General features: G+C 42.4%; 3 protein-coding genes across 5 annotated transcripts; all 3 read left to right on the plus strand.

The window, feature by feature from the left end:
* The first annotated feature begins 3,363 nt into the window (after nucleotides 1–3,363).
* Nucleotides 3,364–30,067, plus strand: LOC122976596 (sodium- and chloride-dependent GABA transporter 2-like). Of its 3 annotated transcripts, none has more exons than XM_044345166.1 (15): nucleotides 3,364–3,428; nucleotides 17,548–17,780; nucleotides 18,638–18,772; nucleotides 20,782–20,922; nucleotides 21,017–21,107; nucleotides 21,192–21,324; nucleotides 21,807–21,941; nucleotides 23,044–23,147; nucleotides 23,577–23,701; nucleotides 24,558–24,670; nucleotides 24,802–24,939; nucleotides 25,058–25,160; nucleotides 27,043–27,143; nucleotides 27,372–27,542; nucleotides 27,906–30,067. In XM_044345166.1, exons 2-15 carry the CDS (start codon nucleotides 17,579–17,581, stop codon nucleotides 28,032–28,034), a joined length of 1,821 nt encoding a protein of 606 aa, XP_044201101.1. In that variant the 5' UTR covers nucleotides 3,364–3,428; nucleotides 17,548–17,578; the 3' UTR covers nucleotides 28,035–30,067. The 3 variants fall into 3 exon arrangements, with proteins under 3 accessions (XP_044201101.1, XP_044201102.1, XP_044201100.1); XM_044345167.1 differs by lacking the exon at nucleotides 3,364–3,428 and adding an exon at nucleotides 16,108–16,267; XM_044345165.1 differs by lacking the exon at nucleotides 3,364–3,428 and adding an exon at nucleotides 17,203–17,304.
* Nucleotides 30,068–33,287: 3,220 nt separating this feature from the next.
* On the plus strand, nucleotides 33,288–51,177 carry LOC122976306 (A disintegrin and metalloproteinase with thrombospondin motifs 5). The gene is made up of 8 exons (XM_044344711.1): nucleotides 33,288–34,946; nucleotides 42,814–42,946; nucleotides 43,223–43,390; nucleotides 43,930–44,213; nucleotides 45,600–45,783; nucleotides 46,052–46,227; nucleotides 46,315–46,490; nucleotides 47,264–51,177. The coding sequence occupies exons 1-8, from the start codon at nucleotides 33,843–33,845 to the stop codon at nucleotides 47,961–47,963; spliced, it is 2,925 nt and encodes a 974-aa protein (XP_044200646.1). The 5' UTR covers nucleotides 33,288–33,842; the 3' UTR covers nucleotides 47,964–51,177.
* Nucleotides 51,178–54,065: 2,888 nt separating this feature from the next.
* Nucleotides 54,066–60,542, plus strand: adamts1 (ADAM metallopeptidase with thrombospondin type 1 motif, 1). Its single transcript, XM_044344712.1, has 8 exons — nucleotides 54,066–55,104; nucleotides 56,016–56,356; nucleotides 56,475–56,607; nucleotides 56,741–57,198; nucleotides 57,383–57,569; nucleotides 57,820–57,998; nucleotides 58,295–58,470; nucleotides 58,580–60,542. Exons 1-8 carry the CDS (start codon nucleotides 54,480–54,482, stop codon nucleotides 59,319–59,321), a joined length of 2,841 nt encoding a protein of 946 aa, XP_044200647.1. The 5' UTR covers nucleotides 54,066–54,479; the 3' UTR covers nucleotides 59,322–60,542.
* Nucleotides 60,543–60,948: the final 406 nt, after the last annotated feature.

Below are 60,948 nucleotides of genomic sequence, written 5' to 3' on the forward strand. Positions count from 1 at the left end.
CACAAATCACAGCAATCATCATTGAATAGCAAACAGGTTACTCCAACCGCAGCCATTTTGTGAGAAACTGTCATCATCTGAAAAAAATTAGAGCTCAGGGGGCAACTTTGGGAAATGCCTTCCTTAAGGACACATGCCAAGGTCTAACTGCTGGTTCAGTGTCTGGGAAAGTCCCAGATAATTTAATGCTGAGACAGTATAACCAGACTATACAAGATACCAACTCTGAGCAGAGGTTACGTTATGTGGTCCTGTGGGAAAGAGATAAATATATGGAGAGTAGACAGAAGGAGAATAAAGGGCAGAGTATAGAGGACAGATGAGATCTTCTTTTGGAGAGGTTAAAATGCAACTCTATCAGAATTTGACACACTTGATAAAACAATAAAGAAGTAAGTTTAAAAAGTTCTTGCTATACATAATGTCTTTGTTTTAATATTTTAGGTTGTTGTGATATATATGACACCTGTGATGTCATGGCGGCTTGTTGAGAGAACCTAAAAAAGTTTGGTGCAAAATGCATCATCCACTTCAAAAAACATTCTTTTCTCTTTAATCTTGCAGAAATAAAGAAACTGTACAACAGTAATTTGTCTTGCACTGTACCAAAACTTGAGGAAGAAATCTTCAAAACAGAATTCAAAGCAAAATAATGAAGACAGAAGAAAATAGGCTACATATTTACTACAAGACAGGGATAAAGAGGGAAGGACGGAGACAGAGCAAACTGGAAAGCTGGTTATTAGAGCATGTTGGTCTTGTTGTAATGGGGCCCTGCTGCACTCTAAATGACAGACTTCTTTGGCTTCTATCAGTCGGCATCTCTCTCTCTGGCTTTCCCAGAAAACTACTGAGGTGAAACAGATACGGGCCTAATTGGGGTTTTACAATCACGTACACGGCGTGCAGTATGCATGCACAAGGAGTTCCACATCGCACTCCACAGCGCTTGAGAAGCCAAAATGTTTAAGCCGTGCTGGCTGACAGACAGACCTCCAACACTTGTTTCATCAATCACGATGAGTTATATGTTATACTACTGGTAACTTCTTGTACTGCCAATAAAGCCATTAAACTAAGATCAGGAAACATTTTCCAAACTAAATGATTGGTCACTGAAAGTAGAACATTTCTACTTGGTCTCCTGGTGTTAAACTTCAAGCTCTACACACACAGAAAAGTTGCAAACCTGTTTTTACATGAGCAGCCTGTGTGCGTTGAGATTATAAAGCTGTAGGGGGATCATCAACATGCCTCAATGGTCTGAGATGACAGGCCAATGAATTACAGAGAGCAAACCGCGAAGGGTAATGTGGGTTTCTTAATAAAGAGAGACTATGGAATGTTGTGTGCAGGCCTCGTATGAACCACCACCCTCACTTTGCGTCTCCGTTCTGGTCTACTTTTCACTATTTTTTTTACACACCAGCTGTGTATCTCTCCTTCCACTGAAACATTAATGCAAGCTATTATTCCCTGAAATTTAGCTGAACAGTTATCATGTGATTGTTCGGAGGCTCTGTCCTCCCTCAAATGACTGGTTTCCTCAAGTGAGATGATAAATGTTCTACTTTTGACACTGGTGTGTAGACTAAGAAACAATGTGTTATCAGTTTAGCCATATACTTTGAGTAGTGAAGTAAATCCAAATCCAGCCAGAATCTACCCTCATACTGTAAGTCCATCTTCAATTCCCCCAAGTCTTTAAAACTTCAGATCTTATTTACTTTGTTTAAATCAAACCTTGTGTCTGGTTTAACTGAAGTGAAGCACCTGCATGTGTAAATGGACCCGCTTCTTATCCTCCCAAAACTGCACATCTCCAGTTTACAAGCATGCTATCTAACCTGATAGCAGTAACCTGATGCTTCATTAAATTTTAATGCAAATGTAATATGATCATTTATAGATCCCTCTTATATATTATTAGAGCCTTTCAAATTTGAAAAAGAAAAGTGAATCAAGGTTTGAAAGAGGAAGTATCATGCACATTTCCAGGTATATTTATATTCTGGGGCTCTTCTGGAATATCTTTGCATGATTTACAGTCAAAAAACTCATTTATCTTATACTGGCCCTTCATGCAGCCCTCAGTTCAGCCTCTGTCTGAAACAGGCAGTTTTAGCTCCTGCCTCTTTAAGGCCCCCGTCCCGATAAGCCCAAACTGTTCTGATCAGCCAGCTGGCAGATTTCCGGCGGTTCCAAAGGCTATAAACAAGAGGCTGTAAACAAACAAAAGCAGTCAGATTTCACTTTTGTTTTTCATTCTTTACTTGAAATGTAAACTTCTTAAATACATGTTTGAGCCAAAATCTGATTCGAAATCTGTGAGAGGACAAGGTGAACAACCCGTGGAACTATCTTAGAAACAAACTTAGCAACAAAGACAAACGCCTGTTTGTGGGCATGCATGAACAATCTGACATTATTACCAGGAGGAAGGAGAGGTAACATTGCAAATGAAGGGTTCAGAGCAGACTGAAGCCCCGACTTTTGAATTACAGGGAGCATTTTTACATGCATTTACCTCAAGTTTTGGAACTTTGACTATGTTATATATAGACATCTGACATCATAACTGTAAAAATAACAGGAACTCACAAAAAGCATAATATGTCCCCTTTAAAATCATAGAAAGAATCAGTTTTTAATCAGTTTTCCCATACACTGTACACAAAGTTATAGTCCCAAATGTTTACACAGCGACTTAACTTTAACACAGTGTTAACTCTACTCCTACTGGGTGCAAATCAAGGGGCCCAAGGGCTCAGGAGATTGCTCAGGCAGAGATTCATTCCCTCCATTCAGTAGTTTACTCTATAGTGAGCAGAAAGTTGAAATTCCAGACACTTATAAGTCATTGTCATTTTGCATCGTCACAGACGGTGAAGCCACAGGTGTAGTGTCACATCTGTAATAATGCGGGGCATTGCATTGTGGGACTGTATTTTTGAGGGCATAACATTGTGCAGCAAATTAAATATATAGAGTATAAAACATATATTCATATAAACAGTATGCCTCATATTGAATGATCATGACATGAGCTGTTCCAAGCTTTCTGCCTCCACAATGACTGAATCAAGGCTCCACTCAGTTCCTCCCACTTCATACGATATACCTGTGATATCTTCAGTATTCTCAGTGTGCTTTGATTCAGCCCTCCTTCAAAAGTTGAATTGTCACTGGAGTCTGCAATTCCCAAATGTGAGCAACATTTAGTTTTTGCCTTGCGTATCTATGATCTATTCATATTAAGCAACATTTGGCTTGGGATCAATAACGCTTAAAGAAAAAACACACACCTGAAGGTTTGACATTTATCTGCTCCTCCCACCTGACCATTGTGTATTCATTATTGGTCTTTGGGAAAGCACTGTCCCTGCACTGACTACAGAGAGAACAGTGTCAAGTTTCCACTAGTACAGGTAGGTGCAAAGATATGTATGTGTATGCAGGTGTGTGTGTGTGTTTGTGTGTTTATATAAGGTTGTTTGATGAAATTAAGTTTGTGACAGACATATGATAAATACTGTACAAGTATATGTGTACGAAACATAGTGTTGTAACAATAACCTGAGTCATGCTTGCGACCAGGTCTCAATTATGATATATGATGTAATGTAATATGAAAGCTGATGTTAAAGTGATAATTCACAGTCCAGATCCAAGATTTGAGGTACTGAATTCAAACACAGTAGACTAATTCAACGTGCCTTGCAGCTTGTGGAACTTGCAACAGAACCTGGAAAATGCAAACAGCGAAGACAAACGAACAAAGTCATTCATGTGTCTGATGAAACGCCACACCAACATCACTTTTCAAATTGTGTTTCAAAAAGTGTGGACTGAATATAAAAAACAAACTGATTAAAATTTAAACAGCAGTAATATGATATATGTGGTGTAACAATAAAAGGCTGCATACTGCAGGTTAGTTTGACTACTCCACTGCAATACATTTGAGAGTAGAGGACGTCACGCGATGTCACACTATATTTACAGTGCTTGGCCAACACCCAGGACATAGTTTAGATGTTAAGACCTGACCTTGTTGTCCCATACTGAAAGCACCAAGTTAATTAATGAGCTTGTCCAAACATGCAGTAGTAGTAGACAGGCATGAGTCACATACACCAGTTATGATATAGCTAAATTAAGCAAATGTTAAGGAACGTTAAAGTCCCCCTTCACTCAAAAATATGATTTTTTTCCTTCAGTTGGATGTTTGAGCCTCACTGAGAAGAATGATGTATGTGAAGAGTTGGACACTAGAAGGCCGTTATTACATCGATCTGCTGAAGGGTGTTCACTTTCAACCTGAGTTTAAGGTGTGGACCTTCAAGTAGGTTTTGCCTGATTCGTCACAGATCGTTAGGAGCCTATTCCAATCTGCAACTTTCATAAGTATGATGTGGAAACTTCCACTTCCATATATATAGATATATAATTTCTTTAATCAGTCCAAAAATGGTATAATAACAACAATTCACTATTTTATGCAGGGTTTATGTTCTAGACTTCTATTGTTTCCAGTCTTTCTGCTAAGCTAAGCTAACCAGCTGTTGGCTGTAACTTCATATATAACAGAAAAATGTGGGAGTGGTATCAAATACTACAAGTGTATTCCCAAAATGTCAATTTCTTTAAAACAGACCTTTATATTTGAAAGCTAATTCTAAGTAATGTCATGATCTAGTTATATCTTCCATCTGTCAGTGTTAAACATTTTGCCCTACACTTACCTGTGTGTCATTGAACTCACACTTACTCTGTTGAACAGTGTTAAAAATTTAATCCATTTTTTTTTTACAGCCAGTTTCTTCTCTAAATGTTCAACCAGTTGGTGTAAATCTGGTAATCAGTGAACACTGTGCACAGCTATCAGCTATTTTTTGTTGTGTGTTATTTGGCCAACAACATGGTTTCTTTGCAATTGACAGTAAGCCATTTATTTACCTAAAGACCAACTTCACTTCTCTGTGCTACTATAGGGTGATGTCATTTGTGTTACAGCACATGTGCTTTATTTGTGGTCCCTATTTAGCTGCATGGGGACTTTTTATCGCCTGCCAAAGTTGACCACGGTTGTTTCCAGCCCTTTCTTGTGATCCGACCACAGTGCTGAGGCAGCTACTTGGATTTGGCGAATGCAGTTTTCTGTCATTACCATGCAGCGGGACTTTGGCTTGTGTTGAGAAATCTGCCCCTTTTGATGGGCTGTTGGCAGGAGAATTAAACAGAATAACTGAAACCAGTTAAATGGGCCCAGTTTTCCCCCCATCAGCATTGAACAGTTGCCAATATCCTTGTAGTTCCACTGTAAGTCAATGGGACAAGGACAAACCTAATGCTATGATGTGTTTATGAACTGTGGCTGTGTACAAATTAGCTAATATAACTGCAGGAGGCTGGGCAGGCTAAAGAATTTATAGTTTTGTGTCATCCTCCCATTATGGAAATAGTATGTCACTTTATTGGAAGCATGTGTGTCATAAGATGCTATCTGCTGTAGCTAGCTTTCCTCGTTGTGCTTGTGATTCAGTATCCAGGCCTGCAGTGTAATGATCAGTATCTTTGCAGAATAACAGATGACCAAATCATTGAAAATATTTATTGCCAACAATCTGCTGCATCTTAGTCTGGGATGTAGCCAGTATATTAGAAATACTGAGGTCAAGAGTCTCTCAGTCCAAACGCCACCCATCCCTTTAATTTGACCAGCCACCAAAATAATTCTGTAAATTTTCTTTTTCCACATTTCAAATCAAATCAGGCATTAAAATAGATCGCTAAATGCCTCAAATACCCTCATACAATACTGCAGATATGACCGTGGCATCCTCAGTGGGGAGCTACAGCCCTGGTATTGGTCATCCCTGACTTCAGTTGTTGCTCAGTTTCTCTCGCAGTGCATCAAATTGTTCCACCATACCAACACGACATGGTAGTTATTTCCACATTTTCCTGTCTGAACCCTCTTCATGCAACATGCTTCCTGTCTCTGCCATGTTTTCCTGTAACCCGGCAGGTCAGCGAGTCAAGGGACCCCTCCACATATCCCCAGTGGAGCAGTGTGGCCCCCAGAGCCCCTTGACCGAGGTGCTTAACCTCAATTAAGTCTCTCAGCGTCCAAGCGTATGAAACGGCGGTCTATGGAATGCAAAACCTTGCCAATGAGAGCTGCCAAGTCAGCAAAGAACACAGTAATGAAATAATCAAATCAAGCTATAATGGAAGCGGTGGCCTGTAATCATATAATTACCTTGCAGGTACCCCACGGCGTTATCATGTGCACAACAATGGAAGTATGAGGGGTATTAGTCATTGATAATTAATCTTATTATTATTTTGGTGGGATTTAAATAGCAACTTCCTTGAAGTTAATTCATCAACTTGCCTGGAAAGTTAGATTCCCACAGAGTTTTCTTCATATCTTTCCCCACGGGGATGAAAAACAGAAGTCTTTCTATTTGCTGTCAGTGGTGGAGGAGAGGGGGGGAGGTTTATTATTTGATGTTTTGAGATAATCCAGCCCCACATTCCTTCCTGGGGCAACCTCAGCCCAGGGTGTGAAGGTCTGGGAGCCTCAACCAGCTTAGATAGTTTAATCACTGTACAGCTGACTTTCTGGCTCGAGGCCTGGCTTCCATTCTCCTTTTGCAAAATCAATTTGATCCCCACGTGACTCTCTACAGCAAAGCTTTTTTCTAAGTTCAACTGCATAATATCCTATTATGTATATTTAATATATTGTATATCTAACTTTCTGCATGGTTGTCACACTGCAAAACTGAGATGATAAATATTGTGACATTGTTAGATTTAGACAAAATGACCCTTGTTCATGTTGCTTAAGGGTTGATGCTACATGTAAAGTGAAACAAGACGTTATTAGTCCAACATCCCCACTTAGAAGAGTCCCATGATATGACCATTTAGCCCCCAGCTTCAGGCTCAGTGAACAACAGGAATCTGGGTTTGTTTAGCTTGCCTAGATTTGCCTGAGAGCCTAGTTCATCACAAGCAAAGGCTGGATGATGGAGGGAGAGGCAGGGTTGTACTCACTTTTCTGTAAAATGATCCGAGCGAACAGCTTCTTGATTAATCCATCTCATTATGGTGTTACCTTGAGGGCTCAGTGAGAATCCACCTTCACACACACAGAGGTAAGTTCAGTATGAGGACAGGCAAAGAGATGCGATCCTGAGAATCATATTCCGATAGTATTTTGGTATGTCACTGTGGAATGATTTTACCTACCATTTAACAAAGTAATTGTCTTTAACTGTAATGTGTGATCATAAGAACTGTACTTGTTGCCTTGAAACAAGTACAGGCTGATATGACCGTTTTGGAGTCTATTTCCCAGGAAGAAAGGTCTCAGTCGAGGCTTAAACGTAGCAGACCACAGTGGCTTGTGATGACCTCAAACTACTTCAAATCTGACCCCAGTGTCAGTCCAAGCAGCAATACCACCTTTTTACAAAAACTCTAACTAATTTGGGTTTACAGTCAATAACAGCCCTTAAAATCATTTGTTAAACAGCAACAGTTTCATGTCTGGAGAGAAGATCACACATATGTATATGTTATGTACTGTACTTACAGACATTTGGTTTCTTGATTATGATACTAATGCAACCACTGAAATCTGAAGTCATGAGGTGGAATATAGAAGGGGTGAATTCGGGACACAGTGAGTAGCAAACAGATTTTGTATTTTATATTCTTGATGTATTTTGTTTGTTTTAGTTTTGGATGATATGGTGCTCTCTCCTGTATCTATGCCCTTCTTTTGGGTGGGAGAATATGTTGGCTAATATATTAAGAACTTCATCTTACATTAGAAAGAGTGTTTCCCACTGTTTGCTCAAAGTTGTCAGTGGGCTTTTTTCTCAGCAAAGAAAATGGCCCATATAGTATATAGTCAAACTGACAAGAGCTTGGAGGGCAAATAGCTCTGAAAAGATGCCAAAGCATGTAAAATGGACATTGTTTCATTCATCTCAACTCAGATTCTTGACTGGTGTAAACAGTGTAAAGAGGTTACACTTACACTTTGTTTGCATTTAAACAAAGTTTCACACCAGATATCACACAAATAGATATAAAAACTTTGCCCTCTACTTCTCAAAGACCTATATAAGTGACTTTGAATTTCCAGCGAAGTCCCACATATCTCAGAAAGCAGAACTAACACATTGCGGGACTACCCACTGTGATAAAAAAAACTTAAGGGAATTACCGCTCAACACGTTCCCATAAAGTCTCCAGGAAAGATAATCAGCACAAAATATCTGGCCTACCACAAGTCTCGGGGGAGCCTTGTATAGTGTGGACATTGTAGAAAAGGCCAAGGGTCAAGGTACTTTATCAACTTGGCTTTAATGCAATTCAGTCTCTTCCCTTGTATGGGTTTGTGGACAACAAACGACAAGGGTTTTCCCTGGTACATACTGTGCCACAGGCTTGTATCTCATGAGCCTCATGAGAAGACGCTGGGGGAGAATGTTATCTAGGTTTTGTTTGTTGACAAGTGGCACTAATGGCTTGTGATCGGTCTCTAGCATAAACTGATCCAAGCTACAGAGATATTTGTCAAACTTTTCACAGGCCCACACACCAGCCAGACACTCCTTTTCTGTCTGAGGATAACGTGTTTCCGCTTCTGTGAGACGCCTGGAACAGCATGCTACTGGCTTCCACTCCTTATCCTGGAGCTGGAGGAGCACACCCCCCAGTCCATTACTGCTGGCGTCAACTGAGACAGCTGTGGGTCTGGTGACATCATAATAAGTGAGAACCGGTGCGGTTGTCAGCAGCACTTAAATGTGAAGTCTGAATTTTGTGAGTGGCCACAAGTCCATGTATTCTTGCTTTTCAGAAGCTCATACAGTAGCTGAGTTGAGAGGCTGGGGATGTACCTCCCCAGGTAGCCCACCATGCCCAGGACTCTCTTCAGTTCCTGAACATTTACTGGTGGTGAAAGCTTGCGCATGGCCTCTACCTTGTCGGGGTCAGACCTGACCCCTGCCTGGTCAATGAGATGACCCAGGAACCACAGCTGGCTCTGCCTGAGGGAGCATTTCTCTTTGTTGAGTTTCAAGCTGGTTGACTCGCTGCGCTGCAGCCGGGTGTCACGTAACTCCATTGAGTCCCCATAGACAAGGATGTTGTCCATAAAGACCTCCACACCTTATAGCCCCTGCAGAGTCTGCATTATCTTCCTCTGGAGGATCTCAGGTATGCTGGAAAATCCTGAAAGGTAGCTGTTTGAAACAGTATCTGCCAAATAGCATTAAGAATGTTGTCAGCTTACAGCTGTCTGGATGCAATGGAATTTGCCAGAAGCCACCGGCAGCATCAAGAGAGGAGAACACAGTCGCACCACTTAGCTTAGCAGTTATCTCATCTGAGGTAGGCAGGATATACCGTTATCTCTTCACTGATTCATTCAGCTTTTTCTGGTTTCCACAGATCCTGGCTTTGCCAGTGTTCTTCTTCAGGACTGGCACCATCAGCCAGTCAGTAGGCTGTGTCACCCACTCGATGACACTGTTGTTTGCAGTTCATCTTTGACCTTCTGCAGCATTAGGAGAGGCACATGGCGTGCTGTGTGTACGGCATACAGCTGAGCTTCGTCCTTTAACTGTATTTTCACAAGTTCAGTTTTTAGTGTCTTTAGGCCTGTTGATGTCTACTGGTGTGGTATGTCACTTCATCTACTCTCCTCACCAGGTTCATTTTCACAGGCAGGAACCGGCTGAGTAGATTATTAATTGTGCATTCACAGACTACATAAACTGTGAATGAGTAGGACTTTTTCTTGTAGTTAACAGTAGCCTTGAACATGCCAAGACTCAGCAGCTCACCTCCTGGGCTGTCCAGTGGAATGTGTGCTGGTTCCAGTGTTCTCTCTGGAGTGAGTGTGTGGAATGTGTCCGCACAGATGATATTGACATCTGCCTCTGTGCCAATTTTAAATTCCTCTGGAGTGGAATCCGCATGCACCTGCACAGTCCACTGTTCACTTGTCTCGTCTGCATTACAAACTGAGACTAGGAAATAAGATGGCTGGTCTGCTTGCTCTGTGACCTCATTCACCGATTTGCTGTTGTGGCACAGTCTGACCCAGTGTCCCATTTTATGACAGATATGGCATTTTGCTTTCCCTGCAGGGCATTTTTCATCTTTATTCTGTGTTGTGCTTTTCCACATTTACCACATTTTCTTTCATTTCCCCCCCATTGTGTGTGTTTTGGCTTGCCTTGTGGATTCCAGCTTTTATTGCATTTGTATGCAACCTCTTGCACGGTTCCCACTGTCTCTCCCTGCATGCTTACTTGTGTGGCAACCTCCTCTGATTGTCTGACTGTCTGGATTGTCTGCGCCAGCCTTAGGTCTGCTATTAGCTGCAGCCTGCGTGAGAAAAGTTTGTCCAGCATCCCAACAACAATACAGTTGCGGATATTTTCGTCCCTGGTTGCACCAAATTCACAGTGCGGACAGTTTTTACAGGGCTTTAATGAAACATTCCCCTGGCCGCTGCAAGTCACTGTTGAAAAAATGCCTTTTCATGGATAATATTCCAAAGCCATCTCGATGTCTGTTCTCAGCAAACATGAATGACTTAAAGATGTTTTCTGCCTTGCTTCCCATGGCATAAATAAGGTAGGTCACCTGCACTGTCCCGGCTTCTTTGTCCAGTTTAGTGGTGACTCTAAATCACTGAAAGCACTGCTTCTAATCTGGCCATTCTGTCGGCTTATCAAAAGTAAAGTTCGCCAGTGGATTAAACTTCGCCATTCCGTTGCTTAACCTCTTTTCCTCTCATATCTATGTTTCTTAAACTCTGTAGGCTACTTCTGACACCATGTAGAAAAGGTCAAAGGTCAAGGTACTTTATCAACTTGACTTTATTGCAATTCAGGACCTGTTTACATTAAGCCTCCTTCACTCTGCATGTGTCTCTATATTTGCCACAAACCTCCTTTTCTGTAAAGGAGGTTTGTTGTAACGACCAAACGTGACTGCTGCCCATATACATATATGTATGACAGACATAAGGCCAGAGGTTATATTTAAATGGCTCCTCTTTTACAGGGTATGCTTTTCACACAGATGGAGAGGAAGGGGGTTAAGCCACAGGAATGTTTACCTATTTAGGGCATGGGAAGTAGGTAAGGAGTTAGAGGTCTGATGTTGACCACATCAGGACCTTAAGCACTCTCTCTTTCAGAGGATTTAAATGAGGCGAGAAGACCCTTTTAATTTCTTACAGTGTGTTTGACCTCAAGGTTGAGGCAGAAGATTAATGAGTACACAAAAAAGAAATTAGAATCATCCTATTGAATTACAGTCACCTTTCTGGTATGATAGTTAGAAGACTGTAATCACATAGATGGACTTGTGTGCTGTTTAAGTGCTTTTGAGCAAGTAAGCTACAGGGCTGCTGCACTGCACTGACCCTGATCTTTGACCTTGCTCAAGGGGGTAAAATAAGAAAATCCTTTGAGTAACACATGATCATTATTTCACTCATTGTAAGTGGTTGTATCCTCAGGTAAGCTGTCAAACTCTATCTGCATTACCTTTTTGTTTATTACATGACTTTAAATAGAATCACATTACAAAATGATTGCACTTGTAGCAAAGCTGCTGTGCTGTCTTTGTGCTCTCACCACACATTGTGCCACACACAACGTCGACTCCTATTATGATGTGTATTCAAAGAACGCGAGTTATTAGAGCAGCTCCAAGCTTTTTGTATTCTGAGTGATCTCATGTAAGGAGTCTGTTTGTATGGTATGCGGCTGGCGCTGAGGTTGGCTTATAGTGAATGAGCAGGCAGGTGTCTGTTGTCTTTTCTGAGGACTCTCCATCAGGACACTGCAGTGAACCTGAGACCTTCCGCTTGTCGAATGATCCCGTTAACAGATCCTAAAACTTGCAGATATCAGTTTCACACACTGGCAAAAGGATCTAACTTGAAATTTAAGGACTTCAATATCCTTAGATCATTTAACCTGATGCAATTAATATGCACAAGGCTTTACCGACTCAGTTAGCGTATGACACTTTACACCAAAAGATTACAACAGTCAACAGATTTAACAGTGGTGAGTACAGCTTTCTCTCAAAAGATGACTTTAAATTTCATTTTTCAAGTTTTCATCCAACACCTGAATGTAATTTGAGCTTATATGGGGGCTAAATTTACAGTGATTCTCATTAATGTATATTTTATCTTACTTTTACCTTTTGTTGATTGTGTATTGTTGTGTATAATGAAGCCTTTGTCTATTTTGCATGTGTGCAATATTACTAATTTAATGTGCATGTTTGCATGTGTTTTGCACAGTCACTGGGTCCATGAATACTTCTGAATGTGTGCTTTGTGTTCATTGGAAGTGCAGAGAGGAGATCAAAGCAGATTTTTTTTTTTTGCCACTTTTATAACATGCTGAATTCTTGCCTCTACTCAGAAGTTGTGCAGTTGTACAGCAGAATAGAAGCAGGCTGAAAAACTCTCACAATGCCCACCACTGTATATCAGTGACCTGCTGTCCTGGATGCCAGACACCAATAAAAGCAGCCATAAAGCATGCAGAAATTGTGTACGGCTACGGCTGGTCTGAGTTACACGCTGTGGCACCACATTTACAGGGGCTACAGGTTTGTCAGGGCAGAACAATGGCGACTGTATTGAAGGACCCTTAACGCTGGGGTTTTATTTGGCCCCTGGGAGGCAAAAAAAGAGTCTGCAATTGGAGAGAGGATATGCAGCCTGTGTGTGTGTGTGTGTGTGTGTGTGTGTGTGTGTGTGTGTGTGTGTGTGTGTGTGTGGAGTGCACACGTGTAGTTGAGGAATTTGCCCATTGTATATGATTGCAAGACTTTTTACCACTTCCTGACTCTTGACCCTTGACTTTTTGATTGTCTTTAGGGAATTTACTCCACTAATGAGGGAGACTTGTGTAAATCGTGAGACATACATTAATGTAGGGACTTAATTGCAGAGTTAAGATGTGCATAGAAACAGTATTCTTTCACAACTCTGTAAATCTTTTCTTTAGCTGGGTGGATGTCAGGGAGGCACTTGCAAGGTATCATTGTGGCTTTTTTTTTCCACAATCAGAGTTGTAGAATTTGCTGTAGTTATAATAGAAGTTTAAATATTGTTACTAAGGAAGAACAAACCTAAAATTCTGTTGCATTTGTAAACAAGAATAGTTCAAGAAAATGCATTAAACAATACAATATGATTTTCAAGGTTGTAGCTGTGGAATTCAGCTGCCTCTAATCCTCCTTGATATTTTTTGTGTTGTGATGGAGTTAGTTAAATCTTGTTTGGTTGTTTTTTTGTTTTTTTTTTCTTTAGGCCTGTGACATCAGGGAATTCAGTGAATGCATCAGGCATTGTGAAAAGCCAAAGTCTCCAATATTAACCCAAGGCTGTAGCTAAAAAGTAGAGTTGTGTCCAGACACTCTGCATCAGGCTCTGTGAGTTATGTACGTATATGTATATATGTGTGAATGTCTGTTTGTGTGTGGTTGTGGGAGTGAGTATGTGCAGGCATAAATGTTTGTGTGTACATATGGTGTGGGTGATTATGAGTGCTAAATACTTTGCTAGTGTTTATTTAATGTGTGTTCAGTGATTTTACAGCAAACTCTACAAGCCGGTGTGTTGAAATAAAAAGAAAGGTGTGTGTCAGGGTGCAGTTTGAAATATGACCTTAAAATCCCACATATCCTTAGTCTTTCATCTGTAATTTATGCCTTTGTTAATCAGATGTGTACATGATCAATTTAACACGTGACTGTTATCTAATCATAAACATAAGTCTTTATCAACACATCCGTAAAGTGCTATAGTCAAAAGCACCATAAACAGGAAAATGTCCTTTTCTTGCCATCATTGAATGAACTGCATGATGGAAAAACACATTTGTGAAGAGGTTTTCACATGACTCAGTGTTTAGATATTTTAAACTATATTTCTTCTGTTTTGTTTAATTATATTGTGTAGAAGAAAAACCTTTCCCTAAGAGGAATGTCACTGGCAGCACTGCTCCCGCTCTCAGTTGTAATTACTGAGGAGCTGGCATGCGTAGAAACAAGGAGACACAACATCCTGCTTAACTGAACATGCTGTATCAAACGAACTTGTAGAGAAAAACAAGTGACATTTACGGTAAGCTGCTAAAACATCTGAATAATACTGAATAATATTGGAAAACTTCTTTAGAGAGCATTATTTGGGGAAAATACTATTAGACGAAGAAGTGAAACTGGGGCAGAACAAGTCAGCATTGGTGAAATCCTCGATATGTGAGTTTTTATTGCACAGACAGAAGGGAATGAATGAGTTGCAGTAGTCCAAGGCTTCCAGAGGTATTTCTGTAGTACAATCAAATTTAAGACAGACAAGCTTTACGGTCAGTGGCATTTCTAGGTTAAGTAACATGTCATCTACATAAAGACAAAAATGGGAAATACAGATGGTAAGCATCCTTGTTGAGTCCCTCTGTGAGACATTAAGATGACAACAATAAATAGGTTGTTGTGTACAGTACATGTATCCAGTGAATAACTCTCTGAAAACAGTGCAATCCTTGAAACCAAACCAAAACCATATGCCTGCTTGGTATGAGACTTTAAGACAGTTTAAGGATTGTAATTAATTATAGAATACACCTACGAATGTGTTACTCGTATCTTTTGGTCTTCTTAGGTGAAATATTTACTGTATGCATATGTGCATATATCCTCAAGTCATAGTATAATGTGCTCCACTTTCAAATGTGATTTATACGCCTTGTTATGTAACCTAATATGTCTATGCAGTGGAATGTAATTTTCTGAATGAAGTCCTTGGTGTGTTAGCTGGAGCCTGTTTTTTTCTTACTGTGGCTATAAATGCTCAGCTGAATGAGCACAGGCAGTGACACATGCCGTCAAACATGCTGAGAGCTGCTGGAGGTGGCCTAAACGGTTAAGACGCCGAGGCCGTTTACAGAGCACAGTCCACAGTATGGAGCTGAAGTCAACATCACAATTTGTTTTGGGTTTTTTTGCTGCATCACTTACTGCATGTTGATTTATCTTAAATATCAATGACCAATATAAATCAAGATAAAATAAACTCACTGATTTTGAACCTAGACAAGCATTTATTGTATCTTTGTACATCCATATAGGCTACAGCTGTAGCCAGGGGAGATACAGAGGTCATGAGTACTACTGTTTCAAAGCCTTTTCCACACTACCTGGAATAAAATACTTGTGTACCAGACTAGTCATATTTATAAATATATAGTGTCTAAAAATACTGGAATCAGCATATAAAATTCCAACCATGTGTAAGTTTTTAATGGTAGAATGTAAACACTCCCCAGGTTGAACCCACAATTTCCTACAAGAGTAGTACAGGCCTGATAAAGGCCTCAAAGGAATATGAGGATAGCTACATGGAAACTGTTCAGTTTTCAGGTGGTCATATTGGATGGTTTTGTTTGGTTTATTCTGTTGTAACACAATATATACTGTACATAGCATAGATGCAAAAATATGCACAATAAACACAAATATATAGTAATAAATATTATTATCGACAGACATTGCGGATTGGCCTAGGCTATAAAGGCTACAGGTAGCCTATGGCATAAGTCTATTCAGTTAATATTCAATGTATGTGTCCATATTTTTTTAAATATATATATAAATTTGGGAGGATGGGGAGGGAGGGGGAGTGATGGAAGATTAAATAACTTAGATAACAGAAATCACACTTACTGCACTACTTACTGCCTTGTACAGTACATTGTATCAGAAATGTTACAATAATGGCATGGCTCATATGTATCATTTTATCATTATATAATTAGCAGACATGCAAACATTTCTACAAAATCAAAATATAAAAGGTAACCAGGCTGCTCATTAACATTGCAGTGTGTGTTAACTCCATTACTAATAATGTAGATTACTGCAGGCTAAATATCAAGGTATGTTAAATTCTGAAAGAAATACCTTTTCGTAACAGTAACAAACACTTCAGTACCCATGATGCATTTTGTACCCTCTTTACTGCTGGTACGCCATGCGCCAGGCTTGACTGAAGCATGGTCTCTTTATAAATTTGGACCGTGGGCTGCGCCGCTCTGCAGCCCCTCACAGAGCTCCCGCTGCCCGGAACAAACCATCTGGCCACCCGGACTGGGGGGTGGTCGCGGTGTAGAGAACTACAGGACACGCAGAGGTAGGAGACATAATGTCAAATTCTCTGCAATTTATCCGCTCACAGGAGATACTGAAGCAGCGCGAATGCGCAGCTTCAGCGAAATTGTTTTAGGCATCAATTCTAGCGCATCACGAGACTTAACCACGCCTCTACAACCGTGCTCTGCACCGACATGAAACCATTATATACGTATCCCACAATTTAGGAATAACCGAACCTATAAATTAACCCACGTTTTGATACAGTAGATGGTTCATAACCGCATGTTTTAACGGTGGTTATGTTGCGTGTCTGTGACGGCGGAAGGTGGCTCACGCTCGTTATATCAGTGCTTTGAGGTCACATGGCGCAGCGAGGGACAATGTGGAGGGAAATGTTCCTCAAAAGTTCAGCTACATCCCCTATTAGGCATTAAAATATTAAGAATTCAAAGAATGTCATGCATCACATAGAAAGACAAATCACACAGAAATCTGTCTGTTTTGTTCCAACTACACCACATAATAATACCACATGAAATGTCTGCATTAAAGGTATAAAAAGATCATTATATACTTCAACTGAGTTGCACTTCAATACACAGAGGTCCCTATAAAACATTATGAAATATGATAAACACAAAAAGATAAAAATAATTTGTTAAAATACCTTAAATTTGATATCTGTCTATGTAAATATTAATCTGTTCATCTGGTTTAGGTCAAACTGTTAATAAATTGTATTAGTGTGTCAAATTTATTACTTCTCAAGATAAGAATATCTGAAAAATGTAAAGTCATTTGGGGTAGCATACTTATAGATTATCTAAAGTTTTGTGCATAAGATCAAGATGTTAGACGTCAGTGGCAAAAAATGCGTGAGCGAGATAGTCCCTAGTCAAATGCACAAGCTGAAAATGACAAATTTAGGCCTTGAGTGTGCTGAAGACTACAGATAAAGGACACACACCCACATTGGTCAGTCCTTGAGAGGCGAATCGCAGATAAGTGAGGCAGCCAAACCAACTGTCAGAAAGTACACCCAAAGTCTCGTTAGTTAATCCCGGCGGCGAAGATGTGAGTGAATCTGCCTTTATTTTCCGCAGTCTGTTTTCTTTTTGTGTCTTTTGTGAATATGTTTACTATCTGTCTGCATGGTTGCAGAAAGATAATACTTGTTTATATTCTAGCTACTTCCTTTAAAAAAAAATCTTCTCTATTGTCTAACTGGTTCACCATGTCACGCTTTTTATGATTCATCCTCTCTGGTTTCTTTCTCTCCAACTTTTCTCTTAATTTCTTGTGTTTTTCTTCCTTCAGGGGTGTGTGTGTGTCTCTGCCGGAACCAGTGATGGCCGACCAGCTGCCTCCACAGCAGGTGAATAAGTTCCAACGAGGGAGCCTCCCCAACGGGAAAGAAGTCACCCAGGATGACCTGCACGCAAGAGGCCAGTGGGCTAGCAAGGCTGAGTTCCTCCTGGCAGTGGCGGGGCAGATCATCGGCCTGGGCAACGTCTGGAGGTTCCCTTACCTCTGCTACAAGAACGGAGGAGGTAAATTATGTGGGAGAGCAGAGGGGAAGAGAGAGGAAGATTCAGCTTTGTAGTTTTTGTTGACAAATTGTCATTCTATAAATTCTCTCTTGGCTCTCTGTCTGTCATCTTTTTTTCTCCCCTTTTTCTTTAAATTTCTAAAAAAAAAAATAGAGATGAGATTTGCAAGATGCTTGTTAGAGTTAGGGATATATGTGTTTTGTATTTTTTTACTCCTATGAAGATGATATATATTATAGAAAATATCCTTACAAAGAAATGACAGTTTTATTTATTTAGTTTTATTAGAGCAAAAAGGTTCATTTGTGGTTATTTATTGGTTGTAGAGTTCAGCAGTCCGTTGCACCAGCTGTGTGTAAGTTCAGACTTAGCCTAGTTATAACAGAAATTATTACTAAATTGTGATTTATGCATTACTAAAATAAAAACGGCTGCACCACGGAGATGAGTTACAACATAACTCCAAGTAGGGGAATGTGTAACTAAATAGTTACACATGTCCCTAGGGTAGGTGTAAATCATAAAATGTCACAGAATTGTACTCACTAATGGTAAAACAGCAGTTTCCCTGCCACACAGCATTTTTTATTTCATTAACTGCATGCCATTTTGCAACACAGTAATCTAGTAGAGACCTAATTTATTGATATGATAGTCCAAAATAGTTTACTACAACATGGGAAGATGCTAGGTGGCTCATGCCACACAGAAAGCAAATGCGCACGGTGACCATGATGATTAAACTCTTATCTTTGATTGTCGATTGGCCACTTGCCTTAGTTGTGACTTTACATCCAAACTAGTCAGTAGCTGATTTAGTTGCAAACTAAGCATCTTATGCATGTGTGTGTGTCCAGGTGTGTTCTTTATACCTTACCTGTTGTTCCTGGTGCTGTGCGGCATCCCCCTTTTCCTCCTGGAGACCTCACTGGGACAGTACACCAGCCTGGGAGGGGTCAGCGCCTGGAGGACTGTCTGCCCATTATTTGGAGGTACACTTCTGCAATATGTCCTGTTATGTGCTGTTAAGATTGACATAAAGAGAATAAGAGATAGCAGAACAATTAACGCAAGAACACAGGATGAAAACTTGGAAATTAAATTTTTTACTTCACTATGTCTGAATGAATAAGACCTTCAAACACATTGGTTCGGAAAAAATCAAACAAACATTGAGACAGTTGCAGTGTTATGCTGGTTTTGTTGCATATCTTGATGATTATTGTAAGTTTTTAACCGACCTGCAACCTTGCCAACATCTCTCTGTTTCTCTTTTCCCTTCCCGTTCGACTAGTTATCCTAACTTCACAGACTTTGTCTCTCTTTTACTTTCTCCTTTACTTTCCCATGTCTTTTTGACCTAGTCTTTCTCCTCACTGGTTCAAGCTTCCAAAGTATTCCTATGCCCACATCAACACAAAACCCATATAAACAATGTGACCGCAATCAGAAGATTTGGCACGCCCTGACATCTGCATGCATGTGCGGTTCATATTCAATCTCAGGTTTTCTGTCAAAACAATTCAAGAGTGCAGAAGGCAACTCACAACCCGGCCAGCCAATAATAACACGCACTTGGGGTTGTTTTCATGGTGTCTTGCTATCTAAATAAAGGATCAGGGTTAAGCGTTAACGTAACACACAATTACAACAATAAACCTAAGGCTGCCGTTATCAATGTGATGCTGCCTGTCATTCAGGGAACAGAAAACTATGTGAGGTTAGTTAAGTTGAACACATGGTCTTCAATAAGCTGGTTTAGACAATTAAACATTTGGATGACAGGAATGCATTGAAGTATCTAGGAAAGGCTCATGTCTTTAATTAGACCTGAACATCAGACTCCATCTGTTTACAGTTTTCTCCTCAATATTAAGCTTGACAGCGCATACAGTACAGGCATTATATGGAGGACTTTGATCCATTAGTCTAAACTGACTATATTTATTTATAGGTGCAGCAGAATGACTAATTGGTGGGTAATTTATATGAATGCAAACAGTGGCAATCAATATCCATGCTGCCCTGTGGGGGAGTTACAAACAGTAGATACTGTAAATCTATGTTTTCTGATTGAGGTGTGATTGGCTGATGTCAAAATATACCTCTTATTACAGCAGTAAGCTTATAAATACATGAGCTCAAAACTGATATAATAAAGGTCTGAAAACTACATTTTAATACAGGGACCTACTTCAAGACAGGCCTCAAGATTAGGTAATAACTATGAACTTATTTTTGTCAGATTAAAAGCTCATGTGCAGGTGTAACCGTTAGCTGGACCACCTGCAAAAACACATTGTAAACAGTGCAAGTGTGTTTATGTGTGTGTAGATACAGTTAAAAGCTAATTGTGCTTTATTTTTTTTTTACATTTTTAACCTGTTCAATGTCAAATAAACTGCATTTGTAAGCGTGTGTGTGTTCATGGCAGCTGCTCTGCCCCTTGCTCCATATGGCCTGCACATACATTTGGATATGCACACAGGGTTACCGCTGTTTTGTTAACAGTTGTTGCGTGAAAGCCATGTGTTCAGCACCACATGGAGAATATGCGCTACTTCCCCAGGCACCATGTACAGACAAAACTTACACGAGCAAAGTAACGCTTCTGTAGGAATCCCTCGCTAGTTTGCACTTTCAGTATGCCATCATTGCTGTCAGATAAATGCCTGAATTTCATTAGAGGATATCACAATCAGCTATTTGTCTGGGCCAACAGCATACGCTCTCTAACCCACTCAAGCCTCATAAGACTCATCTTTCATTCCTAATGAAGATATATTAGATGTGGGCTGCATGTCGAGTGCCTCAGTGAAAGGATGCTTTCATCTGAAACTCAAGTGACTTGGAACTGATAACAGAATGTGTGTGTATGAAGACTTTGAAGCTTCGTTAAAACTCTCCATATGTTTATTTCTGTAATCCTGCTGTACACAAGACAACAATAAGATCTGTTTGTGTAAACCATTAAACCTTGTATCATCTTATATCTCTGCAGGTCTTGGTTATGCCAGCCAGGTGATGATCCTGCATGGTTGCGTGTACTACATCATCATCCTGGCCTGGGCTCTCTTTTACCTGGCCAACAGCTTCCAGGCGGAGCTGCCCTGGTCGCACTGTAACAACACGTGGAACACTGGTCAGTAATCAAGCACCAACGACAGCTGAAAGATGGATGAGTGGCTTCTTGATGGTTTTTTTATGTTCTTATGTGTGTGTGTGTTCTCCTGCAGGTGCATGTTTCCTGTTTGACCAGAGCAACCAGACAGCCAATGCGAGCAGCCTGCCCGAGAACGCCACTTCCCCCGTCATGGAGTTTTGGGAGTGAGTGTGGTTGGTCTCCTAGGTTTCTCACTGATTGTTTTTCGGCATATTGATCATGCACTAACAGCAGCTTGTGTGTTCTAGGCGGGAGGTGCTCCGTCTGTCCAGCACTTTAGATGAGCTGGGTCCAATCAACTGGAAGCTGGCTCTGTGTCTAGCCGTCGTCTGGCTCGTCTGTTACTTCTGTGTCTGGAAGGGAGTCAAGTCCACTGGAAAGGTGAGCGGAAAACACACCAACATCATCCCCGTCCATGTCTGGGGACATCACAGCTTCTGGGCTACCAGATGGCTTGTTTTTGAAGTTAATAGATTTGTTTCTGATATGAGCAAATTGATTTTATTCTCAGATTGTATGATGAAATTAAGTAAACAGAAAATGCATAAAGACACCCTCCACCCTGGCCTGCAACTTCTTTTATCCTTCTTTGTCTTTATTCATTTGATGCAATCATTTTGTATTTGAGGGTTAACCACAACTCATCTTTCTTGTGGACAGTAAACAAAATAACAGACTGGACACTGTACATTGCCTCGATTTTGTGCGACTTGTTTGTTGTGTTCCCTGCCGCCATCAGTCAACACGTTTACTTTCCAGAGCTTTCCCTCCTCATTATTTCAGGACATCACAGACACGTCCTCCCTGTTTTCTCTGTCTCTGTGCCATCCTGACCACATCCCTGCATGCTGTGTACATTCTAGGTGGTGTACCTGACAGCCACCTTCCCATATGTCATGCTGTTTGTGCTGCTGGTGCGTGGTGCCACCCTTCCCGGAGCGACCGACGGCATCATCTACTACCTCAAACCCAACCACACCCGCCTGGCAGACCCACAGGTACAGAAACACAAACATACACTAAAAAACCTGTTAGAGCCAACAGAAATCCTTCCAGGCGTTCTTTCAGGTGGTATAGCAGCTTCTTTAAGTTGGAAGGTCCACGCTGTCAGGTGAGTAGGTGTATTGTCAAACCTTTCACTTTGTGAAAATGAAAATGGAGGATGTTTTGATCTGCAAAAGCATACTTTGTGACTGCAGGTTTTCCTTATACCAAAGCAATCATACCTGAAATAAACAAGAAATACTGATCACAAAAAAAACAATTATATATATATATTATATATTAATAGATACTGAGAATTAATAGCATTAACTACCACTGTCACAATACAAATTGCAGGGATGTTGGAGGATTGATGTAGCTACACTGGCTTTTAAGTGCCTATGCACATGTTTAACATTATTTTATGCAGCTCAAGGACACATTTAATAGATCTTGTTCATACAGTAATAGGGTTTGTGCACAGATTAATGTGTCACCACCAAACACATTGTTATTCTATAGAATAGCCACTTTTGGGACCTGTAAAGGTTTGTTCAGACTGAACACAAGGAGAGTTTTAGAGGCAGAAGTGAAGTTTGGCCCGATTAATTTTCTATAGGATGTGAGGGAATTGCTTTTCATAGTATTTTGGATAGCAGGCATTATGGAATTGACCAGGGATGTGAAATTAAGGGTTGAAAGTTGAAAGTTATTAATTAGGGCAAAATTTGCATGAAATTTGGTGACAACGTGACCCAAAAAGGTAATGCAATGGTAGGCCAGGAAGTTTAGCAGGTTTAGATAAATGTCTGTTTAGGTAATAACATTATTATTGCAGTTTCTGGGATTTTATTATGGTTGTCTCTTGCCTCCCAGATTACAGATACAAACAAAAGCTGAGTGCTACTTGGCACAAAGTAACACACATTTTTGGAGAAAGGCGTATTAAAGTAAATCAATTAATACCAGATGGGTGGAGTTTGACAGCATCAGCACATTTACATAGAGTCAGAAAAGTTATCTATCACTGGAGAAACACACACGAAGTTATTTTTCCTGCTGTTGTGCAAACATTTTGTTATTTATTGTACTCTGTTCCTGTTTCTCTCTCTGTAGGTATGGATGGATGCAGGGACCCAGATATTTTTCTCATATGGGATCTGTTTGGGGAGTCTCACAGCCCTCGGCAGTTACAACAAATACAACAATGACTGCTATAAGTGAGACACTACAGTCACACACACACACACAGAACCATGCAAAAATATTCCTTACACTCCACTTCAGACAAACCATACTCATGGAAATGGAAGATGTAAGCTCCCACTGGTCAGATGGCTTCCAGAAGGAATGGCTGGAATGGAGAGAGAAAACACACTGATACAGCCACACCTTAAAGAAAAGCCCTGGCTACCATGTTTCCCACACTCTAGGACTCCCACACATACACACACACACACACACAGAAAGGGCCAAACACTTAACTCTTGACCAAAGACCTTATTATATTCTGTTCAACATTAACTAACTTTTATACTAGTCATGTTTTTTAGCTTTTGTGTCAAATTGTTCTCCTGAAATCACATGTATTTCCTGAATTTGTGTCCTGCCATAATGCCAAATGTATTTCGTTGTGTGTGTCCTTCCAGGGACTGTTTTCTTCTGTGCCTCCTGAACAGCAGCACCAGTTTCCTGGCAGGTTTTGCCATCTTCTCTGTGCTGGGCTTCATGGCTGAGGAGCAGGGCGTGGACATAGCCACCGTGGCCCAGTCAGGTGAAGCAAATGGCAGTTGAAGATGGAAACGTGGTTTCCCTCAGCAGAAGCGAGGAGATCTTCTTTAGGAAAACAGCTCAAGGGAAAACAAAAAAAAAGCTAACCTTTTCTATAATTAATTAATTCACTGCAGTATTTCACGCTGACCTTTAAATTTAATTTAAAGTAAGAGGCAAGCACTAAAACTTTTAGGGCTCTTAATTCAAGGACCTATCAAGTGTTATAATAATCTCTAAATAAAGGCTACCCTGGGTGCACAAGTGGTGCAGGAGCTATGTTTTTGCTAGCTCCTCCATGAACCAAAGCCAAAAACAATGTATTGATCCTACTACTAAGTATCACCTGTGTAGCCAAAGCCTGATAAAGATTTTTCCTCTGTGCCAGGGACTTCCCTTGTTGTCAAAAACTATCAATTACTATTAATCCGTATTAATCCTCGGCTGAAAATAGTCCTCATTAAACACAGTATTTCCTCCTGTTTGAGTAATGTTGGCTAGAAACTGCAGTGCCCAGCTGTTTTAGGAAATGAGTTAGCCTTTTTTAAATATTATAATAAATATATGTGACTTGTTTTTACAGTTTTACATCCTCAGTAGGAATGAATGAGCTCGGAGCTGAGTGCCACAGACAGGGTAGTGAGGTTGGAAAGTTTTGAGAGACAGACTAATGCATAGTTGGTTTTGGTCTTTCCGTGGGATTTGTGACAGTAAGAAAAATATAGAATAATCCCAGCCTAATCCTATAAATAGCAAATCCATAAAATCAAAGCAATACCCAGCCGTTTAAGTCAGACATATATTGTTTAAATAACTTTACATGTATAACATGTTTTTCCTGCGTTTGTATGTCCTCTTAGGACCTGGACTTGCCTTCATCGCCTACCCCAGAGCTGTAGCCATGATGCCTCTACCTCAACTCTGGGCTGTCTGCTTCTTCCTCATGATCATCATGCTGGGGCTGGATACACAGGTAGGTCATAGTAACACACACACACACACACACACACACACACTCAGCGACTTTGATAAATTATTGATGGCATTGATGTATTAAGTAAAACTGCGCACATGCTGACCCCGTCTCCTCTCTTGTCACCCCAGTTTGTGAGTCTTGAGGCCCTGATGACGTCGGTGACTGACCTGTACCCTCATCTGATCAGACGAGGCTATCGCAGAGAGCTGCTGCTGCTGTTTATCTGTGTCGTCTGCTTCCTAATTGGACTGGTCATGGTCACGCCAGTAAGTCACACTCCGGATGGATGAGTGCATGATCGTCTAGCCTGTTTGGCTTCTATGATATTGAATTATAGACTTTTCTCTCTGTTGTGTGTGTGTGTTTGTCTCCACCCCGGTGCAGGGTGGTCTGTATGTGTTCCAGATATATGACCATTTCTCCTGCAGTGGAGCCAGCCTGCTGCTCCTCTCCATCTTCCAGTCTGTAGCCATCGGCTGGGTCTATGGTATGAATCCCAACTCCTCTCATCTCCTCTTCTTTCTTTTTCTTTTTTTTTTCTCGTCTCTGTCCTGACTATAATCCCCATCTGTTGGACAATAGGATACCAGACTCCACCACATCAGAACATGCCAAAATAAATCTCAAGTTGTTTTCAATTTATATTGAAAATATAAAACAGAGCAGTGACAAGAACACTTTTTATCTAATTAAACACACACAGTCAAGCAGTCCACTTCCTCCCCTCCTTCTGCATTCCACTTGGAGTCAGTAGACAGTATATTAACATGGCTGCAGCTACCCACTGTTGTCGGGAGACTGGCTCCTAGCCAGGCCCCTGTCTGTCTCCTCCGGGCCCTAAATCAGCCCCTGGGCCCCGTCGCCTCTCAGTCTCAGGCTGACGGCCCCAGGGAGCCCCTATCCCGGCCAGACCTGGGGCTCAAGAACATTTACAAAAACACTGTTTGTTTAAAGAGTCAGATGGGTGCAATGTGCCATATATAGTGTATGTACATCAAGACAATCCAATTAGTGTTACAGCATTTAGGCAGTTAAATTTGTATTTGTTAAAGACTCAGAAAAGCTGTGACATGTAATAATTTTTTTTTTTTAAGTCATGCCATTGCAGATGATAATGGATGAGTTGAGTGGCTTGGCAGAGAGTGTGTGTTTGTATGTGTGGGTACATATGAATACCAAGGAAGCCAGCTTTTATGGCTCTCCCAGCAGTAGGTGAGTACAGCAGCAGAGTTGAGGAGTGGGCTTTAAGTGGACTGGGTAACACAGCGGTCAGGACTCCATTGCACCTTTTCCCCTTTTTTATGACTGTGGGATTTTACAGACTCTAACATACTATAACACTCCTCAGCCACTGGTTATGTGGCCGTGAAGGGGTTTCACTGCACAGGTTAGGTTATTATAGAAGAGGGACACCTACTGTTACAAACATCATCAAGTGGTCAAACTTAATACAGAGATAAAGAGGAAATATTGTGGATAATCTGAGCAACAGGTATAGATTTCATTTTGAAATTAAACCTGTCAAGTTTTTTCCACATACATTAATTAAACAGTAATAGTACTGATTCTTTCCACATGTCATATGACAGTTTCTGTTTTCACAGTCTGGGAGATAACTGCTACTAGTACCATTATTACTAATACTGCTGCTACTACTAGCAGTACTATCAAGAGATTAGAAGAGATTACTGCTCAGTACTAGCCTGAGCAGCAATTGTAGGGCATTAAATAAGTAAAATTATTGTTAATTCTTAAAGGAAAATTCCATTTCCTTGCAACCTGGGGCTCATTGTTATCGGTAATGATAGGATTTTTTTTTTTTTTTTTTATCAACTCAGTGTCTGACAACTAGTGACAACAACAACTAGTGGTAAGCAAGAGGGGAAGTCAGAGGATCAGCCAGGTTGTAAACACATTTTATCTAAACTACCTGGAAGTAAAAATGTCTGGTAGACATTTGAGAGTTACACCCTGCTTTAACTCTGAAAAACAACAGCATAAATTCAATGTTGTTGTGCACACAGGAAGTTTTACAAAGCTGTGGGCGTTAATGTGCATTTATTTTTGTCACACTGTGTACCACTATTACAATTATGACTATTTACCAGCTCTGCTACTGCAACAAATACCACCATTACCACTGCTACTCCTGGTAATGTCTTCTTTTCCTGCAACTATGTCAACCTATTTCTAAATAGTTTTTTTCTAATATTTTCCTGGTATTTCCCTCTAAAAAAAAAATTAAATAAAAAATATTCTAACCAAAGTTGGCCACCGCCACCAAAAACAACATGTCAGTTGTAACCAAACCATCATATCTAACCAAACCACATCCACTCACATTGAAGTTGCTCTTGTTCTGTCCGCAGGAGCCGAACGCTTCAGTGACAACATCAGGGATATGACCGGGTACAGCCCCCTGCCTGTCTTCAAGCTGTGCTGGAAATACTTGACCCCGACTGTGTGCACTGTGAGTGACCCGCTCCCTGCTGACCTGCTTTCACACTGTTTAGTGTGTGCTTGCTGTGAAGCAGTATACACATAAACTCATGTTTGGGGGTTTTCATACAATCAATCAATGTAGCTCCCAATGACATATCTCTCATAATTAAACTCACTTCAAATCTTTTTGAATTGATTCAGAGCTGTATTTGCAAACACTAACTGACTCAGTCTTTCTTCTTGTCGTCTCCTGCAGGCTACCTTTTTGTTTTCTCTGGTGCGTTGGTCTCCGTTGAGCCTTGGGAAAGGCATGGTCGCTCCAGGCTGGGCCACCGCGCTGGGCTGGCTCCTCACCTTCTCCTCCGTCTCTCTGCTCCCCATCTGGGCCATCTACCTCCTGGCCACCACCCCGGGTACCCTGCCACAGGTAATACCAGCAATCATTTTACGACTATGTTGATAAATACACACATGTATAATGTATAAATGCTGAATTTTGTCTCTACTAGTGGTGATGAAAAGGTGCATCAAATTTATAATTGCACTGCAAGAAGTGGCTATTTTAAAAGGCTATGTAGGTCTTAAACAGAGGAAAAATAGTCAGTTATTGGGTTGAAGTAATGCTACTTACTTAACAGGAAATATATAGAAACAAGGCAGGATAAAGCCAGTCACTCTACTAAGATCAACTGAATGACAACTGATTAAACAGAAGCAACTAATAAAGCAGAATGATGATGATGTTACGATGTTAAAACAATCAGGTAACTTTGACCTTTCAACCTCACAGCGCTTCAAACGCATGTGCAGCCCTGCCAAAAACTCATCGCTGGCCGTCCAACACTTCCCCACCAACACCTACATCCCTGTGCTGCCCCTCACTGAGAAGCCAAAGGAACCGATCAGCAACATCATCTAGGATCATAAGACTTGATAAATTGTCATATGATGACAATGTGGACGCTGCTCAGCCAATCAGGTGTGACAAAGGGAAGGGTTGAGGTTAGAGTCCCAATTGAGTCCCAGTTGAGGGCAATATCTTGAACTAGACCAATGAAATAATACATCAGGATGTCTTTTTTTAATGTAGAAAAATTGAAGATATATGGATATTTTTACCATTAACCCGGCAATCATGAGCAAATGCCTGGTGATACACTCAACGATCACCTGAAAGCACCATTAGTTTTAATCTCAGCAATGTCAGACCGTCCTTTGGGGAGGAAGTGTGGCTTCATTTCACAGCTTGCTTTACCCTTAAAGACCTTCCCAACCTTTGTTATGGGCACACACTACTCCATCTTAACTACTTTATTTGCTTTAAATTGCAAGCCTCTCTTTTTTATTTAGCAGCTGAATCACTTTATTTGTAGACTATTTAATCATTCAAGGCACAGGATGCAGCTAAAGAACAATCCTACTGTTGTTTTTTACTTTACGGCATTATTACTGAGCCTAAAACTTTACTCTCTATGAGAGATCACTGCTAATGTTAGCATGTCTGCTTAGCTTTCACTGTCTACTGAATATCTCTGTTGATTCAGAGTCAGACATGTTTTATATACTGATTCATCTGGATTTTTCTGTATGTGCCCTCTGCCATATCATGGAGTTCAAATGGTTCAAAACAAGCTTTACACACAATAACACAGTAAATGGTGCTAATGCAAGGTTTGCATCGACTGCCAGTATACCAAGTGCTTCACTTGATGTCAGGGTTGACACTCATTTGTGATTAGTGACAAAATGCAATAACTGTTTTCATCTGTTATACACATCTGTCTTTAAAAATAGTGGACAGGAAAGTTGTTTGTACTATTTTTTTAGCTGTTGTCAGTTGCTGTCTCAAATGCACAAGTTTCAAGTGGCATTATCACATCCTTGAACTGTACCAAAATGTAATTATCAATACTCAATCTGGCAGACATACAATCATGGTATCTGAATCAGCACATATGCATACAATTATTTACAGTTACAATACTGCTGCTGGTGCTGCTGCTGCTGTGTGGAGAAAAACTCTCATCTCCACAGTTTTAGTAGAAATTGATTTTTTTATAATGTGATTCTCTTTAAAGGATTTTACAGAATCTTCAACTGTAACATGTGAATGATAACAAGCAGTAGGACTATAAAGTGGCAAATGAAAAAATGACCTCTATGCAGTGTAGGGATGTCCGTATTTTCAGAATATACAGTATGTGTGTGATTTGATTTAAAGAAGCAGTAAATTCTCAAAAAAAAGCAGTTTTTAATACCTGCCCCTTACCCTGCTAATAATAAGTAAGTAAGTAAGTAAGTAAAACTTTATTTATAGATTACAAAGTGCTTTACATCGACATTGGCACAAAAAGAAAAGAGGACAAGAAAACCATAAAAGACACAACAGTAGCCTAAATTCCTAATGTTCCTTATCATATATCATGTAGACTGCAGTCACTGTAGACTTTTGCAGTATCCTAAGACAAGAATGTGTTTTGAATAATTTACTCAGAGAACTACTTTCTTGCTTTTCTCATCACCATGAGGTCTTTTCGGTGTCTCAGTGGGGTCTAATTTGTGAAATTACCATGAACTTACTGTACTCAAGCTCAGGACAGAATGTACTCTTCACTGGGAAAACTGATGTAAATCTTCAAAAGCATAGGGATGAGGTTTATTTCTTAAGCAAACGTGATGTGTTTGATGTGTTTAAAGATAAATAAGTCTAAGTTCTGTATGCAAACTTGAAACTGTCTTGTCATTCAGACCTGGATGAGGGTTTTAATTGAAATCCTTTTTAAGTGCTCCTCTGAGATTAATTTAATGAGAAGCAAAGTGCTAAACCCATCTGGTGTGTTGGAAATGTTGATTTTTCTTTATCTCCGAGTGTTTTATTATCTCTGTTAATATTGGTTATAATTATTTTCTTTTATAAGTGAATATATATATATAAACATTGTGGATAAAAGAGTTTGTGTTGTCTGTGTTCATTTCTTAGACGAGAAAGTTTACAAAAAAGAAGTTGAGTGAGAAACTGATTGTGCGCAGGTGTGTTTGTGTTCCCGATACCTGTGGACAAGGCTAGCTGTCACCCAGGAGACATTGCTCTCTCCCTCAGCGCCATGGTAACAGATGCTAAGAACACACTTGGTCTCTACAAAGAGAGAGAAAAAGGAGACAGACAAGAGAGACAGAGGAAAGGGGAAGAGAGTTGGTGGGGTACACGCACTCCATCAGCCGTTCAACCATCACGACTACAAGCGCTTTGATTGCTGTTCCCTTCATCTGAAGCATTTTCATCCTGATGGGAATTACTGGTTTTAACATCCATGAAGGGAGAGAAGAGAGAGGGACGGAGGAAGTGATGGAGCAAGAGAAGGATGGAGCGTGTGTGTGTGTGTGTGTGTGCAGAGGAGGAGAGGGAGTCATGGAGACTAAAGAGAGGGAGGGAGAGTTGCAGCGCTGGGAGAATTCTGACACCACCACTTAGACAGAGCCCGACGGTTATGTAAAAGGCTCGGATTGTCAATTAACCGTATTGGATTCCCTCCTCTCTCTCTCTCAGCCACCATAGGAAGTGGGCTGCTTCCACACACGTGGCTCTGCACGCGGGCGCACACACAAGTTGTTTTGGTGACGTGCAATACTGTATGCAGCCTGCTTTGCACGTGTGATCCGGGTTACTGTGTAATTGTGTGTGTGTGTATGTGTGTGGATAACGGGGGCGGTTTACGTCCATATGGTTGCTTTGGCATACATCTCTGTTTCAGATGATAGGGATTAAAAATGATCCAATGGGCTGAGTGTGTGAGATTCAAAGAGGAGAGAGGAAGAGGGAGGGAGAGGAGAACATTGTAGGGATGTGAGCCAAAGCATGTATATGTGTGTGTGTGTTGTATGTGTATAGCTGTGTATAGCTTTTAAAGATGCTATGGAAAGTCGCCTAATTTTTGCTCAGGCTCAGTGCCACTAGTTTGCAGCTGCAGTACTTTTCACTACATGTATTATTTTGTGTATATTTTTTTTCTGGATAAGCTCAACATTTCTAGTTTCTAGCTTTTCTGGCTCAAAATGTTCAGGGTCAAAATATCTGAAACCATGGTCAAACAATAGTGGGAAGAACTAATATATTAACTTCTGAAAATACAGAATATTGTCTGGATATGGTTTTGTCTTTTCCACCGTTTCTGTTCACCCAAGGTCAGTCCTGACATCACACTGTCCTGATCAAACATCCTCTCTCACACACAGCCCCGGTTTGCTCTGTCTTTATGGGCGTCTTTTACTGCAGGTAATACACTTGACAGTTTGGTGTAAAGGAGAAGCAGCCGGCGGCGGCGGCAGCAGGGGGGGGGGGGGAGTTTGGAGATGAGACTTGAGGACAGAGAGGAAAAAGAGACGGGTAGTGGGGGTGGGAGGACGGAGGGGGATACGTTGCATAACAGCTCTGCAATTTGGACGATGAAGTTCACCTTGATACTGGATCCACTCTGCAGTGGTGACCATCTCGAAGTTTGTGGGTGTATGTGCTAGTAGCGTGCAGTGGGAGATGAGGGCACTCATTAGTATTGGGGAACAGAGCTGTAGAAAGGATTTTAGGAGGAGGTTCATGAGCCCCCAAACACAACCCCACCTCCCTTGGAAATATTTGACCATACACCAAAAAGACAATGTGTAAAATGTTTGGATTTTTCATATATTGTTCATTAAGTGTTAAGTTATTTTTTTGTACATTAGATTTCACACCATCAAGGTCTACATGACCTTTCAAAGCCTGTTTTTGTTGGTGTAAAGGTAGTAAAATTCAAATATGTTGTCTAAAACTAAAACTGCCTCCAGGTCCCCGCATCCCATATTACCCAAAAATATACAGAGGACATGACTTCAAACTACTCAATGTTAGCTACAGCTCTGTTGAGGAACTGTCAAGTGACATTTTTCTGGAGGCTTGTTTGAATGCCGAGTGCATCCTTGGTGTGGGATGTTTCACGTGTGGATTGTACCACGGCGGGATTTGACAGGGGGCGGCGAGGCTTACGGTGGCAGCACACCGTGTTCCATTTTTGGCCGCGATTCCTGCGTCCTCCCACACGCACTCTCACACCCACAGCCTGGCTGCATCCCTGCACCAGGCCATACTACCCACACCGCTCTGTCATGTACAAGGGGCTTTGGATTAGCGCGCCGCTTTAGGAGAACAGACATGGACTCTCTCCGCTTAATGCAACAAAGTTGAAACGCATCTGCCCTGAGTTCTCAAGTTCTGCGAGGGATGTGCGTATCCACAAAGAGAGGCCTCCCTCTTGGCATGCAGACACACACTGAAACCCCCTATGTGGTGCGCACAGGTAATAGCTGTTAGGTGACTCAGCAAATGAGCGGTGTCTCGGAACTTTTACGATTTTAAAGAAAAGCCACTCTCTTGCTGGCTGCCCTCTGAGAGTGTGTTGGTGTTTGTGTGAGTAACTTCAGCTCCAGTGAGGTATGCATGGCTAAATCCCTCTCAGCACACAAGTATGACATCTCATTGGCAACACCACACACACTTCCCTTAAGGTACAATAAATAATCAAGTCAGCTCCTAGGGAAGTTCCAGACACAGTCACACACCTGCAGAGTCATACACACACACACACACTTTTTTTTTCTTTACTTTCTCATACTCAAGTACAGCAATACAGCACCCACTAAATGCATGCTCACAGATTTCCTCCATCTCCTCCTCCTCTCTCTCTCTCTCACACACACACACACCATTAAATGTCTCACACGGGAACAGTGAAGTCCCACAGTTCTTATTCGGGAATGGCCATAAATTATCTATTCCCCTCTAGTTTGCTGAAACTCTCCAGTCGAATCCTGTTAGACATTAGCCTTCAATTATTAAAAGAGTCAAAGTGGCAAAGTGTAAAAATAACAGGCTGGCATTTAATGGAGACATTCTCAAATTTAGATAAATGCTGTTGGTCCTGGGAGGGACAGCGTGTGGTTGTTGAGGTACTTGTTTTGCTGATGTTCTGATGCTGGCTACAAGTGATGTTGATGCCCTGAAATTGATTTAAACATAGAGATGTGGTGATTGTAACTGATCAAACAGATTTTTTTTATACAGTCTTAACCAAAAGTGAATTAAAATGGATCATTTAGAGGTTCAATTTCTTGCTTGGATTAGAAAAATGATCACAGCAGGTCTGTTTATCCGCCTCTCATGATGATTTAGAAGGATTGTGGTGGACTCACAAAGCATAATAAGCTCTCCTCTCCTTTGCTGAGGCAATGGGAAATACTCCAGTGGCAGCATTGTTCAGGTTTCTCTTCTCTCCTCTCCTCCAGCACTTGACTTTACTCTGATTTGAGGAAGAGAGGCAGAGAGAGAGAGAGAGAGGGAGAGGGAGAGAGAGAGAGAGAGAGAACAGGGGGGTGGAGGAGTGGTGATTGAGCGCAAAGGGGGCAGGACTTTTTCTCTCCGGGTCCTATTAAGAGCAAACTTTGTGTTTTTGTTCTCCAAGTTCAGCTCAGTGCTCTCCAGCCTGCACACAGTTCCTCTCTGCTGATCTTTTTCTTTTCCATTTTCCCCAATGGTTTTGTTTGCTCGCCTGTTGGTTACTACTGTGTGTTTTTTCATGGGGGATTTGGACACCGGGAGGATGCTCTTTTTGGCGGAACAAATACACAAAGTTATATCTTCGGCTAGTCTGGGGTTGTTTTAGTGGAGATATAGATGTTTTTCGGGTTGGAATGAACAATGGTGCGGCTCCTTGGTGCTCTGGCCGGGGGCATGCTCTGGTTTCGGCTACTGTTGCTGTGCGTCGTGGAGTTGGAGCTGGGAGCCGGGGTTTCTACTTTCCAGGGTTTCTATCTTCCACCTGCGAACGGGTCGCTTCTCGCACCTGCCCGGAGGACAGACGGGGTCGTTCGGACCATTGACCGGATTTACAACGGAGGAGGGAAGGTGGGGTACCTGGTGTACCTGGATGGGAGCCGGTTTCAGCTGGACATGGAGCGGGACGACTCGGTGCTGTCGCATCACTTCAGCCCCCAGTCTGTGCTCGCTATGATGGGGGACAGCCCTGCGCCTCTGCAGCGGGAGTGCGCGTACCGCGGGACAGTGGACTCCAACCCGGAGTCTCTGGCCGTCTTCAACCTCTGCGGCGGGGGCCTCGAGGGCTTCTTCGCCGTAAATCACGCGCGCTACACCATCACGCCTATCATCAGGGCGAAGGGACACGAGCACGACGTGCGCGCCCTGCAGGACAAGGACGCTGAGAGCGCGCTCCATGTGTTCACGCGCGAGAGCTTCAGCTTCGAGGCCATGCGCGAGGGGCGCGAGAGCTGCGGGACGCGCGACAGGCGCAGAGGACGCAGGCATGCGGTGCGGAAACCCCGGCACAGAGGTCGCGGGAAGGGGAGACAGGACAGAGGGGGGCTCTCAGCGGAAAACACAGATGACCGCGGCGCGCACGGGCGGAAATTGTGGAGCCAGCTCGCCAAAGTGGCCGCCCAGGAGACCGGAACGCGGCGCAAGAGGTCAGTGTCTCGCGCCAGGCACGTGGAGCTACTTCTGGTGGCGGATGACACTATGATCAAGAAATATGGCAAGGACTTAAACCACTATCTGCTCACACTGGCCTCAATTGCCTCCAAGCTGTACGGGCACGCCAGCATCGAGAACCCCATCCGGCTGTCGGTGGTGAAAGTGACCACGGTGACTGAGAAGGAGAAGGGGTTGGAGGTGACCAAGAACGCGGCCGCGACACTGAAGAGTTTCTGCAAGTGGCAGAACCAACAAAACCCGCTGGATGACGACCACCAGCACCACCACGACGCCGCCATCCTCTTCACCAGGCAGGTAAACAAACATCCCTCGCCTTTCTTTCAGCACCTCTCCCTGTCCGTTCCTCACCTGGCCGGCTCACCGTGGCGCCGGGTCCGACTGTCTTCCATCCCACACAGCGGCCTCGATGTGATGCCAAGGCAGCGGAGTGACGCCACCGTTTGTTTTTATTTTGATGGTGCACGAGGTGGCAGCTGGTTCACTATAGCTAAGCTCTTGGCTGACTGAAGCTTTGGGTGGCTTAAGCAAATATAAGCTGCAAAACACACACTGTGATGAAAATAGCTGACACACTTTTACATTTTATATCAGTAATAGCGTAATTACGCGCAATTTCCCTTGGGCCGGTAGGAAAGCGACACATTAAGTGGTCATTTTGGAGAACAGTGAACTGGTGCGCGTTCACCATTTGAATCACAGTCAATTAGAAGTGAAGACTGCCCAACCTGCTTTCCACATGTCCCTGATTATATCCACCTTTGTATTTGTTTTCTTTCTCCTTCTGTTTCTTTGTCCTCCTCATTTTGCTGAATCTTGCGTGCGTAATGCAGCGCAGCGTCTGTGAAACAGCCATAAAAACTGTATTTCCTGCGAGTAGTGTTTTTCTAGGCAGTCTCTTCTGTCTCCAGACTCCCCCTCCCAGTCCCCTGACAGCCCAAAGCCTCAAAGTGTGTGTGATCTGAGGTGCGTGCTCGCGGCCGTGCGCGCAAATTCTTCCCAGGGCAGGAGGTTTGAAATCAGCTGCGGGGTGCATTGCAGAAATATCCCCAAAACTCCCTTGAAACTACAGTTAATTAGATAGTCATCCCAGCCCTGTACTTCCTCTCTCCTTCTGTCTTGCTCTCATCACTCCAGTCCGCACATTTTTTCCAGTTTCTGTCTGTCAGCTGGGGCTGGGAGCTGTCAGAAAAACAAACACATCTTCTCTCACTCTGTGAGAAGCCGTACGTTTACCGAGACCACACTCATTTATCCCTTCTTTCACTATCCCTTTCTCTCCCCTGCTTCTTCCTCCTTCTTCCCTCCCTGCCTCCTCTAAAGCCACAGGGCAGCAGCAGATCTGTATGCATTTTCACCTCTCCGGGTGTGGCTTTATGGCGGTTAGCTCCAGTTGACGTGTCAGATAGCATTTCCTTGGATTGTGGTGTGCTCAAGTCATGCAAGATCTTGTCATGGGTGATGAAGAAGCAAGCAGCAGGGGTATTACCTCGGATCTCCTGGTGCCAGCGCCAAATTGGCACCGTCATTCATTGGCAGGGCAGCCGGTAGTGCATACCTGAGTTCAGCAAGCTGGCAAAGTGTCACCGTTCCTGTGTGCCAACCACCTTGTGGTTTCTTATTAACCCTATTTCCACTACACCTGCACGGGCAAGCCGAGGCAAGAAAAAGTGCCATCTCCGGGTGGTTGGGTTTGGCAGGCTGAACAGGGTCAGACGAGCATGGAAACAGTAACCGTTATCCAGATACCTCTAAGGAAGCCTCAGGACAGAAGGGTAGGGAGTGAAAATTGGACAGGAAATTCTAATGAAACATGACAGGCAGTGTACTGTTGATTTTTCTCTATTCTTCTTGGGCTTTGATCCTATTAAAATAGACATGCTCATGCTGGTAAAGCTCATCCACTCTGAGTGCATTGAGTTAAACTGCCTTTTTATGTCCATGCAGTCCATGGTAGGGCTTATCATTTTATGCAGTTCTATAGCATGCAGCCAGAATCTCATACTATTGTAGTTATTATATTACACCCTTTTCCAAAAACCCCAAAAGTCTTTAGTGTTTCCACCCGTTTTATTGGTCATAAAATGGAGAATTCAGTTACAAATGATAGAAAACGCAAAGAAAATATTAGTTTAACAGGCGTAATTCTGCTCAACCTCAATATTTAGTAAAAGGCCAATATTAGCCTTGTATTAGCTTTACCAATCTCTGTCTCACCTGTCACAACACTTGCATTATTCATAAACCCGTCTCCAGACTCTCATTCACAAACATCTCAGCTTCGCCACTGAAGGAGGTCCTGCTGTAGATTTTACCTGTCACCAGAGGAAGCAGGTGATCCCTCTATGGTGTGCAGAGTCTGTAATCATCCACTATCCCCCTGTAACACAGTACAGGCTCCCTATCTAATGCATTTCTTTTAATGAGCATAATTGCAGCTAAATCTGGTCAACATGCAAGATAACCACATAGCTCGACCTGACTTTAGGCCATGACCTTAGCCAAAGAAAGCAGCTGCCACTTTAGTTTAACTTAAATTTGACCTCTGAACTCTTTGGCCATTAGAGGCCATTATCAGGGTTCTTTGTTTTGGCTGAATGCTTAAATTGCTGTTATTTTACCTTGTCGATCATCATGATGAGCAAACAAGCAGCACTGAGGTTTGTTTACATCTTAACACAGCAAGAAAATAGTCCCGCTTTTTTTGTGTTTCAGTGAAAATGGAATTTCAAAAGCCACATTCTTGTGAGAGTCCTTTGCTTGAGAAATTTGTGTGTATCTGCAAGTTGCAGCTAAGCTGTCACAAAGATAAAATGTGGAGAAAAAATAATGTTAATTTTGTCTTTGTAAGTTTTTTAACACTTTTTAAAAAATCATCTGACAAACATGATCAAGCCATTACTGTTTCCACTGACAAACTGCCAGTCAGGAAATAACTTCTTGTTTGGCTCAGGTACCTCATAGCTTGCTGCATTTTGGGTTGAAAATGAAAAGAACTGTAATATATGAGACATGTTTTCTCAGGAGTTTCTCAGGAAAAATGCTTTGGTTATTGTCCCAGTGGAAACTTAAGAGGAAAAGACAAAGTTGGATGTGCTGTGAAGTTTGTCTGCCAGGTATTTGATGTGTTATAGGAAGTGGTTTGCCTGAAAGTGCTGAATGTCAAATGTGTCAAGTTGCAAAATAGTAGTTTATGTATGAACATAAATAACCCATTTTTGTCTGGAGCAACTGTGAAGCAGATCTTGATTATTGTAGTCCACTGAACTAGAACTGAAGCTCATTGAAGACTTTGTGACTGTGAAGTCAGACCAGTCCATTGTTCCCAAATGGGAGGGCAGGAGAGTACAGGGTTGGAGGGAACTCGTCTCTTTGTGGTCGGGTCCAATTACTCCAACACCCCGTACCCGGAGTGAGCTGACCCGTGTGGCGGTGTCACCCGGTTCCACACATACCAGCACCAGAACAAAACAACGGGCACATTGAGGGGACTCTGTTGTGAGTGTGTGTTTGTGTGTAAGTGTATATGGGAACATTAAATGTTACGCATGGCTGTGTTCACTTGTTGTGAGCTTGGACGGTAGACAAAGCCCTACTGTAAGATGGCCAGAGAGAGCTGCAGAGCTGTGGAGATACTGACATACATGTGTGCTCATGCTGCTACTTCAGTTTTTTTTTTCTTTCATTTGCTTCTTGCAGCAGTCGCTCAAATATTTGGGTAGACATTGGTAGCAGGTGCTTGTGATGCCAGTGCTGACCTTTTCAACCCAGGCTGAGGTCAGATCAATTTCATTTCAGTCAGGACAGATTTGTAATAATGTTAGAGATACAACAATTAGAGATTTTTTTTTTTATTATTCTTTACAGTTTACCCTTTTCATTGGAGCCACCCTTCATTATTATTTCTAGAGCCTATAAAAATTTGTGTATGAGTGGATTGAGATTGAACTCCTATGTTATGAATGCAAGGAGATCATGCGCCACAATGCCCTGACAGTAAACCAATAGTCAGAAAGTAAATATCCTTCATTTAAAAGAAAGTGAGATATTTCTTAAAGAGAATTATTTAAGAAATTCACATTTGAATCAAGGGAACCGCATGTGAATTTGTGAAGCATTTTGGACAAGAGCATCAGCCCAAATACTATAAATGTCTTAAGTCACCACACTTTCGGTCATGTGATGACAAATAAGCCACTTTTATTTGTTAATGAAGATTGTGAAGTGCAGTTGAGAGTAAGTCACTTATACTTATCCCAAGGTCAAGAAAGAGCTTTCATGCTCAGAAATGTCCACAATATGCCAAATGTATACAAAATCACATACTGTATAAAATAACAATTAATTTTACACCACAGTTATGCAACACATGAGCACAAACTAAAGCTTCAATAACAAATTCTGTTCATTTTTAAGTACAACTTGCTCAAAATCAATATCATTCTGGCACCGTCATCTGGCACTGTCATCATTCTGGATTATCACCAGATGATTCCCTTAAAAGCTGATGGAACAATACTGTTTAGTTAACACCCATTTTGCAGAAACATTGAGAAGGCCCTTATGTAATAATGACAGGTGTAAGATACACACTGATATAAACACAGCAACTACTAATACACAATCCATTTCCTCCACATGTGTTTAACACACAGTTATGTCATTTACCCTCTTACATTGAATGTAGGAATTTACACATGTGTATAGTGCAGACTCCTCCCTTTCCTGTGCACTTCTTCCTTTCCGCTCCTCCTCCATGTTTATGTGTCAGTACATTAAAGTGTACATTTCCCAGCCCTCACCCCCATCACAGCTAGTCCTTCTATTTGTTTTAACTGTTCTTGATATTTCACACGTGCTATACTTTGTCTGGCATATGTTGACAACCTGCAGACAGCTCTTGGATCCTGAAGCCTCGACCCTGGCCGGGGTCTGTCGACATACATGAGAGTTCAGACTGCCCGTTAACAACACATGGGCCTCACCTTCTTCACACTGTGATGCATCAGTGACTTTCAACTGCTCTCCTGTTTGCAATCATGGTCTTAAGTTTCCCTCGAGCACTGACCTTAGGCTGGTTCATGTCTCCAAGCGAAGAAAAATAACACCGTTTTCTCAATCCAACTAGCTATACTTTATTTTCTTAGGAAAAAATTCTCTCAGTCATTCTTTGTCATTTCTCCTTGATAAGTGATCAGTCTTGTGGGATTCTGAGCTCACATCTATCTTGTTTGATGGGACTCTGTGGACCATTACATCCTCTTAGAGCATCTTGAGAACTTCATTAGTCTTAAGGGGCTGATTCTTGCCTTTGTCCACTCATATCTGAGTTACTAAACACACAAGTGTTGTTATAATAATATTGTATCCCCCATTTCGAAGGTTAAATACGGTGTTCCACAGGGATCAGTACTTGGACCATTTTTGTTTGTTTTTTTACATGCCACCACTTATTGGTGACATCCTCAAAACATACAACATAGATGATAATTCCTTTGCTGACGACACACAAATCTGTTAGAGTTGTTGGATGTGTAACAACTTTCTTTTCATTTAATTTTCTTTTGAATAGCCAGAAAACTGAAACATCCAGCTGTGGAAAAAAAAATGTAATGTCTTTCATCATTTGACAACCTGTTAGTCATTGGTGGCCAGTCCTTGTGACCTGTCCAGTCAATAGTGGAGAGCTGTTGCATTTGATTAACAGTTTTGTCAAAATCAGGTTGTAGTGTGTTTTCAGTGTGAGCTAAACTCACTCTGCAGGAAAGATTTTTTCTGTGTGTATGTGTATGTGTGTGTGTGTGTGAGCCTGTGTGTCTGGGGTCTGGGTCTGGCTGGCTGTTTGTTTAACACAAGCCTTGGCTTAGATCGCAAGTGGTCCCGCTCCCACACAGCACACAGCTCTGATCGTCTCCTGACCTTCACAACCAGCTTGCCACCTGTTCCCCTGTTATTTCTGCCAATATTTCTGTAACTCCTTGTTCTCTCAGTTCTTCCCTTTAATTTCCGGCATCCCTCCATCCTCTCCCCCCCTGGCATATGATTCCTGAACTTATTTTGCTCTCCCCCACGCCCGCCCTCTTTTTCCTGCCTGTCTGTGAGAGGCCTTGGGATGAAAACAAAGTTGGGAATAGACTTGGCGGAGGGAAGAAGTAAATAATACCTAGACAAAAATGTGAGTTTTGGGGTCATTTCAGGTATTTTTCACACATCACCATGTAATATCTAACAGGAGATTCCCATTTTTCTACTTTTCACCCACGTGTTTTCTGTTACACTGTGTTGTAACAATGAAAGCCGTGTATACAAGAATGAGCGGAACAATAACATCTCTCGCACCATAGCCTGGGACGGGATTAATGAATAAGTAAATAAAATGTGAGAGAACTGTAAAGATCGCGGGGGCAAAAGAGTGTGGGAAACGGGAAAAGAGAAACAGACCAAATATGAAGACAAACTTCTCTATAGGTTCTCACTGTCAGATTCAAAACAAACACACTTCCTTCTGTGGTTTTTAAGCTTGTTTCCACACAGAAAAGTTAAGAAGAATTCCAGCACAGTTTGCCTCTCAGAAGCAATCCATGCAGTCAGCGTGTTTGAGTTGCCCTTTGTTTGCTTCTTGAGTATCCAGCAGTCAGTTGGCAAAAGCAGGCACTCTCTTCCTTTGTATTTGTGTGTGTATTTGCTTGTGTACCACTGAGTAGTATATGCTGTACAGTATATTATTGCCTGTTTATGTATTCTGCATGGTATAGTATGTATACCTGTGCATGTATATATTACATGTACATTCCTATAGTTATGTGCATCTGAGTGTAATTGTGTGTGTGTGTGTGTGTGTGTATGTGTGTGTGTGTGTGTGTGTGTGTGTGTGTGTGTGTGTATGTGTGTGTGTATATGTGTGTGTATGTGTGTGTATGAGGTGGTTCCACCCAGTCAGTTATGTGTGTGAGCGCAGAACACAAGGCAGTTTGTTCCAAACCGATCCGCCCGGAACGGGTAAACACCCTCCCCAGAGAGCCTCTCACACACGACCCAGCAGGCCTGTCAACACCACTTAACATGACGATTCATCCTCTCCATGGGACGTGTGTGTGTGTGTGCGTTCCTTATTTGGATGTACTTATGTGCACATGCATGGATGTTTGTCTCCATACGTCTGTGTGCGTCTGTGCACTGAATACACATATACTTTCGAAGCGTGTTCTGTTGCATTGTGAGTGCGTATGCACGCAGGTCCATGTGCAGGCGTGTGCACTCTGTGATGGTATGATTAACTGATTGATCTCTGCACTCAGCGGGGTTCGGGAGAGCACCCCGAGGCCTCGTCTGCATGGACATGTGTGAGAATCCAAACAAAGATCAATATTATGTACTCTGGCACCCCATGAGAGAGACAAAGAGATGTTGGAGGTAGAGGGAGGAAGTGGGTATTAAAAGCAGTTGAAGAAAAATTGCACAGGAAGTGCTACACTGCTTTTTAAAGCAGTTGTATTATGTCCATGGCTCTGGACGAGCTTTATCAAGTTTGAGAAAATGACTCAAATGACACCATATCTGTCTCACTGGATCTCAGTGTAGGCCTCTAAGGATGCATGCTACCAATTTGCACTATATGAGGTGTACTATCCATTGTTTTTGTTGCTTTGAGGTCTGCTGCTTCAACTTTGATCCCTCTGTTTTAATCTGTATCTTGCAAGCCACCCGACTTTAGGAAATTGCAATACTAAACACAATGTGTCTGTATTACTTTCTGTGCGAGATGATGATCCTAGAGAGCAGGAAAGAAAAGCAGCAGGCATTTAGGGCAGAAGAATGTAGCAAGCTGAACAAGAAAAAAATCCAAAAATAATATTTCCCTGATGCCTGAGGAGAGGGAGCCGGCTCATATAATTGCGTTTTTAAGGAGAAGGCGCAGCAGGCCAAATGTCAATTCATTTTTAAGATGACACTGTCTTGAGTTTTTGTTGAAAAGGAAAAAGTTGGCATTAAGTCCTAAAATCTTAGATTATTTGAATCTTAGATTATCTGGAAATAAGGCAGATTGTTCCACAAGTATCAGGATGAAGTCACTTTTTTAAAGTAAACTCTTGAAATAAACATGTTTTTCTCAACTCTTTTGGTTTAAGTGCAAATTTAAGCTTACAGTATTTCCTCTGTCCAGGACCTCTGTGGCCACCACTCTTGCGACACCCTGGGCATGGCAGACGTTGGCACCATCTGCTCTCCGGAGAGAAGTTGTGCTGTCATCGAGGATGACGGGCTTCACGCTGCATTTACTGTTGCTCATGAGATAGGTAGGCATGGACACAAGCACACAAACACCAACTCACAAACAACGATTCAGACACGCCAGGGCATGCACATCAGTCAGCACATCTCTCTGGTTGATTAATATCATACGAGTATTGACTGATGTCATACACTTGATACCTCAGTATGTTTTCTTTTCTCATTCTTGCTGCATGTGGAAACCAGTGACAAGTTTCATCCTTTCTCTCTCTTCCAAGAACTTCTGTACATCATGTAGCCATAACCTTTCAGTAAAAGTGTCCTTTCTTTCTTTGCCTTAGGTCACTTGCTCGGTTTGTCCCATGACGACTCCAAATTCTGTGAAGAGCGTTTTGGAGTGAACAGCGACAAGCGGCTCATGTCCTCCATCCTCACCTCCATCGACGCCTCCAAACCCTGGAGCCGCTGCACCTCGGCAACCATCACTGACTTCTTTGATGACGGCAACGGTGAGTGCGGGAGACTGTGTAGAAGAATAAAAGCACAGTGGAAAGAAGACACCAAACAACAGCAAACATCTGTAATAATTTTAATAATGAGAACTCTCAACAGCCAGTATTCTTTCTACCTACAAATTGCATCCATGTGAATTTGACTTGTGATAGCTTTTATCCCACAGTACCTAAAACTAAGAACTATTTACTACCAAACAAAGCTATAATCCTCGTTAAAATGGAGTTATTTACAATCCTATTAACCTCTTTAAAGAGTGTTGTTGCAGTGCAGCCAAAGACAGATCACTGGCGGGGTATCAAGATGAGTCATACTTTACATTCCCATTTTATAATGTTATGACGGCCATAAAGCATTTTGAGTTGACATTTTCCTAAGAAGCTCCATTGCCTTCAGCATAATTCATGTACAGACAGCATTGTTTGGGCAACCACCAGAGATTGCAGGTTGTCATTAAAAGCCACATTATCCACCAGGTCATTTCAAGGATTGTCATATAAATAAAATATCCCCTCCTCCGTCTTATCTGCCACAGCCGAGTGTCTCCTCGACTCTCCTCGCCAGCCCCTGCTGGGCCCTGAAGAGCTGCCCGGGCAGAGCTACGACGCCGTCCGCCAGTGTCGCCTGGCCTTCGGCCCTGAGTACACCGTTTGCCCGGGTATGGACGTATGTTCTCGGCTGTGGTGCGCGGTGATTCGCCAGGGACAAATGGTGTGTCTGACCAAGAAGCTGCCGGCCGTGGAGGGGACACCCTGCGGGAAAGGGCGCATCTGCCTGCAGGGAAAGTGTGTGGACAAAACCCGCAAGAGACACTACTCGGTAAGGAGATAGAAGGACATAGCATATGGAGACAGGAGGTGTTTGTTTATCAAGAGAGAAAATCCAAAATAGATTCTTGTTGTAAAATTAGACCTTTGTATTGTTCAAGAACTGATATTTTAAGCATGAACCATTCATTTCCACAATGCACAAACTTGTCTGAGGGAGTCAAAAAGCTGCACAAAGAGAGAAAAAGGAAGAAACTTGACATCAAGTAAACAGGGTTGCTATTAAGAAAGAAAAATATGAAGTAGAAAAAGAGACAGAGAGACTGAAAGAGAAAAAAAAATGCCACGGGTCTTTTTGTGACTTCATGGTGTGGTCTGCTTTATTTATGCCACTGTTGATCTATGCTATTTTTTCTTTTGGTCTTATTGAAACAAAACTAAATTGAATTTGGCCTTAATGAGTTAAAAAACCGAATCTTGTTCTTGGCAGGCTGTGGACACTGAGTATGTGTGTCGGGAGGGAAAAAGAGTAAAAGTTAAAAAGAATAGGAAAGAGGGAAAGAATATTTTCTTTGTGTTTTTTTGTCACATGACGTTTGATGAGTCTGACTCGATACTTGGCAAGCGACTGCACGTGTGGATCTGGCCCAAGTTCTGACTCACTTCATATTTACTGCCTTGTATGAGGATCGCTGTACTGCTCAGAGCAGCGTTAAAGCCACTCCATTTTAGCCTTCGGAATCCTTTAACCTCTATATATTTCTTGTAGCATGATTGCAGATTAAGTAGCTTTTACTGTGGAAAGAAGCCGTTAAAGAACTATAAAGACTCGGCAGTGGAACTAAATGGAAATGGAAACGGTTACCAAAGAAGCTTTGCAGAACTTCAGTATTAAATCAACTTTGTCTCATAAAACGTTAAATGCTACTTATCCAGCAGTTTTTTATCACTGATGACTCATGCACCACTGGTTAGAAAAATGCATGAATAAGTACATTACCTTCAGAATTTCATTCAGGCTGTTCCTCGGGGGAAGCATGTGAGCTGTTGGGCCACAGAGACAGTCATGCTGTCTTAATGAGTGGCTTTAAGCAGACTAAAGTGATTTTAGTCACACAGTTATTATCACATGAGGGTAGCTTCGTTCTTTTTTCTCTGTCTCTTTTGCATGCCACAGTGCATGCCACATTTTCACAAAATGTTATCTCAAATCTCTCTCCAAAGGACTTTCCCTGTGACACACTGGGGGCAACCGCACTAACTTCCAGCATGTCTGATAAGCGCTAATTGTCCTCTCTCATGTCCTTTTTTCTTTCTCTTTTTCTCTTCATCCCTTTCTTCTCTCTGATCTCTCCTCTGCTGTCATCTTCTCCCGACCCTTATCTCCTCTTTCATCTTTCCTCTCCTCGTCTCTTTACTCCTCTCCTCCCTCTCCCAGGCGTCCAACCACGGCAGCTGGAGTTCCTGGGGTCCTTGGGGTGCCTGCTCCAGAACTTGCGGAGGCGGGGTGCAGTTCGCGCAGCGCCTGTGCAACAACCCGCCACCAAGGAACAACGGGCGCTACTGCACAGGGAAGAGAGCCATCTATCGGTCCTGCAACGTCACACCGTGTCCAGCATCAAGTGAGTATGACAGCATGAAGAAAACATGTTTGGTTGAGAATGCATGCATGATTACAACATTACAGTTGATTTTGAAAGGTTTTGGTAAGTCACAGGTTCATCAAATCGAACCAAATCATACAGAAAATTTGATCTATCCCTCAGTTTAAATAAAGCATTACACAACAGCAACATTTAAAGCTATTTTCATTTTCAAGCTAATATTTGTTGTTTATACAAAATACATAGTCCATCATTTCAAACCTTTTTTTATTGAATTTTTCTTCAGATAAAAGTTTCCGGCAAGAACAATGTGAGGTGCGCAACGGTCCCCAGACAGATCCTAAAGGGGTGAAGACATTTGTTGAGTGGGTGCCTAAATATGCAGGAGTTCTCCCTAAAGATGTGTGCAAGTTAACCTGCAGAGCAAAAGGAACAGGATACTATGTGGTCTTCTCTCAGAGGGTGAGTTAATCACACACAAAAGGTGTTTACTTTGATAACTAAATAATACTGAGAAAGAAATTCAACCGTGACTGTGTCTGTTTTCAGGTGACAGATGGGACAGAGTGTCGTCCTTACAGCAGTTCGGTGTGCGTGAAGGGGAAATGTGTACGAACGGGCTGCGACGGCATCATTGGTTCCAAGCTCCAGTTTGACAAGTGTGGGATATGTGGAGGCGACAGCACAGGATGTATACGCGTAGTGGGCAACTTCACCAAGAAGAGGTAAGAAAACAGAAAATACTGTGCTTATACATCCTTATTTTACAGAATTTAGAGAAATATTCCTAATACAGCAATCTTTTACAGCACACAGAAATAATAATGCTGCATTTGCACAATGTTAGCAGAAGAAGGAGAAAGGAAGAGCACCCATTATTGCGACTATGGAGTTTTCACGCATTATTCCAAGATGGTTGCCTCCTTCATCAGACTTGTAGTCACACCAGATTATTAGGGATATAGCCTAAATTATCTATTTGAATTGAGTCAAAAAGTCCAGTTAGAATGAGAATAACATGTATATTGTTCAAATTTATTCAATGCAACCTAGGCTAATCCTTTGTTCATACTGGTGTTGTTCAGTTCACAATGCCTCTGCACCCTCACTTAAGTAACAAGTTAAAAGTTTAGCCTGGCTCCAGACCTCTGAATCACTGTCCACATCAGTTTGTTCAGTCTAACTATTATTTATAATTTTTCCATGTAGAGTGTCAAATACATTTATCTTCACATTGTCTCTGTGATGGTTTGGTCCAGCATAGCTCACTGGTTTCCTCTATTTTGGGTTCATTAACACAGTGTTGCTAACTAGCTAGATTTGTTGCAGTTTGCTAACAAAATAATAATAAATTAGTTTTGAATTAATTATCAATTGTAATAGTGTTGATATTGGCTTCCATTTTGATGTAAAGCCAGCAAAGCAAAGCCAGTGACGACAAAGAGCATACTGTTTTGCATATTGACTTGACTTCTCTACTTTTTCTCTTGCCAAACAGTAAGGGCTACACTGATGTGGTGAAGATCCCTGCAGGCTCCACACACATCAAAGTTCGTCAGCACAAGGCCAAGGACCAGACCCGCTACACCGCCTACCTCGCCCTCCGAAGACCCAATGGCGAGTACCTCCTGAACGGCAAGTTCATGATCTCCACCTCCGAGACAATCATCCCACTCAATGGTTCTGTGCTCAACTACAGCGGCTGGAGCCAAAGGGACGAGTGGCTTCACAGCATGGGTCCCGGGGCCCTCCAAGAAGCCTTGGTGGTTCAGATTCTAGCGACAGACGCTAAAAAGCCGCTGGATGTTCGTTATAGCTTTTTCATGCCCCGCAGGACAACCCCACAGCAGCCATTAGCTCCCCTCATCCCCAACCCAAAGTCGGCCCATTTGCATACCAGCACCACGACTGTCTCAACCACGACGAGAACCACCACCACCACCACCACCACCACCAGTAGCACCACTACATCCTCCACCACTCCCCCTGTCCTGGCTCCTACAGCTCCAGGTCCCTCCACCCCAACACCAGGGCCCCAGTGGATGACAGGACCCTGGATGACCTGCTCCAGGACTTGTGACACTGGTTGGCAGAGCAGAACAGTGCAGTGTAAGGACCAGGATGGGAAACTGTCCAAGGGCTGCATGCTGAGCAGCCGACCCTCCGCCTTTAAACACTGTCTGGTGAAGAAATGTTGAGGCGGCAGGATTGGAAAAACGATTCATAAGACAAAAACAATGTGCAGGAAGTTGTAATGTGTAAATCCGATAAAGGTCTCACGTGCTGGATGTAGGATTATGGACCAATGAATTTAAGACATAGTACCTTAAACAGGACTGTGAATATTGGCTGAAAGTGCCAGGACCAGTCACACAAAGACTCAGAGACAAATTGGCATGGATGTACCTGACTATATGCCTGAGAGGAATGTCCTTGAATCATAGTAGCTATGCAGAGCACAAGCAGGAGGGAGGACAATTCCTGTGTGATAGTGACAAGTATTGCCCTGGCATAGCTAAAGACTTAAGTTGCATGCCATTTCCACATGGACAATAACTGATTGTCTTTCCTTCGGTCTCCAAACCTTGAGGTTTAGTGTGTGTTGCCCTGTAATGGCATGCCTGTCGTTCTTTTCTATGCTATTCCATGTGTTCTAATCACTGTGGGGATCTGGAAGACACATCCCTTTTGTGTTTTGTCAAGAATGTGTCCAAGACAAGAGCCCCAACTATGGGAAGCACACGTTATTCACCATGTTGTCATTTCTGCCCATATGCCCTGTCTACAAGCATACCCTGTGTTTATTTGACTGATCTTTCCAGCTGAAAAGCTGGAAGCAACACAAGACTGAACCTAAACTAGTTACTGTAATCTTGAGCGTATATAGAGGCCATCCAAAAGAGAGTGTGAGTGAGCGTTGAGAGTGCTAGAGAGAGTAAGAGAGTGCAGCCTTACTATTATGATTTCCTAGGAGTCATTGAAAGGTGGCTTGACGACCAAGAATGAATGGGGAAACCCATACATTTGGTGAATGGACGGTCCAGTGCATCTAAACAGCACAATAATAAGGTACAAAGCTGGGAAACCAATCAGTCGTACCAAGGTCCAGTCGTAAACTGCTCAGATACTTCTCTGTGCCCAGGTGCTTCAGTAGTTCCTCCTCTCTGCTACAACTCAGGAAGAAAATTCTTCCTTATGACACAAATATCGATTGTACTGAATCACCTATTCAGTGTAGAAACAGCAGCCTGGTGTGATGGGATAGAAAGAAAGACTATGGTGGCCTTCAGAGGACAAACCTTGCAACAGTTAAATTGATAAAGGGGCAAAGTAAACATGACACTCCTTAACATTTATGGAGCTTTATGATGAATCACATGTTTGGGGCAATGCTTGATTTTTGATGTGCGTGTGTGTGTGTGTAGTGAGTGTATCTTTGTGTGCATGTTGTGCGCACATGCTAGCACATTTATGTATCCAGGCCTGTGTTTAAAGTACCGTGAATATGTGTTTTTGTCCTTTGCTGCGTCTCGAAGCTTCTTCACTCTCAGTTCCATTTTGTATCAATCATTATGCTGGTGCTGGGAGGTTTACGGTCCTTGTGTTTTCTCTGTCTGTCTGTCTGTCTGTTTGTCTGTTAATCTGTTTAGGATACAATGCTAATATGACAATGTGTGCCCTGGATACTCGCAACGACAGCATGAGAGATACTAATGCCGTCATTAATGTCCTTTTGCAATTCAACTCTTTCCTCATTGTCTTTGTTTTCATCACTCATTCTCTGTTACATCATGTATTTGTTTCCAACCCTGATGGGTGGGGTTTGCCACATTACAACACTTCAGATTGTGCCATAGGATGGATGATTTTAATTCAATATGAAAACTCTTGACAGTGTGTTCTGTTGATTACTCAAAGTTGAATGTTGCTGTTGAATGAAAGACATAGTTCAACATTTTGGGAAATATGCATATTTGCTTTCTTTCTGAGAGTTAGATGTGAAGATTGGTGCCACTGGAAAAAGTCTGGAAGGCGATAAAAAAAATCAGCCTACCAGCACTTCTTGAGCTCACTACTTAACATTTTATATTTTGTTTGTTTAATCTGTGCAAAGATCAAAGTGTAAAAACAATAATTTGTGGTTTTATAAGGTGTTATGTGTGGGACTATTTCTTTGCCAGGTGCAGTGACTTCCTAGAGTCTTGTCGTCATGGTAAGGTTTCCAGGCAATCAGCAAGTAAGCAAGACTCCAGGAAGTCACTGTACCTGGTCTGAGCTTTAGAGGTGCTGCCAGGTGTATCTTATACCTTTAGAAAGAGCCAGGCTAGCTGTTTCCCCCTGTTTCCAGTCTTTATGCTAAGCTAAGCTAACAGACTGCTGTCGGTAGCTTCATATTTAACAGATCGATATGAAAGTGGTATTAATGTTCTCATCTAACTCATCAAAGGAACTGTTCCTTTCAGTGAAAAAACACAACTATCTACATCACTAGATACCACAGGGTATAAGTGAGAAAATGTGCTTTTTTTGTCATTTGCATGAAGTCACCCTATAAAATCCTCCGCCCAATCTTACAGTATCATATTTTTTTCTTTTAATTTGATCATTTAATCAAGGATGCATTTAGATTGTAGACAATGTACATATGTGTCAAGATAAGGCTTCTGTTAGAGACAAAATATGAAAAACCATTAATATTTGTCTAAATTGAAAATGTACTTTAAAGGAGTAAATACTGAGGACATTACCTCAGCTCTCATGAATGGTAATTAGGCCCTAGCATTACAAAGTCAAGTCGATTACATCCCTAATGGACTTTAAAATACCTTCCTGTGATTGTGTTAACTTTCAAGAACTCGTCATATTTTCCTTTGTGGCAAACCTCACCCATCTGGCACCTGTGCAGGGTGAAACAAATTACAAGGAACATTTTCGGATACTACATGACCCAGATCAACACACCACTCACAAAATGTCCCTTCTTTTTGCCTCACACATTCAGATTTATTTACACAATATAGACATTTTTGTACAATTAATAGATCTTTCATTTATGTGATAGTATTCAACCATATTTACACAGGAATTTACACATACAGACACACACACCATTGAAACAATCCATCATTTTAGACAGTTTTTAAGTATTTCAGACACTCATACACACACACACACAGCCTACTCTGACTCTTCCAGTGGGGAAACCCGTCTCACTGAACGACAGAAACACAGCACTGAACTTGTAATTTATTGTTTGTACAACTGGTATGTGTGAATAAAAAACAATGAGATGAGTTTTATTTATTATAGTAATTTTGTATCAAATTACTATTTAACTTAGGAATATGACTGTGCAGAATCATTCCTTTGTAAGAATATAGTGTTTCTTTTCTAGTCATCCACATGAATATATGTACATAAAATCTATATATTTAAATATCTGTGTTTCTGTGTCGTTTATTCTGTCATGGCATCAATTTTCATCAATCAATCAATCAATTTTATTCTTAGTACATGACTGTTTCATACCAGTAGATGTAGCTGAGAGGCCTTATATTCATCATTCAGACGAGCCTTGTTCTTGTTTGTAGCATCTCTTCAAATTGAGCAAAAGACTGCTGCTAAACTCAGTAAGTATACAAGAAGCAGTTTGAATTCCCAGTGATCATATGTGCCATAAGAATAAAGCTGTCAGTTCAAAGCAGCCATATAAAAGGTTTTTTTTAAATGTTATATTAAACCATTAACACTCTCACAGTTGAAGCTATGCAATAATTTAATACTCAGGCCCGATGCAAGGACTCAAACTGCACTATTTAGCAGTTGTATGTGATGCTTAATGTCCAGTGTCATCATACACTCACTCTGCAAATTTGATAAGACTAACTTTATCAGGCCCTAAGAAACTCTATAAATGTAGCTGTGTAGAAGAGAAAACAAAAAATTAAGCATATTGAAGATTAAAGTTGACTTCATCATATCACAGCTACATATTGACTATACAGAAACAGATTTACAGTTGTTTTACATTTGCAGATAATCTGTAAATAGTAATGTGCCTATTAATCTATATGATATGCCCACGTCTTTGAATAACCATTGTTGCAGATAACTACACAGATACTAAGTTACATATGACAGCAAGGCCAATGTTACTATGGGGTCCTTTGCCACCTAGATACAGCTCCATAAGTATTTACCAACAGCAGAAACATGCCCTCAAACAATCACAGATACACGTATTTCCTTTACTGACATCATTTTAATTAGTACTTTCACATTTATGATAATATTCTATGACAAAGTGTTTCCAATTGCAGTTTCTCTGCAGTTTTAGTTTCATGGCATAGTTGGAAAGAATATAAAAGGCCTTAAATGGGTCAGGGTGGCACTTAATTGAGGTTCAGTTCACTACTGATGGCAGATAAGACGAGCAGTATAGGCAATGGAGTTAAATTAACTCTGCAGATGTAAATTATGCAGTTAGTTTCAAACCTAAGTGGACAAATGCTTTTTGAGCAGCATTTTTGTTTGCGCTGTTTGTCACAGACATCAACACATATTATCACATGAAAAAGTGAACATTTTTATAGTTCATGTGGCCAAAATCTTTACTGTTGCACAGACGGATTATGCATCAGGGTGGCCTGGTGTTTAAGGTTAAGGACTTAAGATCCAATAGACAAAAGTCCAAGTGTCATACTGTTATTTTGAAGTCTGGACCCAGTGTCATCTAAAGACAAAATGGAATTAAAAAAAGTTCACAATATCTCAACTCTATCTAAATATTCTCCATGTGGATGCCATGATCAGCACCCTCAAAAACAGGCATCATTCTGCACACAGTACAGATACATTACTGTAACAAGTTTGCCTCCCTGCGGCCAGTGGCTCACGGCTTGCAGCTTTACGACCCTTCATGTGTAATACAACAGCGCCACCTGTCGGCTAAGCTTGTGAATTGTCAATCGAGTCGGAGAAAATCACTGCAGCAGTCATGGAAATTTCCTAAACTCTTGTCTACCATCTACTGGAGAATATTGAAATTGCAACTTTTCCTCTTTTCTGACCTGTTGCTTTTAAGGTGGACTTTCAAAATCTGTCCTCATACAGACTGATCAGTGATGTTTGCAGTGAGTCAAAATGAGACACTAGAGTCGAAATAATGCCAGGAAGCTGTATGTAAGAGAAAAAAAACTGAGATCAATGACACCACACTTGTGTCTTCATATTTGTTATAGTATAATGTGATATTATAATCTGAACATTAGTTTATCATTATTTTCAGAGTCTCAAAATTCTGCTGCGATTTGAGCTATATAAAAATGATTTCTGTCAAAACATTGATGAATTACCTCAGTTTTTTAATATTAAATAGCTGTTCCTAAACCGTCTCTGAGTTTTAAAAATTAAAAAAGTTTTTCTCTTTGCTGTGAGTGGAGTTTAGCTCATTTGTGATGTCTCTCTGTGCACTGCAGATAATGGATTTGCTGCTTTGCCAGTTATTTTTAATGAAACTCCAGTGTAAACTCTTCCTGTCTGTTGGAGAGGAGGAACGGCCCGGGCGGGCGGGGGAAGAAGCCGAAGGACAGGGGCTCTCTCTGCCTTGGTTTAAGTGTAGAGGCAGCCCGATGGAGGACCTGCTCCACCTTAAGACCTCAGAGGCCCCGCTCTGCTCCCTCTCCCCGGGGAGCGGAGCTGCGGAACCCGGCCACGGCGCACCACAGCCGGCTTGGCACGGAGGAGGTGAGTACGGCTCCCGGAGCCCTGGCCAGCACGATATGGTTACCATTCCCGACCTGCTGCCATCTCCCTTCTCCAGTTGCACTGACACTACAACACTGCTCCACATCAGCCGCTGCCTGTCACCATAATTTATGTTGGAATAGGCTTAATAAGCGGTATGTAGCTCACATATTAAGTCAGAAAGTGGAGCAATGCAACAGTGCAGAAGTTAGAGGTTTGGGGTTTTATTTTAGCCACTATATTATAAATGTAAGGCGCTTTGTGTGAAATTATCCATTGGTCTGTATGAGAAATATTAATGGAATATACAGTATTCAGTAATATTCAGGAGTTATGAGTGTATATGTACATATTGTGACAGACAAGCAGGGCTTGAAGAGGAAAACTTTTACTCTGCCCAAAGCTCTCTATCCTCTACAATGATTGATTATTATTGGCAACGCTCCAGGTCGCTGGTGCGTTTTCGTTGCGCACGGGATTTGGCCCCTCTGAGATCAAAGGGCCCTCAGGAAGGGGTGGTCCTGGGGCAGGGGGATATATAGGAGGGACCGGCTCAGTTCTGACTGCAAGGCAAAAGCAGACAACAGACCAGACGGGTCAGCAGAGCTAAAACCTGCCCCCGATCTCAAAGAGAGAGCTAGAAACTGAGACATCTGCTGAGTTTTGGAGAAGGAAAGATTGAGAGAGACCTGTTGGAATTTACTGCTGAGATCCAGCTTTTATTTTCATTTAATGAAAGGACTTTTTTGCAACAAGTCAGACCTGCACATAACTTTAAATGAGTTTTGCACTGGATTTGATCCCTTTTTAGATTTTTATGCGTGTGCGTAATTTTGGGGACAGTTTTGTGGAAGTTAAAGTACTTGGGGGTTGTAGCTAATAGTGGAAACCCCTTTAAAGGATTTTACTTGTTTTCTCGTAGAGACTTTATTATCAATTTCTCTTTCCACTTGTCGGATTTCAGTTATATGATGTGGTTTTTACAAGTTTCCATTGGTTTAATCGCCGCTCTGTGCGTCGGCGCGGCGCACAGCGCCTGGGAGGAGAGCACCGTGGTGCCGGTCAGACTAGATCCTACGGCCCGGTCCGAGAGCGAAACCGAAGCGTGGCGGACTCTCTCCCCAGAGGAGCAGGAGAAGGAGGCGGAGATGAGGGTGTACCGGTTGGACGTATTTGGCAAGGAGCTGATCTTGCAGCTAGAGCCTGACCAGACCTTCTTGGCGCCGGGTTTTGTCTTCCACATTGTGGGGAGTCCCGAGTCCGAACCGACACAGGAACCCATGAGCGGATCCGAGCCTGGTTGTTTCTTCTCGGGCACGGTGAACGGAGAGGAGCACTCTGCCGCTGCGCTCAACCTGTGCCACGGACTCAGGGGCGGATTCTACTTTCAGGGTGAAGAGTACTTTATTCAGCCCCTTAACTCCAGTGACTTTCAGGGTTATGAGGATGATGTCCACACGATTCGCCGGAGAGGTCAGGCAGCTTTGGCTGATGAGGGGAGCTCCAAGTGTGGGGTCAACGAGGACGAGGAGAGGGTGCCAAATAATCTGGAGAAAGAAGCCAAGCGCGGAGCAGCTAATTCAGACCAGACAGGTAAGGCTGCAGAAATATTATGCACATTTTACACGTTATTATCTACTTTATAATAGACTGAGTTCAAATTCTCAGACCAACGATGATACAATTGGCCAAGGAAACACCGAGAAAGTGATTTATTTACTCTATAGAATATCATGAAATTCATTCAGTAAACAATAAAAATACTTATCTTATATACAAGTCACTGACTACAATACATATGCTGACCCAACTACAATCAGCTGAAGTTGTGCCGGGATGCACAGCATGAGCAATGGAATCAGCTCTCTTTTTGACAGCGCCGTCTATGCACTGCCAGAGAGGAGGAAGGGAGGGGAGGGGAGGAGAGGAGAGAGGAGAAGAGGAGAGGAGAGGAGAGAGGAGAGGAGAGGAGAGAAGGGGCATACTTTTCCGAGAGGAAAGAGAAGGAGGAGGGACGGAGGGAGGGGAGGGGAGTAGTGGGGTTGGGGCCAGCCACAGCCCGGCAGCGCTGAGACATGTAAACTCGCCTCCTGGTACAACTCGCACCGGCAGACATTTTTACCTAGAACGGATTTTCTCCCTTTGCCCTTTCTCACTCGCATAATTTTCCGCCAGAAAAGGTCATTTTAGGAATGTGGACCCAGAGGAGGAGGAGCCGCCGGTGGTATGACGCTGAGTCACTGCAGCCAGGCTCCTCCAGGCACATCCGGAGTTCTCTTTAGAGCCTCTATCCTTCTGAAAAAACTGAGCCTTTGTTGCTCCTGTTTAGAACACTGACACAGTTTAGCAGTGGGGAGACTGTTCCAGATATAGTGAAAATCTAAAATAAGTCCAAAAAGTTACAGTGCAAGCAGAAATTAGTACTGAAACCTGATATCAACTCACATGACCTAAGAACCTGGTTTGGTCTGACCTCTCTCTGTCTCTCTTTTCCTTCCCCTCAGCTCACCAGAGGACCAGGCGTTTTGTTTCCACCCCTCGCTACCTTGAGATCATGCTGGTTGCCGACCAGTCCATGGCTGAATTTCATGGTGCCGGGCTGAAACCCTACCTTCTGACCATCATGGCTGTTGCTTCCCGCCTCTACCGCCACCCCAGCATCCACAACTCCATCAGCCTGGCAGTGGTGAAGCTGCTGGTGGTGTACGAGGAGGAACGAGGCCCACAGGTGTCATCTAATGCTGCCATGACCCTCCGCAACTTCTGCCAGTGGCAGCGACAGCACAACCCTCCAAGTGACCGCCACCCTGAGCACTATGACACTGCTGTGCTCTTCACCAGGACGGTAAGTTGGAGTGGAAAAATAATAAGTGTGTTAAGACAGAGAAACTAACAGAGAGAGATAGAAAAAAAGCACTCAGTTGTATCCATATATTCATTTTTCTCTCTGTCTGCCCATGTAGGATCTGTGTGGTGCCCACTCTTGTGATACTCTTGGAATGGCAGATGTTGGTACAGTGTGTGACCCTGACAGAAGCTGCTCAATTATTGAGGATGATGGGCTGCAAGCAGCATTTACAGTGGCACATGAACTGGGTAAGTAGAAAATAGATCATGTTCTCGAGTGTTAGAATGGAAAAAAACTAAGTTAAAATGTATTAATCACATACATCACTTATTTATGGGACAGAGGTGCTCAAAGAACTGTTATTTTATGTCTGTGCTGCAGGCCACGTGTTCAACATGCCTCATGATGATGCCCAGCTGTGCTCTGGGGTCAACGGTGCCCACTGGGGCTCCCACATGATGGCATCCACTCTTTCCAACCTGGACCAGCAGCAGCCATGGTCCCCCTGCTCCGCCCTCATGGTCACCACCTTCCTAGACAACGGCCATGGTCAGTGCCTGCTGGATAAGCCAGTCAAGCCTCAGCCACTCCCCCAGCCCCTGCCTGGCACAGTCTATGACGCGGACCATCAGTGCCGGCTGACCTTTGGCGACGACTCCCAGCACTGCCCAGACCTGAGCACAACCTGTGCAGCTCTGTGGTGTACTGTGACTACATCCAATGGTTTGCTGGTGTGCCAGACCAAGAACTCTCCCTGGGCTGATGGAACATCATGTGGGCATGAGAGCTACTGCCTGGCTGGACAGTGTCTCACAAAGAGCCAAGCCGCCAAACACCAGGTAGGAATCAGAGTCAATCCAATCACACTATAAATGAGACTAAAAACTTTGCATAGTATAAAAGCAGTTAAAGCATTTCAGCATAGCATGTAGCAAAACTTGCTGATACCTACTTTTCTTTGCCTACTGTTGAACCAATCAACCTAGGTCAAAATTGTAATGGTCATGTGTCTGCTGTTTTCAGACTCCTGTCAATGGTGGCTGGGGAGTGTGGGGTCCCTGGGGCGACTGCTCTCGAACTTGCGGTGGAGGAGTGCAGTATTCTTTCCGTTCATGTGACAACCCTTTGCCCAAGAATGGAGGAAAGTACTGTGAAGGCAAGAGGATCCAGTACCGCTCCTGTAACACGGAGGCCTGCCCTGATACCAATGGTAAGAGAAAAATTAATCTGGGATAAGGATTTCCTCTTAACAGTTCTATACACTTTCTTGGAGGTTTATATTATGGAAAAAAAGACATAGAACCTTACAGTGTAGTTGTTTTTTGGTTTTCAAAGCAATAATTCCTTTATCTTAAATGTAGAAGTCATGTTTTGATGTACTTTGCACATTGGTGTGAAAGTTAGCATGCAGGTCAGGGTAAACAGGCAATAAATCTGACCTTTCTCTGTCTCCTTCTCAGGCTTGTCATTCCGTGAGGAACAGTGCCTGGCCCACAATGACATGTCAGCCCAAGTGTCACTGGGTTCAGGCGAGGGTGTTGAGTGGGTGCCCAAGTATGCTGGAGTGTCACCCAAAGACCGCTGCAAGTTGGTGTGCCGGGCCAAGGGAACTGGATACTTCTTTGTCCTCAAATCTAAGGTGAGAGTTGCTAGATGCTAGATTATATTAATAAACTGTGTTTTTATGGCTCTGTTTTAGAACGCTGTTAGAAAATTCTCAGGTGCCTAGTTTATCTCATATCAGTAATCTTACCTGTGCAGACCTGCAAGTGTAAGGATCAACTATTGTAATTTCCCTCAGCCCCTAGGCTACTGCCTTGCTGGGGAAAATACTTATACTGTATAATACTTTTTACCTTTAGACACAGACTCTTATATAACAGTCTTACTAGACATAACCCTAATGTTCCATCTGTGTCTCTCTGCTGCCCCCAGGTGGCTGATGGCACACCCTGCAGCCCAGATTCCACCTCAGTTTGTGTTCAAGGCCAGTGTGTCAAAGCTGGATGTGATCGTGTCATCGGCTCAAACAGGCGCTTTGATAAGTGCGGTGTGTGTGGTGGAGACGGTTCTACCTGCAAGAAAGTGTCAGGCTCTCTGGAGCGTGCCAGGTAAACATCTAGCAGCTTTTTAGTTGTACACAACTGTGAAGTCTTCATTGCATGTATGTCAAAATCAATTTCTATGGCTAAATCTGACCTCTGTCTGTCTCTGTTTCAGGCCTGGTTACCAGGATGTTGTAACTATCCCTGCTGGTGCCACCCATCTGGACGTCAAGCAACGTGCCCCTGGCAATGGTCGTCGTGATAACAGCTATTTGGCAGTGCGTCGCCAAGATGGTACCTATTTGTTAAATGGCGATTACAAGCTGATGACCATGGAGACCGACATCGCCATGCGAGGAGCACTGTTGCGATACAGTGGTTCCTCTGCCACTCTGGAGCGGCTCCGGAGCTTCGCCCCACTCCCTGAGCCCCTCACCATCCAGGTGCTGTCTGTAGGGGAGGCTCCAAGGCCCCGGGTTAAGTACAGCTACTTCGCCCCAAGACCCAACAATGCTGCTTCATCTTCCAACAACAATGGAGGCCGCCGCCCGTCCATCAATGCCATCCCAGAGGTGGGTGGAGCCGAGTGGACCCTGAGGGAGTGGGGTCCATGCTCCCAGACCTGTGGAGGAGGTGTGCAACAGAGAGAGGTGGTGTGTCTGGACCCTCAGGGTCGTCCCTCTAAGGATTGTCCAGAGGAGCTGCGTCCCCTGGCTTCACGCTCCTGTGCCTCCCAGGCATGCCCCTCCTGGCTTCTCGGAGAATGGTCGCTATGCTCCAAAACCTGTGGCCGAGGCTTCCGCAAACGCCAACTGCGCTGCATTGGCCATGATGGGCGCACGCTAAACCATGACAGCTGTGACTCCAAAGACCGGCCGCGACCCCTGCTGGAACTTTGCTATCAGAGTGCCTGCTAAGGACTGCTTCTACAATCTAACCTCCTTCTCTCCACCCAACTTTCAGAAAGACATCAGATAAAAACTCTGATCTTCGCTGCCTCCTTTTTCCTACAGACAATCTAAAGAGGCAGAATGTTTACATCTATGCTGCAGGTTTTCATGGGTTCCAGTTGATCCAACAGTCCCACATGACAATGGGTCCACAATGACTGCATCTGTAACTTCCAGTTTTTACCCTTTCCATTTTGGGGCCAGATGTTGAACTATAGTGGCACTGCCACCTGATTGCAGCAATAAAGACTGCATTCGGCTTGTTGCCTGTCTGGTTTTGAAGCACAGCAGTGGCACATTTTGCCTCCCATCAAGGAGAAGAACACATGGACATTCCTGATTTCTTAGAGCATGCTGCTTACCGTGCCAATGTCATGCTTGTGTGTGTGTGTGTGTGTGTGTATGTGTGTGTGTGTGTGTGTGTGTGTGTGAGAGAGAGAGAGAGAGAGAGAGAGAGAGAGCGTCTGTGAGACTGTATGTGTCAAATTTTTAATACATGTATATGATGTTTGTCCAAGCTGGGCTGGACAGACACACAAGAGTGGGGAGGGGGAGGTTATTGCAGAGTATATAAAAAACAAATGAAAGAAAATAACTCATATTCTACTTGCTAACCCCATCAGGTATGGAAAATAAGATAGCTCATAGTCTTTTTTTGTTCAAAATTGCCAGTCAACATTTTATTTATCACAAACCTGTAGCACTTCATCTTTGTTTTTGCCAGCGGCACATTGTAACATCCATTTGTCTCTAAATGCCTCAGTACATCGTACTTTGTCCTTTAGCCATATCTTGCCCTCGTCTACACAGCTTCCAATGAGGGAACATTTCAAAGACCAAAGAGGTGTGTGTGAGTTTGTGTGTGCCTGTGTGTGCGTGTGTGTGGAGACCTAAAGAGGGACTTGTCTCCTGCTACTACTTCATAAGTAAGTCTCTCCTGCCTTCTGCGAAGGCAATTTGTTTTTTTCTATCAAGTTTTTTTTTCCTCTTTTGTACAGAATATCCAAACATTATTTATTTTTGTACAGCCTGTTATATATAATCATGTGGCTTTTTAATATTATTTTTTATTTGTTATTTGTTATTGAGACCACAGAAGGAAGTAGAATATATAGAGTATTTATACAGTGTTATATATATATGGTCCTAGGTTCATGAATAAAGTATCACATTGAATTGTGCAACTAATGTCTCCAGAGTGGTTTGTCTGTTTGAACTTGGGAGGTACATTGATTTGCAGTTGCATGGGCACAAACACATACATGCACACATATGCACAATCCCACAATCTGCAAGGTGAATTTTCTTTCATCCCTTCACCCTCCTAATACTTAACAATGTAGTTTTGGAAAGATATGATACCCTTATCCAAAATGTGAATATCATCTTTTGTAATTCAGGTTTTGTCCATTAGATGGGAGTATTTCAACTTCCAAAATCGATCCACAGTCTTTAAACATTGTAGTCAAATGGCAGTCAAGTGGTGGTTTAGTTCATCTGCAAGGGGAGTAAAAATGAGCTACTGCGCCCCCCATCGTGGTCTACTGGAATTTTACATGGCCCAAGGTTTGCTGTATGACAATATAATTAAACA

This window comes from Thunnus albacares, chromosome 24 (assembly GCF_914725855.1).
Source record: "Thunnus albacares chromosome 24, fThuAlb1.1, whole genome shotgun sequence".
In the NCBI taxonomy this organism is placed as follows: Eukaryota; Metazoa; Chordata; class Actinopteri; order Scombriformes; family Scombridae; genus Thunnus; species Thunnus albacares.

What these genes read in the sequence shown, in the direction of transcription:
- LOC122976596 (XM_044345165.1), top strand. An exon ending in TGCTGGGGCTGGATACACAG is followed by an intron (nt 24,671 to 24,801) that starts GTAGGTCATAGT and finishes TTGTCACCCCAG; the next exon opens with TTTGTGAGTCTTGAGGCCCT. An exon ending in TGACCCCGACTGTGTGCACT is followed by an intron (nt 27,144 to 27,371) that starts GTGAGTGACCCG and finishes CGTCTCCTGCAG; the next exon opens with GCTACCTTTTTGTTTTCTCT.
- LOC122976306 (XM_044344711.1), top strand. Translation starts at nt 33,843, where the DNA reads ATGGTGCGGCTCCTTGGTGCTCTGGCCGGGGGCATGCTCTGGTTTCGG. An exon ending in CTTCTTTGATGACGGCAACG is followed by an intron (nt 43,391 to 43,929) that starts GTGAGTGCGGGA and finishes TATCTGCCACAG; the next exon opens with CCGAGTGTCTCCTCGACTCT. An exon ending in GGCAACTTCACCAAGAAGAG is followed by an intron (nt 46,491 to 47,263) that starts GTAAGAAAACAG and finishes CTTGCCAAACAG; the next exon opens with TAAGGGCTACACTGATGTGG.
- adamts1 (XM_044344712.1), top strand. Translation starts at nt 54,480, where the DNA reads ATGATGTGGTTTTTACAAGTTTCCATTGGTTTAATCGCCGCTCTGTGC. An exon ending in CTGTGCTCTTCACCAGGACG is followed by an intron (nt 56,357 to 56,474) that starts GTAAGTTGGAGT and finishes CTGCCCATGTAG; the next exon opens with GATCTGTGTGGTGCCCACTC. An exon ending in TCTTTGTCCTCAAATCTAAG is followed by an intron (nt 57,999 to 58,294) that starts GTGAGAGTTGCT and finishes TGCTGCCCCCAG; the next exon opens with GTGGCTGATGGCACACCCTG.